We start from the raw sequence: 72,089 nt of genomic DNA on the forward strand, positions 1-72,089 counted from the left end.
CCATGGGTCACAAGAAACCTATCGATTTCCTTTCCACGAGTGGTCGCGCACTCATATGACTATCGTAGCCCAACTTTTGACTTTTTCGACATTTCGACTTTTCCACTTTTTGGCATTTCGGCTTTTGCCGATTCATTGTGTGTGTGCAGTGTATGTACACACCTAGTAAGCAAGCGTGATGCGATCTCCTTAGTCAAACCTACAATCGATATCACTCAAAGATTAATCTTACATACTTATTGAATACTTTACCAAAAGCCAGAATCTCACCTTAACCTTACCTGAACGCCAAGCCTTCACTAGCTTTTACTTTGATCACCAAACACGCGTATTTCTCAAATCTGAAGAGCAAATTGGCAGGAATTCAAAATCAAGATCTGACACTAATTCCATACCAAATTCAATTAGAAAGAAATGAGGGACTGAATACTCGATACTTATCAAAAATCGATTGGGAGAGCGAACACTTACACTAGAATCGACTGGGTGGAAAGAGTAGTGGCAGCACCAAGGGTATTCGGCTCTTAAAGATTTGAATGGCACAATTGATTACTCAGCACCAAAGAAGAGAGGAAGAAGAGTCAGCTAAAGCAAAGAAAATATTGAGTAAGGGAGGAATAAAAATTTGACACAAAGAAAGAAAAGAAAAAAGGGTTTTCTGTTTTTTAGAGAAAAGGGTTTCTGGCACAAAGTGAAGGGAAATTCGACATTAACTTTTCAATCCTGCCATTCGGCACCTATTTATAGTCCTATAGCCGAATTCTTCAAATCCAAGTTCCCACTTTAGCTCCACTTACTCCTCACTTCTCATCTCCTCATTTTTCTCCCTGATAACCCCTTGATCCTTACCTTAATTTTCTCTTCTAAACACTCCCCTTAGAGTCCATCTTCACGCCACTTCCATCCTTCTAGAAGGCCAAAATTAAACATATAAAACACAAAACTAGGATTCAAACCTTGGACCTCCTTGCTAGCTACTAACGCCACTCCCTGTACTCTAAGTGGCGTCACTTAGCCACTCTTCCACAAGGCTTTTTGATGCTACTTTTCCCCTATTTTTATTTAAAAGCCCACCTACTTGCCAACCCTGATTTTTTTAATAATTAAACTATAATTTCATTTATTCCTAGGTTTGAACTCAAACTTTAATTAAGACCTACTATAATTATCAATGGCTAGGAACATCAAACACAATTTTTACCAAAATCGAAAACAAAGAAAGTTTGGGATTTTGGGATTTTTGGGTTTCGGGATTTTTGAGGCGTTACAACTCTACCCCCTAAAAGAAATTTCGTCCTTGAAATTTCAAACTACTAACACAGACTACCACACCACACTTCTGCTGCACACTCTAATTCTAACTTAGGTAAATAGCACACTATGGGTAAGTATGTACCATTATTCGCCTCTAGAGCATCTCCATCCTCTAGACGATGTGCTGCATAGACCAATGCTGGCTGTCTCGTCTCAGCATGAGTAGCACCTCTGTCTGGTGCTCAACGACCCAAACCGTTTCCACCCCTGGCCTGATCACGGCCTCTCGGCGGTAGCTAACCACCCCTCGGTGGCTGTACACCACCTTGATCCACGACTGGCACCTGAGTTGACATTCTAAGAAAATTCCTAATCCTATGCTCCATAGATCCACAAGCTAGACAAGCTCCCGTCCTCTTCCAACACTAGCCTACATGACCTTTCCCACAATCAGCACAAAGTGGCACCCCTGGATTAACAGCAGGGGCCCCTGCTCTATCTGGCCCATTAACTCTGGCCTTAACCCTTGGCATTTGTCCAACACCAGGAGTCTCAGCCTCCCTTTTACTCTTACCCCTTTCTTTTTCTCGATGTAAGCGCTCAATACGCTTTACCTCCTCCGCTATCTTTTCATTATCCACCAACTCCGAGAAAACTCGCTCCCTTTGTGGAGCTATCAGTACCCTGAGGCTATCTCTAAGTCCATCCTCAAACCTAACGCAATGCTCATACTCTATTGCCACCATTACTCTTGCATACCTACTAAGGCGTAGAAACTCCGCCTCATGCTCCGCCACCGATTTGTTTCCTTGGGTCAGGTTCAGGAACTCCTTCCTTCTAGCATCCACATAGCTTGCACCCACATACTTCCCTTGGAAAGCAGCTTTGAAGAACTCCCAAGTGACCCGCTCTGGTTGGGTGCCCTCTTTCACTGTCAACCATCACTGGTAGGCTTCTTCCCTTAATAGTGACACAGCTCCTTTCAGATTTTGTTCTGGTGTGTAGTCCAAATCCTCCATTCTCCTTTCAGTGGCCTCCAACCAATATTCTACCACATTAGGAGCCACGCCAGCCACGCCCTTAAAGATTTCAGCCCCGTTCGATCGAAGTCGTTCTGGAATGGACCCCCAATTTCTGCTGCCATTACTGGGCCCAGCAAATCAACAATGCATCTTCTCCTGCGGCTCAATCATACTGTCCATTCTCAGCCACAGGTAAAGCCGGAGCCTCTTCTACTCCAACATCAGGCATATGGCCCGATGTCGACGATTCAGCCCTAAAACTTTCGTGGCCTCAGCTACGGCCCCTTGCACCTCTTCTAGCACTCAACGTCGATTCGCGTATTATCTGGATTAAAAATTTTATGAAGTTTTAGTTAGTTTAATAATTAACCTGATGTTTTATGGAAGTAATTTAAGAGAAGATTGTTTTCGAAAATCCTCTACAGTTTCAGGATCCTACGGGCTTCAGTTCCATTCTAACATAATTATCTAAAGTAGCCCTCTAACTATCTACTGTATAATAATTCAAACAGGCTTAAGAACAAGAATACTTACTTGGTTCGACGTCGGAGACTCGGTGTGCCGCTCAGCAAGACTTCCCTTTTTCCAAAACATTGTGATTTAATCAAAAGTATTTTTTTAAAAAAACACAAAAAGAAACCAAGTAATAAGGCCCGATTCACAGCCCGAGTTTTGCAACCTGGGCTCTAATACCACTAAATGTAACACCCCAAACTCGGCCCAGACGTTATGGTCGAATTTGGTGTGTCACATTGAAGTGTTTTAGCGAAAATCGTGCTTTCATTGAAAACCCTTCTTAAAATAAAAGAAACCCTAATTAACTAAAAAAAACCTTCCAATTACGAAAGCCTTAATTAAAACATTTGATTTTTTAAAAAAAAATTAGTTGCGGAAACGTAGAAAACATACAATAATTTAAGAAATTCATGTTCAACTTCTCGTAATTACAATGAAAATAATAATAATAATTCAAGTAATAATAACATAATGAAAACATTATTACATTCTGGTCTGAACATACTTAAAAAGAAATAAAAACTTAAATGCTTAAAAAAAAACCAAGTCCGAATTACCTTGCTAGCCGGCCACCACCTAGAGTCCCTCCAAACATCGAACCTTCTACTGAGCATCACCTGAAAATAAAATAAAAGAGGGGGTGAGTTTTTGCAAACTCAATGTGTATAACCCTCGATGAAAAACAAGCATTCAAAGCAAAACCATCAAACATGCAATGCAAACCCATCCAAATTATCCATCCGCTACACACCAACTCCGTCCCCCATCACACCATGTGGGGATATAAATATCGACCCACCCAGCCCACACACCAACGGTAGCCTGATTGCGGAACTACCTTTATTTACATATTGGGCTTTGAAAGCTATCGGTGGATCCACGATTGCCAAGCAACCATGCGATCCTCATATACTTCCTCTGTTCCATAATTCCCACCCATATGCAACCTAAGCAGAATATCATATGTATGCATGTCACATCCATAAAACTTACATTCTACACCTAGGGGTATTTTGGTCGTTTTCGCCCTTAGGGGCATTTCGGTAATTTTCCCTTAATTACGATTTCCACTTACCTTGGCCCATGAACATGTCCCGCGAGCTAAGATGAACGGATACTATGCACCAGGTAGGATTCCAAAAAAGTAGAGGTGGGTTATTAAGACCGCTTAAGTACCAAGCTTTCCCTAGATCCAATCCTAGACATGCATATACCCATTACCACACCTTAACCCTATGACTTGTTCACGGTCTCAATTAAGTTTTATGAAGTTATCATGTACTAGACCCAAAACCCCTTACAGAGCCCAATCAAATTCACATACCTGTATTTGGCCCATTAAGCCCAATCATATTCATATGGCCCATTAGGCCCAAATCACCTGTATATAGCCCATTGGCGCAAATCACATTTATATGGCCGATTAGGCCCAGTCACATTCATATTCATGCTCATATACAAATTCCTATCACATAGCATCAATATTCAGTTTTTGCTTGATATGGGCCAAACAGCCAATTGGGCCAATTGGGCCCATTTCGGCCCATATAGCCAAATCACAACCCAAGTCCACGGAATCGCTCGTGGGTCTCAAGCAACCTACTGATTTTCTCTCCACAAGTGTTCGCGCACTCGTGTGACTACCATAGCCCAACTTTTGACTTTTCGGCATTTTGACTTTTCGACTTTTTGGCATTTCGGCTTTTGTCGATTCATTGTGCGTATGCAGTGTATGTACACACTAGGTAAGCAAGCGTGATGCGATCTCCTTAGCCCAAATCTACAGTCGATATCACTCAAATATTAATCTTACATACTTATTGAATACTTTACCAAAAGTCAGAATCTCACATCAACCTTACCTGAACGCCAAGCCTTCACTAGCTTTTACTTTGATCACTAAACAGACGTATTTCTCATATCTGAAGAGCAAATTGGCAGGAATCTAAAACTGAGATCTAACACTAATTCCCTACCAAAGTCGATTAGAAAGAAGTGAGGGACCGAATACTCGATACTTATGAAAAACCGATTTGGAGAGCAAACACTTACACTAGAATCGACTGGGTGGAAAGAGTAGTGGCAGCACCAAAGGTATTCAGCTCTTAGAGATTTGAATGGCACAATTGATGACTCAGTAGCAAAGAATAGAGGAAGAAGAATCGGCTAAAGCAAAGAAAATATTGAGTAAAGGAGGAACAAGAATTCGGCACAAAGAAAGAAAAGAAAAAGGGTTTTCGGCTTTTTAGAGAAAAGGGTTTCTGGCACAAAGTGAAGGGAAACTCGGCATTAGCTTTTCAATCCTCCCATTCAGCACCTATTTATAGCCCTATAGTCAAATTATTCAAGCCTAAGTTCCCATTTCAGCTCCACTTACTCCTCACTTCTCATCTCCTCATTTTTTTCCCTGATAACCCCTTGATCCTTTTCCTTAATTTTCTCTTCTGAACACTCCCCTTAGAGTCTATCTTCACGCCACTTCCATCCTTCTAGAAGGCCAAAATTAAACTTTTAAAATACAAAACTAGGATTCGAACCTTGGACCTCCTTTCTAGCTACTAACGCCACCTCCCTGTACTTTAAGTGGCGTCACTTAGCCACTCTTCCACAAGGCTTTTTGATGCTATTTTTCCCCTATTTTTATTTAAAAGTCGACCTACTTGCCAACCCTGATTCTTTTAATAATTAAACTATAATTTCATTTATTCCTAGGTTTGAACTCAAACCTTAATTAAGACCTACTATAATTATCACATGGCTAGGAACATAAAACACATTTTTTATCAAAATCGAAAACAAAAAAAGTTGGGGATTTCAGGATTTTTGGGGTGTTACAGTCTCAAAGTTGGGTTTCAAGAGATACAAATTCATCAATGTTAACTTGAAAGGCTCAAACGGTTCAAAAAAAGTTGTCTAAATTATTTTCAACATTCTATGCTTTCTAGGATTTCGCCTCAAGAAAATACTAAGTCAATTCTAGAGACTTAAACCTTCATGCATGCCTAACTTTCCTAAGGAGCTAAAACTTTTATGGTATGATTTGCATGCTTTATTAAAAATACATTTATGTCATAATTTAGCTAACATAACAATTATTAAATAATCTAACTTTATTTATACTAAAATTTAGCATACTTAACAAAATTTCAAATTTTTCAACAAAATATATTCTAATCATAATTAAAAGAAATTTTTATTCTGAAAGGAAATAATTTCAAATTTTTGGTCCCCTTAATTAAGATGAAAAATGACATCATTATTAAAAGTGAATAAATACTATACACCAAGTAGGATTCTAGAAAAGAGGAGGTGAGTTAATTTGACTGCTTAAGTACCAAGCTCTCTCTAGATCCAATCCTAAACGTGTATATATCTATTGGCAAACTTTGTACTTTGCAACTTGTTCATTTTTATTTATGATTTCTAGTTTTCTTGTTTAATTATGCGAAAATAAAAATTCCTAATAAAGCTTAATCCTAAAATATTAAATAACCTAAGAACGGAATAAAAATAAAGTCAAGATCCCCTATTTTTATTTACTTGTAGATCCTTTCGAATTCGACTCATCTTTTGCTCCGTCGTCCTTATTTTTGCATGAATCCCTTTGCTTCCTCTCTGATAGTGGACTCCATGTTTCAAATATGAAATCTGGAAACTCAGGCACAAAAATAAATGGGTTATTGAATATTTTCGTAAGAGCGCTTTTCATTAAATCATCCCGTATTTTTGAATATCTCCAGTAAGCTTGTTATTGCCATTGCATATGTTGCATTATATCTATCAACTTTGACAGTTCATTTTGAAGATTTGGGCGAAGTGATTGAGTCATGAACATTGAAGTTGCAATGTCAGGTTCAGTTATTGGTTCCATTGGTTTTGCCTTATCAGGGATTTCAACTGACTGTATTGGTTCGATCTCTGTGGGACATTCTTCTTCTTCTTTGAGATCCTCACTTTCTTAAACTTGTTGCTATAGAACAGAGTCTCCGCCTATTTAGTAGAGGTCCCAATCTGTTATTGTGCCTGACTATATGTAACATCCCAAAAATCGGGGGTTAGTAGAAATAGGCTTGTAAATCGAGAGAGAGTGGTCATGCCTTGTATTTAAAATAAATATTGCAAAATTATTTCAAGATTGAAGGAAAAGCCTAATGTTTAAGAGAAATATGAGAAAGCATGGAAATTAAATGAGGTCCCAAGTTGAAATCCTTTCCCTTACAAAATAATTTAATTTTTGGCAAAAGTCTCTTGTTTTTAATGTGTGTGCCACCCAAGCCTTGTAACCCTAGGTATAAATGTTAATTTTTCACAAATAATCAGCCTTTAATCCTCCTCCTCATTGCAATTGTCTTTCATCTCCTCCTCCCCCTCTCTTTGATTTTATTTTTTTTCATTTCCTCTATTAATGTCGTCGTCTACACCTCTTATTTTACAATCTCTTTCTTTTTGTTTTTGCGTCAAGATTACCATCTTCTTTATTATATTGATTCCATTTATCCTCGTATAAATCAGCCCCAAATATGAAATCTTGATATCCGACATTGATCCCAAACATTGCCTAGAAAGTGCCATTGTCGTTTCTCTCGACTAGCTTGGGTAAGGTCTCTTTTCTCTTCAATTTCTCAATTAATTTTTTCAATTAAAAACCAAAATTTCCAGTCCTAGAATTTGGAGGATTTTAAATTATTTTCAAAGGGGGCTGTTTTGTTTCTTGAATCTTGGCCAATTAGTTCCACTCTTAATTTGAGTTATTGAACCCTCCTAATTAGCTTTTAAACCCATGCTAATTAAGGAGAGATGTTTTTGATCAATTAGTCAATAGGATCCCACAAATCGTGAAGCGTAAGTGCAATTAAGGGTAACTAGTTTGTTATTTCGACATAGTTGTTGGGTAAAGGATATGAATTGATTAAATGAAGGAATTTAATCATTAATTAGCTACTACTTTTTCAGTATATTATTGAATTAGATGCTGACCCAAATGCCCCAAATCATCCGTAAAGGCGAAGAACGATTGTATGTAAGGTTTGCATTGATACAGTGTAAGGAATCTAACTAGTTTGGATTCATAAAATAGTTATAGTTTCAATGATTGGTTTGAACTCATAAGTGGGTGTTGGGGGCTGGTTTAATGGTAAATTGATTTAATTTAGTTTATACTAAATTTTGGTTTAAGTTTGTTTAAGGAATTATTAAGGAAAATTGGAAGATTCGCTAGTGTGCTACAAGGAAGCGAAAAATAAGTTGTGGGTCCTAAAATCATAAAATTGTTTGAAAATTTTAAATATCATGTTATATTTGATAAATTAGCTTGCTGATTATATTGGCTTAATAACCAAATTATTTATTTTCTGAGTGGCCGAACCAAGTATGTTTCGAGCCTTAAAAGATTGACATGTTGGCAAAATTGGTAGTTTGATAGTATGAATGTATTGAGTTTGTAATTGCATATTTGAGTTATGAGATATGAGAATGTTTGACTGAATGATATAATGTGTTGAGATATTAAGCTGATATATAATTTAAACGCATGAGATATTTGTTATATTTTGTACTGAAAAGGGTGTTATTTATGCACAATGAAAATCCGTAAAGTGTGTGAAATTGAACGATATTGATTGATACCATCATAATGGTAATTTGAAAGATTGGAACACTGTTTCCATTTATGAAAAGTATGTGATTACTAAGGACATGCTGAGCATGTCAAATGAATGTGAAAAGTATTGAGATATGATTATATATGAGATTGTTTGACATATTGTATATGCATTGAGTCGAGATTTTGTGGTTGACAGATGAGTTCCATGGAGTACTGGCGGCATATTAAGTTTACATTATTTGCATTCAATGTACTGCACCTAGAGTACCGAGGGGAATGGCGATTTATTGTATTTTTACTGACAGCTTGTTTGCATTTTTATTGGCAGAATTTTCTACATATTGTTGTCGGTGGCTTTCGCCACAACAAGCTTAAGCCTATAATGTTTTGGAGTTCAGATGATGGGTTCTGGGGAACTCTTGGTGTGTAGCAGATGGTATAGGTAGGAACCTTTTTGCATTGCATCATGTGCACCTCATATTTGAACGTTATTGATTTATGCTACGTATTGTATTTTGTTGTGTTGAATGGTATCGAAATTAATGATTGTCACTGGAATGAATGATTACCTATGCCCATGCACCGTTTGACATCAATTTGATAATGGCTATGTAACGATATGAAATTCCTATGATGGTTCTATTTTCTTCTGTTAAAGTTAATTTGTTTCACTGTATTTGATATTATGTTTGTTTAAATAATTTTTCGACTCACACTGAGTCATAAGCTCACCCCAAATAGGGTTTAACTTTTCAAGTAAACCTCAAAATTTGGACCAGACTCGGCCTTCTAAAAATCACCTTGGACCTTGGACTTTTCTTAATAAGTATTATTAAGTCTTTATTGGTTTTGGCTTGTAATTTTTAATTATTTCTGGTCTGTGGCTTGGTAAATTTTCTTTTGGGGATTTTTGCATGCATGGATTACTCAAGCATAATAACCAGATAATGCATTATATCGACCTTAAGTAAAATTTGATATTGTTCCTTAGTTTCCGCTACATTACAAAGGAACTGTTTTTGAAAAAATGAATCGATAAGGCAACTAAGTTTCCAAAATGACTTGAAAAATTGTTTTTCAGCTACATTAGTTTAACACTACCAACAATAAAATGAATCCTAAGTATACACGACCTAATGAATGAATGCTTTTAAGCTAACTTAAAGTATAACTATTGTTTTCTCTAAAATGAGTTTATTTAAAGTCTTCAAAAGTAACTTAAGTCAGCTTAGCCATTTCGGTGGCTAATGTAGCCTTCTCAATCTAGCCATAACATCTAGGCCGGGTTGGGAGTTACACTATAACTTTTCTTCTTTACATTTGCAAGAATTTTAGCTTTCAAACACAAAATTGTTATCGTAAAGGGAAAGTAAGATAGGCCAGAACTTCTAGCGGCATTATTTCGTATTTCTCTAAGAATGATTTTTCTCACATCAATGGTCATTCTAGATAAAATCAAGTATAATAAGATCATTCACTCTAATGAAATTGTAGTCCCATGTGAAATAGGCATAAGGCTAAATCAAATGAAACAGAACCATACCTTCACTAGTGGTGTCAAATATTCTTTGCGACAAGTGTGAATACATTGCTTTGACACAGTCCACTGGCAATTTTTCAGCATCAATATTTCTCATCAAGGAAGAATAGCCATCGTCTTCGAAATCAGATAATTCAAAGAATTCTTTAATAGTGTTTGAACTTATTGGTACCTTAATTCCTTGCACAAAAACTTCTTTCAATTCGCTTGAGGTCAAATTTGCATAAAATTCACGAACTAACTCCTTATCTGCACTCGGTCTTTTCTTACAAAATATCTCCTAATTGAAAGGTTTAGCAATTTGTCAAATGCATGCCATGAAATCAACATAGTTTCTTTCTTTCAATGTAAAGCCTTTCTCTAGGTGCATCTATTGATTCTTGAAAATGCTTTCGTATCTCGCTTTGGCTTCTACACAGTGGAACTTGTTTTGTGATTCATCAATTTGGACAGTAGCATGAGTTCTCTTGCGAGGCATGATTAACCTGAACATAAGATGGAAAAAAATATTTTCTCAAAAATTTAATTAGTATAAAATATTAATAATTCAATAAATTTAAAAATTAAATAATCAAATAAAATTGAAATTTAGCAAAAAAAATTTGTCTTGCCACCTTTTCATAAAAATTAAGAACTCAAAAAAAATAAATATAAAGGAAAAGAAGTTGGTTTAGGGATGGTTGTAGGGTGTCTTGATGGTGTGGTGCAATAGGCAAGGGTGTTGGTGCGAGTAGCCAGGCAGCAACAGTGCGCTAGGTGTGGCTTGGTGTGATGGAGGCAGCAACAATGTACGGATTCTTGCGTGAGCAGCAGGGCATGCGTGTGCTGCGCAGATGCAAGAGAATGGGCAAGAGTCGATACATTAAACAACGATGGAGTGTAGAGTCTTTGGAGTGCGTCTGCGTGGGCAATATTGGCGAATAGGGCTACTGCTAGGCGTGAAGGTGTCGTGAGGAGTTGGGTGGTGCTGTGGCTAGAGAGTTTGGCACTAGGTGATTTGGTACTTTGTGGGTTTTGGATGCTACGATTGATGGAGGGATGGGTGAATGGAGGTTGGTTTGATGAGTGATGAATGATAGAGAAGGTTGATGGTATTTATAGTGAAGAGAGTAGGGGTTTAACTAGAATTGTTAGAATGATTTAACAATTAAAATATTCTAAGTTCTAATTCTACACAAAGTTAATAACAATTAATAATTAATATAATGCATATAAAATTATTATTTGCTATTAATTTATTGAAATAAAAACTATTAATTAAAATATGATCAAATTAAAACTAATCCTAATTTTATATAATGTTGATAATAGTTAATATATATTATAATAAATATAATTATATACTAGTTATTATCATCTTAGTTATTAAATTAAAAAATTATTCTAATGCCTTTGAAAATATTTACAAAAAGAGACATCTAATTTTAATATTTACAAAAAAGCAACCAAAATTTGAAAATAATTTAATTAAGTATCTAGACTTAAAGAAAATTTGAAATAGAGTTGCAATTGAGACTTGGATCAAAATTGACCCTTTTATTTGAAAACTAAAAATTTATTTTGCCATTTAGGGGATAATTTATCAAAATATTATGTTAAAATAAATTCCCAAGAAAGATTTGGAGGGGTCACAAGCGGTCCCACTTAAGTTCCAATCTCCTAAACATAATTTATTTAAACATACTAATCCCGAAAATATACCCTAAATCATTTATTTAAAAAGAAAACAAGAAAAATTAAATATCTGATAAAATGAATTGGATTTGATCCTGTTCAATTTTATCCCTCCAGTAATGTTTTAAACACAGAGCATTGACTCGAAAATTACCTCCCTTACTTTGAAGTTCGACAACTCCGTACGGGTAAACTTGGTGAAACGTAAATAGACCAGACCAACATGATTTTAAATTAACTAGAAAGAATTTTAATCTGGAATTGAATAACAAGACTTGCTGACCTACTTCAAATTCTCAAACTCGAATGTGCTTGTCATGCCATCTCTTAAGTCTTTCCTTAAGTAATTTGGCATTCTTATATGAGAACATTTAGAATTCTTCTAACTCATTGAGTTGGAGCATCCATTTCTCTTTAGCAAGTTTAAGATCCAAGTTGAGTTGTTAGAGAGCCCAGTAAGCTTTGTGTTCTAACTCCAAGGGCAGATGACAGGCTTTCCAAAAACCAACATATAGGGTGACATCCCTAAAGGTGTCTTCTATGCTGTCATGTAGGCCCATAAAGCATCATCCAGTCTTTTAGACCAATCTCATTGGTTTGGGCAAGCTACCTTCTTGAGTATACCTTTAATCTCTTTGTTTGCCAGTTCAGCTTGCCCATTCATCTGCGGATGGTAGGTTGTGGCAACCTTGTGCTTCACTCCATGTTTGTTGAGTAACCATTTCAACCATTTGTTCGCAAAGTGAGTCCCTTCATCACTGATGATAGCTCTCGGGGTTCCAAACCATGTAAACACATTCTTCTGTAAAAACTCATCACAACCTTAGCATCGTTCGTCAGATATGCCTCAACCTCAACCCACTTAGACACGTAGTCTACTACTACTAATATGTACTTGTGACCAAAAGGCAAGGGAAAGGACTGAGAACTCAATACCCCAATCATCGAATAATTCTTCCTCAATGATGTTTTCTCGGGGCATCTTATTTCTTTTGGTGATGTTTCCAACCCTTTGACATCGATCACAACTCTTTACATAAGCATATGCGTCTTTAAATAGTGTTGGCCAAAAGAATCTGGCTTGCAATACTTTGGCCGCAGTACATGTACCTCCGAAGTGTCCCCCACTCAAAGCTGAGTGGCAATGATATAGAATCTTATGTACTTAATCTTCCTCCACGCATCTCCTGAACATTTGATCTGCACACTTTTTAAACAAGTATGGTTTTTCCTAGAAATAGTACTTCACATCATGAAGAAACTTTTTCTTGTCATGATATGTCTTATCAATCGGCATCAAACCACAAGCTAAATAATTAGCAATATTAGCAAACCAAGGGTTATTATGGAAATGATTTACCTTCAGTATGTGTTCATCTGGGAATGTCTCCTAAATGGGTATAAGTGGAGAATTCCTTTCTTGTAGCTCCAATCTGGACAATTGGTCTGTTACTTGGTTTTCTACCCGTTTTCAATCTTGAATTTCTAAATCAAACTCTTGAAGTAGAAGTACCCATCGGATCAATCTCAGCTTAGAGCCTTTCTTGGTAAGTAAATAATTAATTGTCGAATGATCTGTATAGACAGTCACTTTGGTACCTACAAGATAAGATTGAAACTTGTCAAAAGCAAACACAATAGCAAGTAGTTATTTATTTGTTACTGTATAATTCAATTGAGCTCCCGTTAGAGTCCAACTTGTGTAGTAGATGGGATGAAAAAATTTGTTCCTTAGCTGGCCTATGATAGCTCCTATCGCAAAGTCACTTGCGTAACACTTAAGTTCAAATGGAAAATCCCAGTTTGGTGTGACTATTATGGGTGCTGAAACTAACTAACTCTTCAAATATTTGAAAGCTCTTAAGCACTCCTCATCAAATTTGAACATCATGTCCTTCTCCAATAACTTGCATAAGGGTTTAGCAATTTTGGAGAAGTCATTGATAAATCTTCGATAGAAACCAGAGTGGCACAAAAAGCTCCTAACACCTTTTACAAATGTTAGAGGTGGGAGTTTCTCCATAACATCTACCTTTGCTTTATTTACCTCGATTCTATGTCTCGTTATCCGATGCCCTAGAACAATACCTTCTCGTACCATGAAATGACACTTTTCCTAGTTGAGTATGAGGTTTGTTTCTTCGTATCACCTTAGTACCTTGGCTAGATTGGCTAAGCAATCATCATAAGTGTCTCCAAATACTGAAAAATCATCCATAAACACTTCCAAGTATTTCTCAACCATACTAGTAAAAATAGGCATCATACATTTTTGAAATGTAGTAAGTGCATTACATAAACCAAATGGCATGCGTCTGAATGCAAATGTACCGTATGGGCAACTGAATGTTGTCTTGTGTTGATCTTCTAGTGCTATTGTAATCTGATTATACGCCGAGTATCCATTGAGAAATTAGTAATAGTCTCGCCCCATGAGTTTATCCAACATCTGGTCCAAAAACGGCAAAGGAAAGTGATCTTTCCTAGTTGCCTTGTTCAGTTTCTGGTAATCGATGCAAATTCTCCATCCCGTAACTATTCTAGTCAATATCAACTCGTTATTCTCGTTCTCAACGACTGTAATACCTCTTTCTTTGGCACGTACTGGACTGGACCTCCCCATGAACTATCTAAGATGGGATAAATTATACTCGCATCTAACCACTTGATGATTTCCTTCTTTACCTCATCCTTCATGATGGGGTTCAATCTTTATTGTCCATCGATCGTCCCTTTCTTGCCATCTTCCAAGATGATTTTGTGCATGCATATAGATGAACTAATGCAAAAAATATCGGCTATGGTTCATCCAATAGCCTTCTTGAATTATTTCAATACTTGGATGAGTTTCTCGTATTGCTCTACGGTTAATTCCATTGAAATAATCACAGGAAAAATAGAAGCGTTACCTAAATAAACATATTTTAAATGTGAGGGAAGTACCTTGAGTTCTAATTTAGGTGGTTCCTCGATTTACACTTTTGGTTGGGCATAATCCCTATTTTCTAACTCCAAAGATTCAAAGCAGGATTGTGGATTAAATCCTCTTTTATTAGCTTCTAGCAAAGCTAAGTATTCATCCTCCTCTTCATCAGTTGGAGGGTCTGATGTCAAAATTTGCTCCAACGGGTCCTCAACATAGTTAAGTTCTCTTTCCATGATTAATTCCTCTAAATTGGATACTGCAGAACAATCATCAATTGTGTTAGGAAATTTCATAGACTTAAAAATATAAAATGTTACTTGATCATCCTGAACATGCATAGTGAGCTCGCCCTTCTGCGCATCAATAAAGGTTCTTCTAGTTCCTAGGAAAGGCCTTCCTAGAATGATTGACACTTTTTATCTGCTTCAAAGTCTAGAATAACAAAGTCTGTAGGAAAAATAAATATATTTACACGTACCAATACATCCTCGATTTTTCCTTGTGGATGTGCTAAAGATCAATCTGCAAATTGAAGTGTAACCATTGTAGGTCTAACTTCACCTATCCCTAACTTCCTAAATAGTAACATAGGCATGAACTTGATACTCGCACCCAAATCACATAGTTCTTTACCATAATATCTTGCTCTAATGTTGCAAGGTATGGTAAAACATTCAGGATCTTTCAACTTTGGGTGTAGTTTGTCTTGAAGATATGCATTGCATTCCTTTGTCAAGGTTACCGTTTCAAATTCTCCAAGTCTTGTTTTTTAGATAGGATGTCCTTCATGAATTTGACATAGTTTAGCATTTGTTCAAGTGCTTCAAGCAACGGAATATTGATATGAAATTGCTTGACTACATCTAAGAACTTCTTGAATTGGACTTCTTGTTTCTACTTCTAAAGTCTTTGAGGGTAGGGTGGTGGAGGATTCTTTACTGGAACTAGTTGGTTCATCTTCTGTGGCAATTCTACATCTAACGAAGTTGTTAGTATATTAAAATTAACCGATTTAGGGATTACCTTATCAATTTTTGTAGATTTTGGTTCTGGTGAAACTAGAATTTCAACACTCAGTTGAACTTCCACTGGTTATTCAGCATTAGTTGGCTCCTCTTCAACTTCGATACTGTTGGGCACTAATGTCTTTCCACTACTTAGTGTCAACGCTTTACAATGCTCATTCTTAGGGTTCCTCGGATTCTCCATATCACTAGGCAAAGTACCTTGTGGTCAGTTTTTGAGTTCAGTTGTAGCCTGGCCCATTTAGTTTTCTAGGTTTTTCAATGTACCTGCTTGGCTTTAGATTAAGGCATCATTCTTGGCTATGTATTCCTTCAACAAGTTTTCTAAGCCATTGGATGGTTGAACTTAAGGTTGTTTCTGAACTTGTTAGGTAAAAATAGGTATCTGGGTCATTCTAGGTTGGGTGTATGTGTTACTGGGTCCAGCCCCTTAGTTACTCTAGGAGAAATTAGGGTAGTTTCACCACGATGGGTTATAGGAATTAGATTGTAGTTGTTGACTTCCTCGATTTTGGTTTTTGTTACCCATGTAATACATGGATTCTAGGTTTGATGGAAATTCTTCTAATAGATGTCTTTCCCCACAATGGACACAGGCTATATTTTCAAATTGATTCGATGGCTGTGCTGTAAAACTATTAAACCCATTAGTGGTAAAATTTTTAAGCATTGAGGAAATCGAAGATACCTAATATGTGACTAAAGTAAGTGGATCCACTTCAAGTATTCTAGCGACTCATCTTCTTGACACTGCTCGATTGGTTGGCCATTGATAATTGTTATTGGCAATCCTCTCAATGATTTCATAAGCTTTATTATAAGACTAAGAAATGATAGCACCATTACCAGAGGCGTCCACTACCATCCTCGTGTGAGCATTGAGATCGTTATAAAATGTCTTAAGTTGGATGCAATAAGGGATTCCATGATGAGGACACTTTTGTAATAATTATTTGTACCATTCCCACGCCTCATACAAGGACTCATCATCCATTTGTTGGAAAGTACTGATTTCATTCCTCAACTTAGCATTCTTGCTAGGTGGGAAATACTTCGTGAAGAATCTTTCTGCTAACTTTTGCCATGTAGAAATGGAATTTTGTGGCAATGAGTTCAACCAGGCTTAAGCTTTGTCCCTTAGCGAATATGAGAACAGCTTTAATCGTAGTGCATCTTCTGGTTCTCCAGCTAACTTGAAAGAATCGCTCACCTCTATGAGTAGTCTTAAGTGAAGGTGAGGATCTTCAGTAGGCATTCCACTGAATTGGCCTACTGTCTGAAGCATCTAGAAATGACTTGCTTTAGCTCGAATTGTTGTGCTTCGATTTCGAGTCTCCTAATACCCAGATTAAGATCATGAAATACTGGCATGGCATACTATCTCAGAGCTCTATCCCTTCCTCAGCAATAAGGATAGCATTTCGAGTAGGGTTTGCTCTGTTTCCATGATTTGAATTTTCATAGTTCATCTCTTTGGTCCTTTTCTGACTTGCTTGTCTTCTTCATTGTCGAATAGTTCTTTCAATCTCAGGGTCTACGGGGAGTAAATCAATAATTCGATCAATACTCATAAACACATGAAACAAACACAAAAAAAATTAATTTAATATTGAATAAAAAATAAACCAAAATGAAAAATTAACAAATTCACAAAAAATGACTTTTAAAACAGTCCCCAGCAACGGTGCCAAAAACTTGGAACGACAGAAATGTGCAAGTGTACACAATCACAAGTAATAAGTGACAAGTAAATGTTAAGTTATAGTACCCACAGGGACTGTGAAAAGAATTATTTATGAATGCAATTTAAAACACTTAGGTGAAGAAAAATACTTTGATTTGAGGAGGTGATTAAAAATTAGGATTTTCACTAAATAAAACAATAAAATAAAAGTTCCAATGCACAATTTTAAAAGATGATTTTAATCAAGATGACATAATTGTATTAGATTAATTACATTTCTTAACTTAGAATTATTAAACTTCATGTTTATGTTGTTACGAATAAATTTACGGCAACTCACTAATTTTCTAACTTATGAACATACTTACCTACCAAAATCCATTTATCTTTTGACTATATCTCTATGCCAATTCAACCGATTAAACAAATTTTAATAAGAAAATGTGTTAATGCACATACATACTTATGAAATTAAAATAATCTCCTGTGCATAGAGTTCAAACAATTAATTCAATCTCATAAACACAAAAAAGATTATGTGAGGTAACAATGTATTCCTACCTTGAAACAGTTTAATCACAATAATCTTGCACGTTATGCAAGGCTAATATATCATTAGATACCATTGCTAATTTAACCTTCAGCTACCTTAGATGATTAAACATGCACTGATTAAGTATTTTGTCAATAAAAGAAAATTCTAGTCCCTTTAAATAATTAATTCATTAGTTACCTTACAATTGTAATGCAAGAATAACTTAGTTATGGTTTTACTTAATCAAACATCTTACAGAGACCTATAGCAACACAAACACAATTTTAATTACTCAAGTAGACGAAATGCAATCAACCTAACACGAACTAAATTTAAGCCATATTATTTAAATTAAACATATAAACATCACAAATATTCATAGACATGTTCATAACAACGACAATAAAATTAAAAATGATAAGGAACAAGAATCAAATCTGGTGTTTCTCTGAGGCTTGACTAGTTTGCTCCGCTCCTCCTTCCTCGCTTGCTCTTGTTGAACCGAGGCTTCCATGAACACTTGAATACTACCCCAAATGATGGATGAAGGACTCTTTTTCAAGAGGTGAAATTGGCAAAGGAAAGGGAAGAAAATGAAGAACAATGGAAGGGAATGAAGAGAGAAACGTGAGGGAGAAGTAAAGAAATGAATGGGTTTGAGTTGTGTTTGAGGTGAGCCACCAATGGGGTATTTATACGTTCGGATGGCTTCTAAAAATAGAAGAAATCAACAGCCATAGAGTCCCCCCATGGCCGGCCATACATGTGGCAAGTTTAAAGGTTTCAAACTTGTTATTTTAAGGTTTGGGCAAGTCTAGAAAGGTATAAATAGTGGAGGGGTTTGAATGCAAATTGAAGGAGTCTTCAATGGCTATTTTGCAAGCCAAATAATCTGGAAAAGAAACTGATTAGGTCAGCATGTGGGATGGTTTTGGGCTGGCCAGTCCTCAGTTGGATAGGTTTTCTCGGTTTAGCTCAACTGGGCCTCTTTTCATAATTAATTAACAATAATTTATTTAACCCAAATTAAATTGTTTTAAAATTGAAATTAATTATATTATGATTTAATATTCATAATTTAGATCGTATTAGGCTGAAAATTTAATTTTCCTTGATGCTTCAAAATTGATTCTCGGTTTTGTGGTTCTAACAGTGTTTGTCGAGCCATTTTTTGCCCTTTGTGCAAATCTGTTGAAAATAATCAAAATTAATAAAAATTTGATATAAAATTAATTAAAATTAAACATGTTAATAATTTGAGTGCAATTTAATTATTATATAATAATTATGTATTTCTCGACAAGAATTTTACCGAAACTGCATGAATTTGAGTTAAAAAGGGCATGAAAAAGTATGTATATTGTTATGTTTCCACATGTCCGTGTGGGCCCACACACCGTGTAGCCCACATGCCTAATTTTTCGTAGCCATTATGGCCCACATGGCCAAACACTCACCTGTCACACGGCCGAGCACACGCCCATGTGGCATCGACAGACCCCTTTTTCAGCTTTTGTCGAAAGTCGATTTCTCACGTTTACGTTACACACCTAGTTCGGTTTTGATTGTACTACAATCTCGAGCCCACCAGAACCTAAAAATCGACATTACATGCTCTCAAAATTAGTTTTCATCCTCAATTAAATTGAACCAATGAAACCGAAAATAGTGAAATTCAAGTGTTCGTTACTTACACAACTCCTCGAACAAACCCTACTACGATTCTACAGTAGTAGAATTTCATTCCTCACGATTTGCTGCCAACAACCCAAAATCACATTATCAAACAGAACAGAATCGATTTAGAACAACTTAAAAACAATTACCTTCAATTTGAGGAAAAACTCACTACCTACACTTTTCCAGGCACAAAAAGAGTTCAAAAGTTCAAAATATCGCGATTGAAAGGGAGGTTATGGAAAAAATCAAAAAGAAAAAGAAAAGGGAATTTTGACAGGGGAAGAAAAAAAGAAACATCAGAAGGAAAGAGTTTTTGGGAAAAGAAAAAAAATTAAAAAAATTTGTAACATATTCCTAATATCTCTCTCACTCCTCACTACTCCACTAACCAAATCCAACCACCTCAGAATTCTAGCCCCACCTAAACTCTATCAGACAACCAAAACAAAAATTAACATCCACGCTCGCATGAGGATTCAAACAGGAAACCTCAGTGTAAGCTAACTCCTTACCACTTGAACCAACAAACTTATTCTAATGTGAGTTTACAAACAATATCACATAAGCCAACCCAACAAGGATAAGGCTAGGATGAAAAATAACAAAATTTTCCAAAAAGTAGGACTTGAACCCAAGACCTCATACACACACCCAGAACACTTAACCAATGAAGCAGATATACATTTGTGTCAAAATTTACAGAAACAAAGTTAAGAAATTTAGGGCATTACAAAATCCTTATTTAATGGGAACTGAGTGACACTAGTTGGGTCTCTCCCCAGAGACAGACGAGACTTCTTGTTAGAAGGAGCTTCATTGAGTAGGGTCCAAGTAAGAATCCATGTGTAGTTTCCAACCTCTAAAATGAGTCGGCTGACTCTGTTGGATAGAAAGAGTATGCGCTAAAAAGGCAATGAGAAGGGGCAAATAGAACTCTCTCGGTCCTTGAAGTAAACACTTGCCTTGTTCTAGAATGATGGAAAATAGGGAAAGTATGTAGACTTGTGTGATAAAACGTCTCCTCCCAAGGAGGAGGAGGTAGCCAATGGTCGCATCTAGCGAACACTTTCCTCGTATTGGACTTGAGAATAGAACCAAAGTAGGAAAAATAAATTTCTTGGGGTGACGAATAACCCACCATAATATAATCAATGAATATGTTCCAATAAGCTAAGAATCATTATCTTGTCTGTGTTACCTGTTGAGAGGTTAGCCAATGGGCATGTAAGTAAGGCGGGGAATAATGGGATTTAGTTACGAGATATTATGTCGGAAGTGGTCGGGGACTGCACCCTAGTAATGTAAAGGGATTAGAAAAAGGAAGATAGTAGGGAAAAAGGTAAAAGATAATAAAAAAGTCTGAACAAGTTAAGGGAAGGTAGGCTTAAGAATTTCCCTATTGATATTATGGTCTATTTATAACCTAAAAGTGTGTATGGGAAGTTACAAAAATTTAATGGATGGTAAATAAAGTTCGAAACCACCAATATATGAGGAACTCCTGTTGGCATAGGAAGAAAAGAAATCCTTTAGGATTCAAAAGAAATCCTTTAGGATTCCTAAGGCAAGAATAATAGCCAATCGTTGCCTATAAGAACAACCATAAGAATTTTCAATACGAGTCTTTTCGAGAAATGCTAAAAAGGTTTCATCACCATTGAAGTAGAACTTTGAGATTCGAGCGCTAAGCTCGATACCTCTCCAAGGTGAGGATGAAAACATTTAGTGGGCAAGCCTAACTACTCTGTGATAGGAAAGGAACTAACCCATTAGGTGGGTAGGGTTGGCGCATAAACGAATCTAGAAATTGCTGACTATCCACCAGAATCAAGGTTAATAAGATATCTGGCAAGCGATGTCCACTTCATAGCATCCGCCAAAATTTGGATTTAAGGGATGTTGTGGACTAGGATACATCTAACATCGAAATGGTTAGATACTACCCAATGCGACAGTATCAATAATTCATTAAGGGTTGAAGGGTTTCGCAAAATGGGTAGAGCAAGAACAGCGTGAATCTTTGAATGAGGACCCAAGTTAAGAGTTCTATAAGTCGAGAAAAGGTAAGGATAAAGGAGAGTTTCTCTAAGTTCACCTCTAAGGATGAACGTGACAGGAAATTTTAAGGAAGAAATTATTTTTCAGGGTGGGAGAGCTATCATACTCGGTTTCCTTTAAACTATAAAATTTAGAACATTTAGGGTCAAATTGAAAGAGACTATAAACTAACGGCCTCTACTAAAAAATTAGGAAAAGTTAGAAACAAAATAGAGCATGGTTGAAATCTAAACCTAGTTCAGTTGGATTAGAACTAGTTGGTTCCTTACTGGGGGACAAAATGATTTCTAATGGATGGTTTCTAAATGATTGAAGACCGTGCAAGAATGGTTATATATAGCGGGGAAATGACTTCCTCGGAGACTTATTTTCTAATCTATTTCATTCTATTCCCTTATTCATCTTCTTCCTTAGTTGGTTTAAGGAAGTGATGATTAAAGAAAACTTTGCATGAAGCAGTGGTTGTGAGGTTTAAGTTGGAAAATTGGAGAATCTAGTAAGTTGGTAAGGTTCTAAGTCCCTTAGTGTACGTATTATTTATGGACCAAAGTTAAGGTCTTCCAGAAACCATTTTAAATATTTTGCATGCTTTTGGAAAAACTAAGTACAAACTGGGATTTCTAAGTTTAACCTATAAATTGGTTGACTTGCTTAGCCATTAGGAGTGGAAGCTTTGGCATGAGGAAAATCTAAGTGGACAAGGCCAGAAAACATTAGGTGAGTTTCTACACTCAAAACCTTGAAATGTTATGTATTTTGTAAGGTTGCATGAATTATCTATGATTCCATGGTATTGCATCCATGAAATGTATTTAATGCATGTAACAGAAACATTTTTGGGTTTAGGTAGAGTTAGGAAGGGAAAATAGGAAAGAGGTAATTTTATTATATGCCGCCATACGGTGTTGTTGCATGCACCCGTAATGCATAAAGCTTCGGGCCTTACGGAGGGACACTGTTGTGTTGAAGTATTAAGGTTAGGATGGTGAATGGTAGAATGGATAGATTACAAGGAGAAAAGAAAATAAATATCATGGCTAGGCCATGGGACCGATCGAAGGCTATATGCCTAAAAAGAGTAAGACCATAGCTGGAAAATGTTATGACATCATGATAGGGATGAGTAAGACCATAGTTGAAAGACACTCTAGCATCATGATATATGTAGCAGCCCAAATTTGCCCGGGCCTTAAAACCAAAAACAAAAAATAAATGAATATATGAATATTTATTTATTTTAAAAGTTCGTTAAAAAGTCCAAACCCAATACCCTTACAAATAGACCCACTACCCAAACCAATCTACTACAAACCCAAGTCACTCGGGCCCAAAAGGCCCAATGACTTAAAACATCAGCAGGAAGCCTTAGGGTTTCCTTGGAACCTCAGCACGGCAGGAGCAGTTCCAGAAGCTTCACCACGTTAGAGCCGTTCCAACTCCTGAAGCAAGGGCCATCAATAGCCTTGTCCCCTCACGTCACCCCAGCTAACCCTCATCAATGCTGGTCAGATCGATGGTCACCTCATACGAGATCCCATCAAAGCACTGACCAGAGGCTTTGGGCACTCCGTACGTCACCGCCGTTTACCTCACAACGATCCAGTGGTTTAAACATCACCACTATCAGTGCGCCGTGATCTCAGGCCTCACCACTGACCTTTGCGCCTCCATCGGTGCTGAGATCTTCGCAGCAGAGGCTGTCCTGTGGTCACCAGGTAAGATTCGCATCCACAATGTGATCTTTACCGGATTTTTGGTACCTGCAAGACAGAAAAAGGAAACCAACAGACACGGAAAAGAAAAGTGGAGCAGAAAAGGAAACCAAATAGACAAAAATGGCAAGAAATAGCAGTAGATAAACTAAAACAAACAAGGAAAGAAATCAAAGATTTCTTTCCTAAACATGGATAGTCTAAAGGCTATAAAGCCTTTCTTCAGATTTGTAATTAGGGTTTTTTTTTATACATACGAAATATATACAAAAGAGAAAAAATATACGAATATTCAGAGAAGTTCAAGCAGTTTCTTTAAAAAGGTGATTTAAATTTCATACTCTGTTATTTATTTTTCAATGAGTATACGAATTGTTTTTGCAAAAAACTGTTGATATTTAAAAGGAAGAAGAGGTTACCTGTGTTTCGCTTGAAGGGACGAGGGTTTTTAACCCTCTGACCACCGTGGGAAGTGGCGCGTGTGGCGCGTGGGCATGTGCTGCTTAGTGGCCGGAGGCCGAAGCTGGGGACTCTCTTCTCCCTTTCAGAGAATTTCAAAACTTTTTTTTTTTAAAACCCATTGTAAAATGAATTTTGGGTTAGATTTTGACATATATAGCATTACGAAAACGGCGTCGTTTTGCTTAATTCAATAAGCACTAAAACGACACCGTTTAAGTAGAGGATCCACGTGTTGACCCGTGACTCGGGGAAGGATCTGCGTGTTTTTGGTAAATGGGCAAATTGCCCAATTGATCCCTCCGTTTTTCAAAAATTTTTAATTTCATTTTTATTTTTATTTTAAATTGGCCCTAAATTTTTACGTGTATGCCAATTTAGTCCCAGCGTCCATTAAAATCTATTCTGAGCAACGACGTCATTTTCTGGGATAAGGGCTAATTGCCCAATGAGTCCCACTTATTTAACGCGCCTTTTAATTTGGCCCAAAAATATTCATTTATTCGTAATTAACCTAAATTTTTAAATTAAATTAAATTTTTTTTATAAATTCAATTTATTCTAAATACTATATATATTTTTATAAACATTGGTTATATAAAAGTGCATATATTATTTTTTGTATATTATTTATTATATTATTATAAATTATTATATATTATGTTACCTATATTTTATTATATATATATTATTTTATATAATACTTATCATATTGTTTATATTATTATATATTTCGTTTATAAATTTTATTATATGTTATATTTTTCCATATATTATCTCTTATGTAACATCCCGATTTTCGGGTTTTTCGCGATTCTTGATATATTAAGTAAGTTTCTAAAATTTGGTATGTGATTATGGAATTCATAATTTGGGTATGTAAATGGGCTTATGGAAGGCCCATGAGTTGGCCAAAACCTGGTAGAATTTTTAAATTTTGGACTTAGGAGTTAGGGGTCCTGGCTAGGTGACCTTAGGTAAAGTTGTCGGAGAAATGTAACACAAAAAGAGCTCTAGTAAAGTGGCAAGGGTGACGCCACTAAGCTCCTAAAAAGGTGGCGTGTGGAGCATAGAGGAAGACCTAGGATCGATTCCCAAGTGGATTCTGTAAGAAGAGAGTTTGGATCAAATCAAATGCAAGGATTAAGGAGGGATAAGGGGAGAGATTTTAGGGATTTGATATGAAGATAGAGTTGGCCGAATAAGGGAGATTGGAGGGGGGATTTTCGGCAGAGGGGTTTAGTTAGGGATTTTCGGCACTTAGGTATTTGTGTGCCGTTTTCTCCCTGGAGGATTAGTCTTTTTCTCTCTTTTTCTTTTGCAGCCGAATCTACCATCTCTTCTTCCATCTTTTATTCCTTCTCCTTCTTTCAAACCAGCCCACTATTCCCTCCATTCACCCATTGTTTCTTTCCTTTATCTCTACTTCTGCCGAAATACCGCAAAAGCCGAAATCAGTGAAGATAGGAGGGTGCCGATTCTTTGTGACCAGCAACCTTTTCTTTACTTTTCAATTGTTGGCGTTCATTTCCTTTACTTTTTAGGCATACGGGTTCAAGAGAAGAAAGACTGTGGTAAGTGCTCAAACTCTAAATGACTCTTAGAGTAACTGTTGGCAAAAGCCGAAACCCTATAATTTAGGGAGGTGGCCGAATATGGGTATAGGTTTTTGGGGGGTTCTTCTTTTAATATTTTTATGATTTCTATAGTGGAGGAGTAGCAAGGCGTAGTGTCAACTTGAATCAGCTTGGATCTCCGGAGTGGCTAGATCTAGTCAATCAATATCGGCAAGGTAAGGTTCTTAAGGCCATTTTGGATGGTGGCCGAATGTGTAAGTACTAATATAAGATGGTACTTATTTTGGGTCAATTAATGGAAGCTGATTTATTAACGGTGGAATATAGGAGAAATCGTGTAGGAGATCTCGCCGAGGAATATCGCCAAGCAGTGTGTAACGAACCCTTTTCATAGCTTAAAGCGATAAATGCGAAAGTCAAATGCCAAAATTCGGCATTTCGAGGACTTGTGAGCAAGCTTAACGCTCACTAGTTAGTTAGAATCGATGAGATGATGATCGGGAACAATGGAAACGGTAAGATCGTGATTTTTGGCATTCACGGTAAGTTGGGCCTCGAGGGGCTGTAATAGGGCCCAATAGGCTTTCGGGCCCATTTGGGAAAATTGGTAGAAAACAGATATCTGTTAAATTGCATGTTAAGACTGTTAATACTGTTATGGATATAGGCTAAATGGGCCTAGATGACAAAATCGGCTAAGTAGGGCCCATTAGGGGTTTTAGGCCCAATAACTCGGTTTCGCTAAAAGTGGGCCAGAAGCGCTGTTTAAACAAATGAATAGTTAGTAACTGATGATGAACATGGAAAAATCCCTAATTTTTGGTAAAATTACGATATTACCCTTATAATATGAAAATGACCGTTTTTTCCCTAAGTAAAAATGACCATTATACCCTTAAGGTTTAAACGTAAATTTTGATACATGGGATTTTAGTAAACATGGTATGTATGATATGCACATGACATGTATGCTATGCACATGATATGTATGATATGCACGTGATGTATTCATAAATGCATTGGGTTGGGTTTTTATATGGATGGAGGAAGTGTAAAAGGGCTTATGCCCCAGTTATGATAAAGGGCTTATGCCCCAGTTATTAAAAGGGCTTATGCCCCAGTTTATTAAAAGGGCTTTGCCCAGTTATTAAAAGAGGCTAGGCCTCCAGTTATATGATAAAGCAACTATCTTGCCAAAGGGAAAGTTATGGCGGGTGGGTCGAGTTAATCCCACATGGTGTGTTGGTTGGTACGGGTGGAGAGTAGCGGATGGTGGGTTGAGTAGTCTCCCCAAATGGTCTTGCATTCTCTCATTGACATTACATGTGATTTTGAAATGGGCCTATGGGCCATACCGTTTACAGTAAAGGCTTCGGCCCAGTAATATGAAATATAAAAAGGCTTCGGCCCAGTGTTATGAAATATGAAATATGAAAAGGGCTACGGCCCAGTGCATGTTGAGATTGGATTTGGGTTTAGGCCCAACAGGCTATTATTATTTTGGGCTCTGAAAGGGGCTTGTTGCACACTGACTTTCCAAACTCACTCCCTCTCCTTAACCTCGCAGGTGAGCCTTGATGTGGGGACTTGGGCCCGAGGGGATTCAGAGTAGCCATGGTGATCGTCTTTGGACTTTTAAATAAGCGTTGGTTTTTATTGAATTTCCTTTAATTATTATTTATTTTTGGGTTGTAATAAGCCCATTTTAACTTTTCTTTTATTTCTTTTCGGGATTATTTTATTTTTAATAACTTTAAACCTGGTTGATAATTATTCAAAATGGGCTAGACTTAGGACGTGTTTTCAAAACGATACTTGTTTCCAAAATATCTCAACGCCACGATTAATCGATTTATCAAAGACGTCCACTTGAAACCAATTTAAACATGATATAACAAAGTGTGGCTATGGTTGTGGGCATGTCTAGGATTAGATCCAATCAAAGAGCTTGGTACTTAAGCAGCCTTCATGGCTCACCTCCTCTGTCTCGGATACCTACTTGGTGCACAGCTTCCATACACTTTGTTAACTCAACAAAATATATGGTTTTTAAAACACCAAAACGGAACGTGGGTTTTCAACTCCAATGTGCCACTTCAGATTCGGCTGTAACGTCTGGGCCAGGTTTGGGGTGTTACATTTAGTGGTATCAGAGCCTAGGTTGCAACAACTCGGCTGTGGATCAGGTTCAAAAATTTTTCGAAAACTTAGGCTTAAGAAGGGTATTTTTGGAAATGGTTTTTGAAAATTCTTTTCAAAGATGTTTTACAGAGTATACATGTTAAAATGGTCCAAATTTTTTCTGTTTTAAATCAAGAGTTCAAAATAAAGGGTATTTTGAAATCAAAGTTTTTAAATTTCTATTTTCGGTGATTAAAAACATGGTTTTCAAGTTCTGGATTGGAGAAAGAAATGGCGCACTGAATCCTCAGCACCAAGTCTGTAAGTATATTTTCTTTACGATATATGATATGATATTATGAATAGTGCTGAGACTCTACTATAATACTATAGATAGGGTAAAACTGTGAAACGGTAGAAATGAGACTGTAGCAAGACTACGACGATACGAAAACAATTCTTGAACTGCTACATTTCTATAAGACATTTTCTTAATAAACAGTGGAAGATTATACTAATTTCATAAAATTCGTAAATCAGATAAGTTGATATGAGTACAAGAGGAGTTCGTGGACGAGGACGCAGACGTGGTCGCGGAAGGGTGCAAGCTGAATCTTCATCCTCAGGGCATAGGCCAGCTGAGGAGGCATCTGTGCCACAAGCAATGGAGACTGGGTCTTATGATCGGGTTGCGAGAGATGATGCTTTGTCCCAAGCCATGTTAAGGGTTTTAGAAAGAGTTGCTGGAGCTAGTACTGGGACAGTGAATAGGGGGTCTATATCGAAGCGATTCCGGGTCAACGGAGCAGAAGTATTTAGGGGTGTATCTGGAGTAGCCCCAAATGTGGCAGAATATTGGCTAGAGGTAACAGAACGGATCATGGACGATCTAGACTGTTCAGTGGAGCAAAAGTTGAAAGGAGCTGTGTCGCTGCTACGTGACGAGGCATACCGATGGTGGATCACCGTAAGGGAGAGTACCCCAATTGAGCAGGTAACTTGGGAATTGTTCAAAACTACTTTTAAGGCGAGGTATGTTGGAGCTAGTTATGTGGATGCTCGTCGGAAGGAATTCTTGAATCTGACTCAGGGTGATAAGACTGTGGCAGAGTATGAGGCAGAATTTTTGAGGTTGAGTCGATATGCTAGGAGGATAGTGGCAACTGAATATGAGCGCAGTGTCCGATTTGAGGATGGTCTCCGCGATGAGCTTAGAATATTGATAGCTCCACAGAGGGAGCGTGGTTTTGCTGCATTGGTAGAGAAGACTAAGATAGCTGAGGAGGTGAAGCTGACTGAGCGACAGAATTGTGAGAAGGATCGACCCAGATTCAAGAGGGATTTTAGACCCTCAAGTGCCACGAATCGAAATGTTAAAAGAGCAAGGATGGAGGAACCGGTTCGAGCAGTTCCAGTAAATACTTATAGACCGCAGGCTTGCAGGGACTGTGGAAAGGTGCATATGGGGGAGTGCTGGAAATGAACTGGAGCATGTTTTCGATGTGGGTCTAAGGAGCATAAGTTTAGAGAGTGTCCTCGGAGGACAGCTCAGGAGCTAGCTGCAGAGCAAAGGGATGTCCAACCACGGTGAGGAGGACCACCACCACAGGAGGGTCGTGGGCAAGGTAGAGGTGGCAATGGTAATGGATAAGGACGTGGGGCACCTGACAGAGGTGCTGGACATGCCGAAGCCCGACAGCTGGCGTTGGTTTATGCTGCACGACTTCGTGAGGAGGGTGACGCTCCTGACGTTATAATTGGTACGTTCTTCATTCATAGCATGCCTTACACTACTTTGATTGATGTGGGTTCCACTCACTCGTATGTAGCTTGTGATGTATCTGGGGCTTGGGATGTGCTTCTTGAGGAGACTGTGAGTGGGGTATCGGTGATAAGTCCATTGGGACATTCGGTTAAGGTAGATAAACTTTTTAGGGTAGTACCGTTAGTGACACAAGATAAAATCTTTGAAGGAGATTTGAAAGAGCTGCCATTTGGGGATTTTGATCTTATCTTGGGAATGGACTGGCTAACTAAGCATGAGGTGATGTTGGATTGTGCTGCAAAGTGGATGGTACTACGAATTGCTGAAGATGAGGAGATAATGGTCAGAGGGGAACGAAGGGATTATTTGTCCAATGTTGTTTCGGCTTTAAGAGCCGAGAAGTTGATTCAGAAAGGTTGTGAGGCGTACTTGGCCCTTGTAAGTCAAACTGAACTTGAGGATATAACGGTAGAGTCGGTTAGGACCATTAAGGAATTTCAGGATGTATTCCCAGATGAACTTCCTAGATTACCCCCGAACAGAGAAGTCGAGTTTGGAATCGACTTATTACCTGGAACAGCTCCTATGTCCATTGCGCCTTATCGGATGGCACCAAAGGATTTGGTAGAATTGAAAGCTCAGATACAGGAACTGAATGATAGAGGGTTTATAAGACCAAGTGTTTCCCGTATGAACTCTGCATCTTTCAAAGAAGAAAGATAGGACTATGCGAATGTGTATTGACTATCGGCAGTTGAATAAACTGACGATCAAGAATAAGTATCCTTTACCAAGAATCGATGATCTATTCGACCAATTAAAAGAAGCCTCGGTATTTTCTAAGATCGACCTTCGGTCGGGATATCATCAATTAAGAGTTAAAGAAGTGGATATTTATAAGACGGCGTTCAGGACTCGATACGGTCATTACGAGTTTCTGGTAATGCCTTTTAGGTTGACTAATGCACCGGCGGCATTCATGGATTTGATGAATCGGGTGTTCCAACCATACTTGGATCGGTTTGTAGTTATTTTTATTGATGATATCTTGGTGTATTCAAAAATGGAAGAGAAGCATGATGAGCATCTTCGTGTAGTGCTGCAAGTGTTAAGAGAAAGGCAACTTTATGCAAAGTTTAGTAAGTGCGAGTTTTGGCTGAAAGAAGTTACCTTCTTGGGACATGTTGTTTCTGCTGAGGGGATCAAGGTGGACCCTTGAAAGATTGAGGCAATTTTGGAATGGAAGCCACCGAAGTCGGTAAGAGATCCAAGTTTTCGGGGTTGGGTGTTATTATTGGAGATTCGTGGAAGGATTTTCTGTGTTGGCAGCACCGTTAACGAAACTTATAAGGAAGGGAGCACCTTTTGTTTGGACAAATAAGCAGCAATAGGCTTTTGAGAAGTTGAAAAAGGTTTTGACGTAAGCGCCAGTGTTGATTCAGTCAAAGTTTGGTAAGGATTTCACTGTGTACAGCGATGTGTCACATGTAGGTTTGGGCTGCGTGTTGATACAGGAGGGTAAAGTGGTCGCTTATGCTTCACGACAGCTTAAGCCGCACGAGGTGAGCTACCCTACGCATGACTTGGAATTGGTAGCGGTAATCTTTGCACTTAAGATATGGAGGCATTACTTATATGGGGAGAAATGCATCATCTATACGGATCACAAGAGTCTTAAGTACTTACTGACTCAAAAGGAGTTGAATCTGAGGCAGCGAAGGTGGATAGAGTTGTTAAAAGACTATGATTGTTCGATTGAGTACCATCCAGGTAAGGCAAATGTCGTGGCTGATGCGCTAAGTCGAAGGGCTGTGAAAGAGTTGAAGGCGATGTTTGCTCGTCTAAGTTTGTATAACGATGGAAGTTTATTGGCTGAGTTGCAAGTAAGACCGACTTGAGTAGAACAGATTAAGAAGCAACAGTTAGAGGACGAGTCGTTGGTTTCTCGGTTTTAGCAAGTTGAGAAGGGGGAGAATCCTGACTTCGGGTTAAATAGTGAGGGAGTTCTTTGTTTTCGAGGAAGAATTTGTATGCCGAAAGACTCAAAATTGAGGTTGATGATTTTGAAAGAGGCACATAAGGGACCTTGTGCTATGCATCCAAGAGGGAGTAAGTTGTATCGAGACTTGTGAGAGCAATATTGGTGGCCTGGGCTTAAGCGAGAAGTGACCGAATTTGTAGGGAGATGTTTGACATGTCAACAAGGTCGAGCATCAACTACCTTCGAGATTGTTACAGCCGGTAAAGATACCACTTTGGAAGTGAGAAAGGGTAACTATGGACTTTGTAAGTGGGTTGCCATTGACACCTTCTAAGAAGGATTCGGTTTGGGTGATTATGGATAGACTCACGAAATCTGCTCATTTCATACCTGTCTGAACCGATTACTCACTTCAGAAGTTGGCCAAATTGTATGTGGCGAAAATAGTACGGTTGCATGGTGTGCCAGCATCGATAATTTCAGACCGAGACCCAAGGTTTACATCTTGGTTTTGGCAGAAGTTGCATGAGGCATTGGGAACGCGATTGGATTTCAGTATGGCTTTTCACCCTCAGTCGGATGGACAGTCAGAGAGGGTTATTCAGATTTTAGAGGATATGTTGAGGGGTTGTGCCATTGAGTTTAGAGGCAGCTGGGAGGACCATTTGCCATTGGCGAAGTTCGCGTATAACAACAGTTACCAAGCAAGTATTCAGATGGCTCCATATGAGGCACTATATGGGCAAAGGTGTCGTTCGCCTACTTGTTGGGTAGAATTGGGGGAAAGGCAAATACTTGGGCCAGAGTTGGTAGCAGATACTGAAGACAAGATTAAAGTGATCAGGAATCGGTTAAAAGAGGCGGCGGATCGACAAAAGTCTTATGCCGATCTGAAGCGTAAGGATATTGAATATGCGGTAGGGGACATGGTCTTTTTGAAAGTTTCGCCTTGGAAGAAGATATTGAGATTTGGTAAGAAGGGTAAGTTGAGCCCACGATTTATTGGGCCTTACCGAATCATTAAGCGGATAGGGCCGGTGGCTTATCAGCTAGAGTTACCTCCAGAACTGGATCGTATTCACAACGTTTTCCATGTGTCCATGCTAAGGTGATATCGTTCTGACCCAACTCATATCGTGTCAGTTGCAGAAATCGAGGTACGATCGGATTTGACATTTGAAGAGGAACCTGTGCAAATACTTGATCGCGATGTCAAGGTGTTGATAAGGAGGTCAGTCCCATTAGTGAAGGTACTTTGGAGGAACCATGGCAAGGAAGAAGCTACTTGGGAGACCGAAGAGGCAATGCATCAGCAGTACCCTCAACTGTTTGGATCAGGTAAATTTCGATGCCGAAATTTCTTTAAGGAGGGTAGAGTTGTAACATCCTGATTTTCAGGTTTTTCACGATTCTTGATATATTAAGTAAGTTTCTAAAATTTAGTATGTGATTATGGAATTCATAATTTGGGTATGTAAATGGGCTTATGGAAGGCCCATGAGTTGGCCAAAACCCGGTAGAATTTTTAAATTTTGGACTTAGGAGTTAGGGGTCCTGGCTAGGTGACCTTAGGAAAAGTTGTCGAAGAAATGTAACACAAAAAGAGCTCTGGTAAAGTGGCAAGGGTAACGCCACTAAGCTCCTAAAAAGGTAGCATGTGGAGCATAGAGGAAGACCTGGGATCGATTCCCTGTGTTGGCAAATAGGGGTTTTTATCTTTATGTGCAGGAAGGGTAAGTGTTGGAACCCAAGTGGATTCTGTAAGAAGAGAGTTTGGATCAAGTCAAATGCATGGATTAAGGAGAGATAAGGAGAGAGATTTTAGGGATTTGATATGAAGATAGAGTTGGCCGAATAAGGGAGATTGGAGGGGGGATTTTTGGCAGAGGGGTTTAGTTAGGGATTTTCGGCACTTAGGTATTTGTGTGCCGTTTTCTCCTTGGAGGATTAGTCTTTTTCTCACTTTTTCTTTTACAGTCGAATCTACCATCTCTTCTTCCATCTTTTCTTCCTTCTCCTTCTTTCAAACCAGCCCACTATTCCCTCCATTCACCCATTGTTTCTTTCCTTTATCTCTACTTCTGCCGAAATACCGCAAAAGTCGAAATCAGTGAAGATAGGAGCGTGCCGATTCTTTGTGACCAGCAACCTTTTCTTTCCTTTTCAATTGTTGGTGTTCATTTCCTTTACCTTTTAGGCGTACGGGTTCAAGAGAAGAAAGATTGTGGTAAGTGCTCAAACTCTAAATGACTCCTAGAGTAATTGTTGGCAAAAGCTGAAACCCTATAATTTAAGGAGGTGGCCGAATATGGGTATAGGTTTTTGGGGGTTCTTCTTTTAATATTTTTATGATTTCTATAGTGGAGGATTAGCAAGACGTAGTGTCGACTTGAATCAGCTTGGATCTCCGGAGTGGCTAGATCTAGTCAATCAATATCGACAAGGTAAGGTTCTTAAGGCCATTTTGGATGGTGGCCGAATGTGTAAGTACTAATATAAGATGGTTCTTATTTTGGGTCAATTAATGGTAGCTTATTTATTAATGGTGGAATATAGGAGAAATCGTGTAGGAGATCTCGTCGAGGAATATCGCCAAACAGGTGTGTAACGAACCCTTTTTCATAGCTTAAGGCGATAAATGCCGAAAAGCCGAAATGCCGAAATTCTGGCATTTCGAGGACTTGTGAGCAAGCGAACGCTCACTAGTTAGTTAGAATTGATGAGATGATGATCGGGAACAATGGAAACGGTAAGTTCGTGATTTTTGGCATTCACGATAAGTTGGGCCTCGAGGGGCTGTAATAGGGCCCAATAGGCTTTCGGGCCCATTTGGGTAAATTGGTAGAAAACGAAATGTTAAATTGCATGTTAAGACCTATTATCTTGTTATGGATATAGGCTAAATGGGCCTAGATGACAAAATCGGCTAAGTAGGGCCCATTAGGGTTTTAGGCCCAATAACTCGGTTTCGCTAAAAGTGGGCCGAAGTTACTGCTTAAACAAATGAATAGTTAGTAATCGATGATGAACATGGAAAAATCCTAATTTTTGGTAAAATTACGATATTACCCTTATAATATGAAAATGACCATTTTGTCCTAAGTAAAATGACCATTATACCCCTAAGGTTTAAACGTAAATTTTGATACATGGGATTTTAGTAAACATGGTATGTATGATATGCACATGACATGTATGCTATGCACATGATATGTATGATATGCACATGATGTATTCATAAATGCATTGGGTTGGGTTTTTATATGGATGGAGGAAGTGTAAAAGGGCTTATGCCCTAGTTATGACAAAGGGCTTATGCCCCAGTTATGATAAAGGGCTTATGCCCTGATTATTAAAAGGGCTTATGCCCGATTATTAAAAGGGCTTTGCCCTGATTATTAAAAGAGGCTAGGCCTCGGTTATATGATAAAGCACTATCTTGCCAAAGGGAAAGTTATGGCGGGGTGGGTCGAGTTAATCCCCACATGGTGTGTTGGTTGGTACGGGTGGAGAGTAGCGGATGGTGGGTTGAGTAGTCTCCCCAAATGGGCTTACATTCTCTCATTGACATTACATGTGATTTTGAAATGGGCCTATGGGCCATACCGTTTACAGTAAAGGCTTCGGCCTAGTAATATGAAATATTAAAAGGCTTCGGCCCAGTGTTATGAAATATGAAATATGAAAAGGGCTACGGCCCAGTGCATGTTGAGATTGGATTTGGGTTTAGGCCTAACAGGTTGTTATTGTTTTGGGCTCTGAAAGGGGCTTGTTGCACACTGAGTTTCCAAACTCACCCCCTCTCCTTAACCTCGCTGGTGAGCCTTGATGTGGGGACTTGGGCCCAAGGGGATTCAGAGTAGCCACGGTGATCGTCTTTGGACTTTTAAATAAGCGTTGGTTTTAATTGAATTTCCTTTAATTATTATTTATTTTTGGGTTGTAATAAGGCCATTTTAACTTTTCTTTTATTTCTTTTCGGGATTATTTTATTTTTAATAACTTTAAACCTGGTTGATAATTATTCAAAATGGGCTAGACTTAGGATGTGTTTTCAAAATGATACTTGTTTTCAAAATATCTCAACGCCACGATTAATCGATTTATCAAAGACGTCCACTTGAAACAAATTTAAACACGATCTAACAAAGTGTGGCAATGGTTGTGGGCATGTCTAGGATTGGATCCAATCAAAGAGCTTGGTACTTAAGCAGCCTTCATGGCTCACCTCCTCTGTCTCGAATACCTACCTGGTGCACAGCTTCCATACACTGTTAACTCAACAAAATATATGGTTTTTAAAACACCAAAACGGAACGTGGGTTTTCAACTCCAATGTGGCACTTCAGATCCGGCCATAACGTCTGGGCCGGGTTTGGGTGTTACATCTTACATCACTTTTATGTTATTATAAAATATATATTATTTTATCGCTTATTAATTACATATGTTTTATTTTATTATTAAATAAATATGTGTAATATTAACGTTTAGTACATTATTTTGTTATTATATCCTATAATATGGTATATACATATTAATTTTTTTTAAAAAAGGTTTTCCTTTGTCATTCATATATTTTTCTAAATATTTCTAAACATCTTTATTTTTATTTTATTTGATTTTTATTTTGTATGTTTATAATTTGCTTATTTATTTTTGAATTCTTTTATTTTGATATTGTTTAGTAGGTTAAATTTTCATAGATTATTTGTTATTTCGTGTTATTGTTTTATATATTTGCATGAAATAAATTATTTATGTTATTTTAAGTTACTACTGCATAAAATATTATCATATATATATTGCAATTTATATTTGTTGTATTCATTATGCGCTATGTTGTATTTTGCATGTAACGATAATGCATGTACATTGATGTTATTTATGATTATATATGCATAAAATGATATCGTATATTGTATAATTTATGCCATTATTCTTTATTTTTATATATTATATTTGCATGGAAGGTTAAAGAAGGTATTATGTAAGTTAATTTATTAATCCTTTGTAATATGTTAAATGCATCATCACTTTAAAAAACTTTTATATTTCATTCGATCCAAAAAGAATTTAAAAAAATAAGGTAATGTTTTTGGTAATTAGGAATTCGGGAAGTAGTGCCCTAACATGCTGGGTTGCGATTTCCCATTTGTCTAAATGCCTAAAAAAATCCTTCTAGATGAGTTTTGAAAATCACAAGATGATTTTAGTTATGAAAGTTTAAGAATATCGTGTCCAATCATGCTGGATGTGATATTTATATTCTTTTGAAACGAAGGAATCTTGATTTTTTTTACTCAAAATTATTACGGTTTTAAAAGAGATCTCATTTTTAAGTTCTTTCAAACTTTTGACATTAAGACAAAATTATTCAATTTGGTACCAATTTTGGGCGTTGTGAGGGTGCTAACCCTTCCTCGTACGTAACCGACTCCCGAACTCACTTTCTCATAATTTCGTAGACCAAAATATTTTATAAAGTGATCCAATCACACTTTAAAAGATTGGTGGTGACTCCCATATTCAAAATACCTCTCTGCCTTCTAAAAGGAGGTTTCGATAGCTTGGTGACTCCGCTGGGGAATTATAAGAGAGTCAAGCCAAGAAATTGATTTTTTGTGTCTTAATGTCAAAAGTCTGGAAAATTTTAAAATATTGATCATTTTACATGTGTTTGCTACATATGTTGTTACTTTGATTTCGCAAATTGCATTAGCATGACCGCTGTGGTCGCACCTTTAAGTGGGAGTGAGATGCTACGCTTTCGTGAAGTTTTCACCACCGTATGAGCTAGTGGATTACTTCCAGGATACTGTACCTATGTCTTTGTGAAATTTTCATCTCCGCATGGCCATAGGGAAATGTGTCCCCCTGAACTGAACTTGGTCTATATGAGCCTATAATGGGTGAGGACCGAGGAATCTGCTGGTTCAGGTACCCTCACTTTAGAACTGAAACTCATATAGTGAACTTTAAGTGCTTACCCTAGGAATTATGGTGATAACTTTTAGTAAACTACCTATATAAGTGTTTGTTTGTTATACTTTTAAACGATACTAATTTATTTTGTTTTGCTATCATTACATTCAAAGGTATCAATTCACGGTTCGATTTCTGGGTTAGAAAGTTTTGTAATGGGGAACGAATATCTTGATAAAGTGGAGGACAATGCCTCTGTCTGTACCTGGTTAGAGAAAACCCAGTTGGAGAAAGGAGATAGTGTTACTGAGGGGTATACATTAGAGTTATGGGACTTCACCCGTATTAATTCGACGCAGAATGAGTTTCAGGAGTTGGGAGGCATTTGGGCCCAATGGGATGACGAGGCTAAGCAGCTTTTTTATCAGAATTATGGAGACCTTCCCTATTTGCTAGACGTCAAAGTAGATAGGCACTTGTTTTGAGCTATGGTACAGTTCTGGAACCCTACTTATAGTTGCTTTACATTTGGTGATGTTGATCTTGTACCTACTTTGGAGGAGTATACGACTTTACTGCGTTGCCCGAGGGTTCAGGGTCACAAGGCTTATGTTAGGTTTGCTAGCCTTCCAAATTTTGCGAAGAAGTTGGTAATGATTACTGGGATGAGTGAGCAGTGGGCTGTAGCTCATGTACAGCAAAAAGGTGATAGTAAGTGCGTTCCATGGGCCGTTTTGAGAGATTTGATATTGACACATCCAGACGTAAAGAAAAGGGTCGACGTCCTAGCTTTGAGTATTTACGGCATGGTGATTTTCCCAAAGGCTTTAGGGCACATAGATGAGGCAGTCGTAAAATTGTTTGATCGCGTTGGTAAGCAGAATACACCGGTACCAGCAATCCTAGCTGAGACATTTAGATCTTTGAGTACATGTCAGAGGGCCGGGGATGGTAGATTTATTGGATGTGCGCAAGTGTTGCTAGTCTGGCTCCATAGCCACTTCTGGAAGCTTGATAAGGTTCCTTGCCGAGTATTCTTTGAGGGTTATTCTCCCTTAAAGGAAGCAGTAGACATGCCTAGGAGAGATGACATTTCAGAGGAGAGGTGGATAGATATTCTTCAGAATCTTCGAGAGGAAGATGTTATGTGGAAAGTTCCTTGGTTGGTTCCTAGTGAAGTCCTTTACTGTGTGGCCTCTTGATTGGGTCCTTGCGAGAATTTGGGAGTCTTTGGATATGCACCATTGCTTGTTCTAAGGCAATATCGAGCGAGGCAGTTCATATTGGCTATACAGGGTTTAGCTCAGAGTGATTTCTCTTATAAAGGAGATCACTATAAGAAGAGGATGCGAGAGATTTCTGAGGCTTGGAAGAAGCCTTTCTGTATGACGATCTTGACCGAAGGCTCGACGTCAACCCTTGAGTATAAAGGGTGGTTTAGTAGGAGAGTCAACGATAATGTCCTTAGGCCGATTTTGAAGGTGGCTCGATCATTAGAGGAGCGCTTACGAGTGATTCCATCAGAGTTGGAGGTTATGAAGCAAGAGTTCGAGAGAAAGAATTCGGAGCTTGAAAAGAGGATTGAGAAGCTCGAAGAGGAAAACATGTGCTTGAGTCTCGACGTCAATTTTCAAAAGATGGAAGTCGAGAAGGTAAAAAAGGAAAAGAGAATGATCGAGGAAGATCGAGATGATTTAAAGACCCTCTACAATAAGGCCTAGGTAACATTGAAAAGGGTCGGATTAGGGAGATCTTCAAAGCAGTGGTAGCAAGAGATTCAAGAAGAAAGAGCCAAAACCAAGTATTAAGAGAAGAAGTTCCAAGAGATGCAGTCACGTAATCAGGTCCTAGAGAAGGAAAATCAAGGATTAAAAACTAAGGTGGCTGAGCTTGGACGATCTCTTCATCATCACCAAAGTCGTAACTCTGCGATCAAGTTAAAGGCAAGCTTGGATAAGATTGAGGAAATGAAGCACAATATTGGAGGGTTGGAAGCAGCACTACAGGACTGTGAGCTACGGATTGAGCAGCTCAAGGTAAGAGATGAACAGTCGAAGGGAAAACTTCATCATCTTCAGGATCAAGTTGGAGATAGGGATTATCTCATAGGAGAAGCTATAGTCCAGATTCGAGAAGTTGCTGATCATTTGCAAGACCTAGTGGCACAAGTTAATGTATTGAGTACAAAATATGAGTCAGTGTCAGATAGAGGTCTAGAGTTAGATTTGTTGTTGGATAGGGTTAAAACCTTGGGCCTGAGGGCAAAGGCATATTTGTAATCCGTTTTGTGTAAAGATTTTTGTTTCTTAAATAACGTTTTCTAAAAAGAAACTGAATCAGAATCGATATCTTTTAGCATTCATGCATTTGCATCTCATCACATCATATGCATTCAAGTTTATAGAAAGACCCTAATTAGTTAAAATTAATAGGGAGAAAGAGAGTAAGGGAAAGAAAACCTAGAAGCAACACATCCTTACGGTACACGCGCTAAGTAAAAGAATATGGATCAAAGACTTGAGCAGATTCAGAAAGAAATGCAAGAGCAGTTACAACAGTAATTGGCAAAAATCCAACAAGAGATGAAGGATCAAATGTTGGAGGCTCAAAGGAATATGATGGCTGAGATGGCTCAGCTATTGAGGGGAACAACAGATAAAGGAAATGCCCCTATGACTACCACTGAAGAGGATAACGAGGGTCATCCTCCTGGTTTCACTCCACCTCACGTACAGACCCAACCTGAGGTATATCGCCGAGGGCTGTCTGTCACAATAAGGCCTCAACAGGGTCAAGTCGATGCTAGAATACCCATAAACTTTCAAACTGGTTCAGGATTCAATCCTGGAGACAATCCTGCCAATTTGGTTATACCTGATCTAGATGTAGCTGAGAGGGAAGAAATGAGACTTGAATCATCAAGGCAATTAGAGGAACGTTGTAGATGGTTAGAGGAGAAATTTAGGGCACTAGAAAACACTGATAATCGTCAGAGAATGGATGTTAAGGACTTAAGTTTAGTCCCAGATTTGGTGCTTCCCCATAAGTTCAAAATGCCGGAATTCGAGAAGTACAATAGGACTACTTGCCCGGGAGCCCATATTACCATGTTCTGCAGACGGATGACTGGTTATGTAAACAATGATCAATTATTGATCCATTGTTTTCAGGATAGTTTGGTTGGGGCAGCGACCAAGTGGTATAATCAACTGAGCCGGGCCAAAATAAGTTTATGGAGGGATCTTGCACAAGCCTTCATGTAGCAATACAATCATGAGACTGACATGACTCCGGATAGGATCACGTTGCAAAACATGGAGAAAAAGCCTAATGAAAATTTTAGGCAATATGCACAGAGATGGAGAGAGGTTGCAATGCAAGTTCAACCATCGTTGTTAGAGAAGGAGACTACCATGTTGTTCATCAACACTCTAAAGGCTCCATTCATTACTCACATGATTGGGAGCACTACTAAAAGCTTTGCGGATATAGTCATGGTGGGAGAGAAGATCGAGAATGCCATAAGGGGTGGCAAAATCGAGAGGGAAGTGACCAAAAGATTGGCCCCAAGGAGAAAGGATAGTGAAGTGAATAACACAAGCACCTTCAACACGAAGGCAATCACAGTTGGTTAACCTAAAACAACTGTGGTTGAGCAACAGAGTTCTCAAAGGCAAGAGTCGGGTACAAGGAAAAATTCTAAAAGGATGCAGTTCACACCAATCCCGTAACGTATCGTGAGCTTTATCAAAGCTTATACGATGCACATGCTATTGCTCCTTTTCACTTGAAACCACTACAGCCCCCATATCCCAAATGGTATAATGCAAACGCCAGATGCGAATACCATGCTGGAATACCAGGGCATTCGATCGAAAACTGTACCGATTTTAAGAAGGCTGTAGAGAGGCTTATTAAGATGGGGGTAGTGAAGTTCGACAATACCCCTAATACTGAAAACCCGTTGCCAAATCATAGTGATCAAGGAGTGAATGCCATTGGCGAAGCCAGTGAAAGGAGAATGAAGGAAGATGTCGCTGAAGTGAGGATGCCTATGAAGGTGATTTAGGAGGAGATGATGAAGAGAGGTATGTTAACCTCTAAAAATGAGAGAAGAGAAACAAGGAACTATGGTGAGTTCCATGAGAAAGAAAGACATGAAGTTCAAGATTGTGAAGAATTCAAGGCCTTGGTGCAAGGCTTTATAGACAACAAAGAGCTACAAATTTTTGAAGGTAGCTCTTGGGAAAAACAAGTATGTGTGCTGGAGGATGAACAAAAAAGAACTAGCCGGCCAAGGATTATTATTTCCGTACTGGGGAATAATGAAGTGGGGGCACAAACAGTGCCTAAGGTCATTATCCATGAGCCTACGCTTTTCCCTTATAAGGATAGCAAGAGGGTACCATGGAGTTATGACTGCAGTGTGACAGTCCTGGAGGAGGAGAGTATAGCCAGTACGTCTAGGGATGTACAAGTTGAGGGTTCCCATACATGGAGTGGGAAGCAGTATGATACGGTGGGCGTCAGAGAGGAGCCTACAAAAATAATGAATGTTAGTGCGGAGAAGGAGAAAGAGGCTGAAGTGCCTGCCAAGGAGCCAGTAAAGGAGGAGGAGGCTGAGGAATTTCTAAAGTTCCTTAAGTATAGTGAGTATAGTGTGGTCGAGCAGTTGCGTAGGCAGTCGGCTCGCATATCAGTATTGGCTTTACTTTTGAGTTTTGAGGTGCATCGGGATGCATTGATAAAGGTGCTCAACGAAACATATGTCACCCATGACATATCCGTTAACAAGATGGACCGGTTGGCGAATAACATAAGTGCGGATAATTTCATCTACTTTAATGATGATGAAATCCCACCGGGGGGTAGGGGGTCAACTAAGGCCTTGCACATCACCACTCGATGCAAGGGGTGCACACTCCCAAGCATACTCGTCGATAATGGATCGGCATTTAATGTTTTACCATTGTTTACATTGAACAGATTACCCATTGACGGTTCTCACATAAAGACATGTCAAAATGTGGTAAGAGGCTTCGACGGTACAGAAAGGAAGGTGATGGGAAGGATTGACATCCTCTTGGAAATTGGGCCGAGTATATACGAAGTACACTTCTTGGTGATGGATATCAAACCCTCTAACAATTGCTTATTAGGGAGGCCATGGATACACTCAGCAGGAGCGGTGCCCTCATCGTTGCACCAGAAATTAAAGTTAGTGACGGATGGACGATTAGTAACCATCAATGTGGAGGAGGACATTATAGCCGCAGTCACTAGCAAGGTCCCTTATGTCAAGACTGACGAAGAGTCTATTGAGTGTACCTTTCACTCCTTAGAATTTGTGAATGCAACCTTCATTTCAGAAGGGAGTGAGCTACGAGTGCCAAAGATAGCAAGAGCCATGAGGATGGCTCTACAAATGATGGTGGGAAAGGGAGCCTTACCAGGAAGAGGGTTAGGAAAATACCTACAAGAAGGGACTCAAATCCCAGAACTGAAAGAGAAGAGAGATCGCTTTGGTCTGGGCTTCAAGCCAGACTATAAGCAAAGCAGGAAGGAAGTTGAGAAGAGCTAAGAGAGAAGAAGGGCCCGCCTTAATGGAAGAGAAGTGGAGTGGGAGCCGATGACATTCCCTCCAATATCCCAAACCTTCATACCGGGAGGGTTACTTATAAAAGAAAGTCATCAGATTAATGCTATACACAATGAAGGATCGGAGCAAGGAAACCTTGAGGGCATTCACCTTTACGAGCCGGGAAGCTCTCTGAACAATTGGACTGCGGAGGAACTTCCTATAGTCTTTAGGAATTTTTCAAAGTAATTCTCGAAACATTTTTGTTACTCTAGGGCCTAGAAGTAATAGGATTACATTTTGGAATGGGCTTACGATTATCTATTATTTTTTTAATAAAACATAACTTTTATCAATTTGAACGAGTATTGTTTCATTTTTATCAACCAATATTCCGTTAAACTTTTGCAATTCTTATTCTTTCATTCATAGCACATAAATAATCATTCTTAAATTCATTCATTCTTTGTATATTCTTTATACTTCATAGGTCCCTAGATATCAATGACATGAGCACTGATATTACAAATCCTGATTTCTCTCGCGAGCAAGACATGTGTTTAGAGGAATTTCAGGATTTTGAAGATGTCCAGGATTGTGATGTGTCTCCGGATCTGTTGAGGATGGTAAAATAGGAGGAGAAACAAATCATGCGCCATGAAAAAGAGGCAATAGAGAATGTAGCCCTAGAGGAAGGGAAAGAGGTGAAAATCAGCACGTATATTACCAAGGAGACAAGGCAAGGACTGATTGAGTTGCTACGAGAGTTCAAGGATATCTTCGCATGGTCCTATCAAGATATGCCAGGGTTAAATACCGATATTGGTGCATCGTCTTCCAATAAGACAGGATTGTAAGCCAGTCCAACAGAAGTTGCGAAGAATGAGGCTAGATATCATATTGAAGATAAAGGACGAAGTCAAGAAGCAGTTCGATGCAGGATTGTTACAAGAGGTGAAGTACTCTGAATGGGTAGCTAACATTGTACCAGTCCCTAAGAAGGATGGGAAGGTACAAATGTGCGTTGATTACAGATATCTGAACAAAGCTAGCCCAAAAGATAATTTTCCTCTGCCACACATAGACACTTTGGTAGACAACACAGCGGAATATTTGTTGTTCTCCTTCATGGATGGTTTCTCAGTGTACAATTAGATAAACATGCATCCTGAGGACATGGATAAAACCACCTTTATAACATTATGAGACACCTTTTGTTACAAGGTAATGCCCTTCGGGCTAAAGAATGCAGGGGCAACATACCAAAGGGCTATGGTGACTTTATTCCACGATATGATGCACAAAGAAATTGAGGTGTATGTTGATGACATGATTGCTAAATCTTGAACAGAGAAGGAACATATTGAAGTTTTGAGGAATTTGTTCCTAAGATTAAGGAAATTTTAGTTGAAGCTTAATCCGGCAAAGTCCATCTTCGGAGCTAGGTCGAGGAAGTTATTAGGCTTTGTGGTCAGCGAAAAGGAATAGAAGTTGACTCAGACAAAGTTAGAGTCATTCGAGAATTACCTCCACCACGTACTCAGAAGGAAGTTCAGGGTTTTCTTGGAAGATTGAATTATATTGCTCAGTTTATTTCACAATTAACCGAGAAATGTATCCTATATTTTGCCTCCTTAGAAAACACAACCAAGGTACTTAGGATGAGATATGCCAGGATGCTTTTGATAAGGTTAAGCAATACTTGTTAAATACTCCAGTGTTATCTCCGCCTAGTCCAGATAGACCATTAATTCTGTACTTATCAGTTTTAGTAATTCTATGGGATGTGTGCTTGGCCAACATGACGAGTCGGGAAGAAATGAGAAGGCGATATACTACCTCAGCAAGAAATTCACAGAGTGTGAGATGAGATATTCACCAATTGAGAAATTGTGTTGTGCTTTAATCTGGATGACTCGAAGGTTAAAACAGTACATGCTATATCATACTACTTGGCTTATTTCAAAACTTGATCCTTTGAAGTATATGATGGAGTCAACAGCTTTGAATGAGAGAATGGTGAGGTGGCAAATTTTGCTTTTAGAGTTTGACATAGTCTATGTGAGCCAAAAGGCTATAAAAGGAAGCGCGATAGTGAAATTTCTGGCTAGTAGAGCTCTAGAGGACTATGAGCCGTTGAATTTTGATTTCCCAAATGAGGAGTTGATGTGTGTAGCAACTACAGAGGATTATCCTTGGAAGTTGAGCTTTGATGGGGCATCCAATGCGGTGGGAAATGAAATTGGGGCAGTCTTGGTATCCCCAAATGGCGATTATTATCCATTCACGTGCAAGTTGGATTTTGATTGCACAAACAATATGGCCGAATATGAAGTGTGCATCATGGGACTTCGAGCGGCTATAGAGCGAGGAATAAGAACCTTGGAAGTATATGGAGACTCTGCGTTGGTAATTTACCAGCTTAGAGGAGAATGGGAGACAAGGGATCCTAAATTGATCAATTATCGAAATGTAGTTTTGGGGTTACTTGAGGAGTTCGATGACATCACTTTCAATTATATCCCACGAGACGAAAACCAGATGGAAGATGCTCTAGCAACCTTGGCTTCAATGATTAAAGCAAATAAAGAGGAGGAGATGAGACCCATTCACATGAGTATCTTTGAGGCTCCAGCTTGCTGTTGTAACATTGAGGAAGAATAAAAGGATGATAACCCTTGGTATCAGGATATATTGCGATATGTGAGAGATCGTAAATACCCAGAACAGGCAACTGAAAATGATAAGCAAACTTTAAGGAGATTAGCCGGCAACTCCGTTTTGGATAGGGACATCTTGTACAAAAGAAGAAAGGACCAAGTACTGTTGAGATGTGTTGACGCCGTGGAAGCTAAGTTAATCTTGAAAGAAGTTCACGAGGGTGTTTGTGGGGACACACGCTAATGGTTTCACGATGGCTAAACAAATTATGAGGTTTGGATATTATTAGTCTACTATGGAAGGGGATTGTATCAACTACGCCAAGAAATGCCATAAATGTCAGATTTATGGAGACAAGATTCATGTACCACCTTCACCTCTACATGTTATGACTTCTCCATGGCCTTTTTCCATGTGGGGCATGGATGTCATTGGGCCAATATCACCAAAAGCTTCAAATGGGCATCGCTTTTTTTTGTGGTTATTGATTACTTCACGAAGTGGGTGGAGGCTGCTTCTTATACGAATGTTACTAAGTCAACTGTGAGTCGATCATTGAAGAAAGAGATCATTTGTCGGTATGGGATGGCTAAAAGGATCATATCAGACAATGCATTGAACTTGAACAACAGAACGATAGCAGAAGTTTGCAATCAGTTCAAGATTAAGCATCATAACTCTTCTCCGTATCATCCAAAAATGAATGGGGCAGTAGAAGCAGCCAACAAGAACATCAAGACGATAATAGGGAAGATGACTGAGACTTACAGAGATTGGCATGAGAAACTACAGTTTGCACTGTTTGCCTATCGAATATCTGTCAAAACCTCTACTGGGGAAACTCCTTTCTCGTTAGTTTATGGGATGGAAGCAGTGTTACCCATTGAAATGGAAATACCGTCTCTCCGAGTCTTGTCAGAGATAAAGTTGGATGAAGCTGAATGGATACAATCGCGATATGATCAGTTGAACTTGATTGAGGAAAAGAGGCTAAGGGCCATTCGTCATGGTTAGATGTATCAAATGCGAATGATGCGAGCTTACGATAAGAAAGTGCGACCAAGAGAATTCCACGAGGGGGATCTTATGCTGAAAAAGATCCTTCCCATTCAGAAGGACTTTAGAGGAAAATGGATGCCGAATTGGGAAGGGCCGTATGTCGTGAAGAAGGCCTTCTCTAGGGGTGCATTAATCTTAACGAAAATGGATGGGAAGAGTTTACCCAATCCAGTGAATTCAGACTCAGTCAAAAAGTACTTTGTCTAAAGGAGAGGAGAATTCAGGGTGAAAACTCACAAAGGCCGCCTTGTGACCAAAGGGGTTTTGAGTTGAAAACCCGAAAGGGCAGCTCAAATTTTGAAGAGCACACGGTAATCTTGCTATATCTGATTCAACAAAGAGCGAAGCGCGTTGCATTCGGGGCATCAACAAAGTACTTTGGATCTTTTAAACACATGTTAAACTCAAGAAAGTCTTCATGGAGCTGATGTATAGACGCTCAAGCGGCGATATCTAGGGCATCTAACTTTTGTCCTGTTTGCTATCTTTAGATTCTCTTTCTTCTCAAAGATAGGCTATCAGATTAATTTCCTTTGTATTTTTAACAAATTCATTCAAATCTAATTATTCTCAAGATTAAATTCATCTTCCATTATTCTTAAATTATGTTGCATTAAAATAATGATAGATGGACTAAATAATTTTCACAAATGAATTTTTGCTTATTACTCTGGAAATTTCTAGATAATACAAGAAACTAAAATAGAACAATTTTTCGAGGAATTCACGTAAGTGAGGTTTGAAAGAACTCGAGAAAATTCTTTCTTTAGTCCAAAATGATGATTGGACAAATCAAATGATTCAATCCTAAGAGAGGATCATCTTATAGACATTTTCGGTGGGCCATAGCATTTGAAGAATGGTACAAACCCACAGGCTGAGTAGGAATGATACTTCGAGAGAAATAAGGATAAACTTCAACGAAGGAATGAGTGGTGACCTCTGGAATAGGGGTCATATTCATAAACATTTTGCATTACAACAGGTTTAATTAGGAGCATTTGACTCACTTTGATCATAGCATCCTAATCATTAGGCATGAACTCATACACATTATACAGGTTATGTCCTTCAAGGGACAATGAAGATTGATGCGCCTTAACCCCCTAAGCAGTAGGGTAACAAGCTAAAGCATAGCAGATCTGACCTTCAGATGTTTACGTTGAAGCAGATCTAAGATGATTTGGCATCTCTGTATTGTCAGAGAACAAATCGAAGAAACAGATTTGGCATCTCCATATTCAACGGAGAGCAGATCGAAGACATAGCAGATCTAACCTTCGATGTTTTCACATCGAAGCATATCCAAGATGATTTGGCATCTTTGTATTTACAAGGAGCAGATCGAAGGCGTAGCAAATTTGGCTCTCACGTGTTTATGCTGAAGCGAATCTAAGATGATTTGGCATCTCTGTATTGTCAGAGAACAAATCGAAGAAACAGATTTGGCATCTCCATATTCAACAGAGAGCAGATCGAAGACATAGCAGATCTAACCTTCAGATGTTTTTGCATCGAAGCAGATCCAAGATGATTTGGCATCTTTGTATTTACAAGGAGCAGATCGAAGGCGTAGCAAATTTGGCTCTCACATGTTTACGCTGAAGCGAATCTAAGATGATTTGGCATCTCTGTATTGCTAGGAAACAAATCGAAGAAGCAAATTTGGCGTCTCTCTGTTCGACGGAGAGCAGATCGAAATATCAACATGACAGTCTTAAGTTTGCAAGGAACAGATTGAAGACAAGGATCCGATAAGATTGGGCAAATTTGGTCTGTCTATAAGTCTTTGCTCGATTCCTATTACACAGCAATGAGCAAAGAGGGACAGCTGTAGCAGCCCAAATCTGCCCGAGCCTTAAAACCAAAAACAAAAAACAAAAAATAAATGAATAAATGAATATTTATTTATTTTAAAAGTCCATTAAAAATTCCAAACCCAATAACCCTTACAAACAGACCCACTACCCAAACCAATCTATTACAGACCCAAATCACTTGGGCCCAAAAGGCCCAATGACTTAAAACACCAGCAGGAAACCTTAGGGTTTCCTTGGAACCTCAGCGCCGCAGGAGCAGTTCCAGAAGCTTCGCCACGTCAAAGCCGTTCCAACTCCCGAAGCAAGGGCCATCAATAGCCTTGTCCCCTCACGTCACCCCAGCTAGCCCTCATTAATGCTGGTCAGATCGATGGTCACCTCACACGAGATCCCATCAAAGCACTAACCAGAGGCTTTGGGCACTCCGAACGTCACTGTCGTTCGCCTCACAATGATCCAATGGTTTAAACATCACCACCATCAGTGCGCCGTGATCTCAGGCCTCACCACTGACCTTTGTACCTCCATCGGTGCCGAGATCTTCGCAGTAAAGGTCGTCCTATGGTCACTAGGCAAGATTCGCATCCACAATGCGATCTTCGCCGAATTTTTGGTACCTGCAAGATAGAAAAAAGAAACCAACAGACACGGAAAAGAAAAATGGAGCAGAAAAGGAAACCAAATAGCTGTAGATAAACTGAAACAAGCAAGGAAAGAAATCAAAGATTTCTTTCCTAAACATGCATAGTCTAAAGGCTATAAAGCTTTTCTTCAGATTTGTAATTAGGGTTTTTTTTTTTGATACATACGAAATATATACAAAAGAGAAAAAATATACGAATATTCAGAGAAGTACAAGCAGTTTCTTTAAAAAGGTGATTTAAATTTCATACTCTGTTATTTATTTTTCAACGAGTATACGAATTGTTTTTTCAAAAAACTGTTGATATTTAAAAGGAAGAAGAGGTTACCTGTGTTTCGCTTGAAGGGATGAGGGTTTTTAACCCACTGCATAAAATATTATCATATATATATATTGCAATTTATATTTGTTGTATTCATTATGCGCTATGTTGTATTTTGCATGTGACGATAATGCATGTACATTTATGTTATTTATGATTATATATGCATAAAATGATAACGTATATTGTATAATTTATGCCATTATTCTTTATTTTTATATATTATATTTGCATGGAAGGTTAAAGAAGGTATTATGTAAGTTAATTTATTAATCCTTTGTAATATGTTAAATGCATCATCACTTTAAAAAACTTTTATATTTCATTCGATCCAAAAAGAATTTAAAAAAATAAGGCAATGTTTTTGGTAATTAGGAATTCGGGAAGTAGTGCCCTAACATGCTGGGTTACGATTTCCCGTCTGTCTAAATGCCTAAAAAATCCTTCTAGATGAGTTTTGAAAATCACAAGACGATTTTAGTTATGAAAGTTTAAGAATATCGTGTCCAATCATGCTGGATGTGATATTTATATTCTTTTGAAACGAAAGAATCTTGATTTTTTTTACTCAAAATTATTACGGTTTTAAAAGAGATCTCATTTTTAAGTTCTTTCAAACTCTTGACATTAAGACAAAATTATTCAATTTGGTACCAATTTTGGGCGTTGCGAGGGTGCTAACCCTTCCTCGTACGTAACCGACTCCCGAACTCACTTTCTCATAATTTCGTAGACTAAAATGTTTTATAAAGTGATCCAATCACACTTTAAAAGGTTGGTGGCGACTCCCGTTTTCAAAATACCTTTTCGCCTTCTAAAAGGAGGTTTCGACAATATAAATAAGACCATGACTAAAAGATGTTATGACATCATGGTAAACAGGATTAAGACCATAGCTAAAAGAAGCTATGACATCCTTATACTGTGTAAAACGCTAGTTAAAAGACACTACGACATCATAGACAATCCAATGAGACATTAAACATGGGATAGTCCGATGAGACACTAAACACGTAATGGTCCACAGGAATGGTAAGCACGTGGTTATATCATGTAAGACCACAGTTGAAAGATGTTATGGCATCGCAGATAGTCTGTCGGAACAAAAAACATGGGGATGCTGAAGTGAAGGACCATAGTTAGACTATGGCTATAAGATCCTGTGATAAGGCCTAGAAGATTTGGCCTCACAAGTAAGGGTTTGCCAATGTTTCAACTAACTAAAGGTTTCCAAAAGTACATCAATAAGGAGTTCTCCAAGAGATTTGGTGAAGTGGTGTATGCCAAGAAATGTAGTTAAGGGGTTCCCCAAATTCATTATAAAGTCAAGTTCGCTAGTTTGTTTGATGAGTTGGGGTTCATCAATTGAGTTGCGAACTGGGGGTTTACCAATAAAAGTTGAGTTAGACTCAAATTAGGAAATTAATATAATTTGTATCTAGGATAATTTTCATTCAAGTAACCTTCTTCAAAATCAACTAAGGTTTCCTAAGTCAAGCAAGGTATCCTAGGATCACTAAAACACTTAGTGCCTATAAATAGAGCCCTAATTCCTCGAAAATTCTCTCATCGATATTCTATATTCGAGTCTCTATTCTGAACTAAGTTTGTAGCGACCAAGGTAAGCCTCTGTCTTATTAGGGTTGATTATCCAGAAAGCTAGGTTCGCTTGTGTGTGTGAATTCTGTAAGCTTTGTATGTTTAAGTAATGTGTGTATGTTTATGTTGCGAACCAGATGAACCATCTACTAGCAAGGATAAAAGCAAAGCTAAACTTGTTTAAATTCTTAGTTGAATTAGTGAGTGGTTAAGAACTGTCATAAGTGTGCTAACTATCATGTTTTTCAGTATGAATGCTTAGGGTTCATAACTTGTGCGCGAACTGTTATGTTTTTTCCAAAAACTTTGTTTTGAAAACTAAAGTTCCAAGAGTAAGCTTTTCTTATAAAAATATGTTTTATAAAGTTTCGATACTCTTCTTTCAAGATGTGTTTCCAAGTTATGTTTTAATCTATCTTTTAAATGTATGTTTTATGCATGCCCCTATTCGAACCTATGTTTTAAAGCTTGTTTTAAAAGTACAGTTTTATAAGCTATGTTTTTACGAGCTCTTTATGCAAGCTCTATGTGATAAGTTTCTATGGAAGCTCATTTGTGAACTTTTATGTTGGATTTATTGATATACCAAAGGATTGTGAGTACTCATCTAAAAGTTTTATGAATTTTGTGTTGAGGCCCTAGGGCATGTGGAGAGATAAGGGAATGCTGAGCTATACTCCATTCAATGGGACATGTTGGCATACAAAAGAGTGTTTAGCTTATGCTACACTTATGGGACATGCTAAGGCCTCTTTGAGTCATTTTGAAGCGTTAGAAGGAGATCCGCATATCCAACATATAAGAACAGATAACATAAGACAAAATAAGTAAGTTAAGATAAGTGCGAGAACATTTTAAGTTCCTCAGCCTTTCCTATAAGACTAGTATGTAAGCATGTTTCATGCTATATAAGATTCATTTTCAAATAAGAATAACCTAAGTTTTTAAGTATAATTTTCAGTAAGTACATGTGAAATTGTTTTCAAACTTATATGATTGTATTACAAGCAAGTTCTATGAACTGGGTCTCGCAGCTCCACCATGAACCCAGCATGCAATATGATTTTTAGACTAAATCTACTTTCCATTATAAGCTCTATATTTCAAACATACTTTGATGATTCCTGATTATTCACTGAGTTTGCAATGAACTTACCCACTCCTCTCTTACTTCACAAGAACATAGGTCATGATAGCAGTGGCGAGGTAGATGACTTGGCAAGGCTCATCCCTGAACAGGTATCAATGGACTTGGGAAATAGAAGATGGGGTTTTATTTATATGGGATAGAATTATCATAATTTGATTCAGTTATTGAAACAATTTCCTTAAATTTTAAGTTTTTTTTATTTTACAAACCGTAAAGTTAAACCTTTATTGTTATTTCTTCTCAGATTGAATAAAGTTTAATGTTTCTTTAGTTTCTCTTATATGTGTTCCATAGTGTATTCTTTCAACTTTGAAAAAGTATGTGTAATATCATATACTTGCTAGTTTTATTGTGAAGAATTATTTTATGCCACCCTTATATGCCTGTGAACCTTTAGAAGCGTTAACCTTTCTACTTAACGTACCTAAGCCTAAAAAACCTTGCATGAATGATTTCCATTATTGTAAAGCTGTTTGTATGGGAACCCATGTTGTAATTTTATGTGAGAGCTTAGGAAGTATGCAAACCACTATATTATGCAAACCCATGTTTTTGGTGCGAATTTATGCTTTAATTTGTTGTGCAAAGTCATATGTTACTTGGTGATGTGAACCTATGTTGTATGATGTATGTAAACCTAATTTCTGGTGCAAATTGTAATAATAACTTTCATGTACTTGTAATTATTTTTGAAAGTGCGTATTTTAAATACCCTATTTATATCTTGCATGCGTACCCTTAAGTTTTACTACTTAGGTGACATGTCAACCTTCCTCTATTATATTTGATAAGTTCGCTTGTTTACACTCTATGTATGGCATGATTCTGAAGCTATGTTATAACTTAGCACTTTTTTTATGTTAAAAATACATAGTGTGTTGGAGGTTAGGTTGGGAGTTAACAGAGAGTCACTTCGGTGGCTAATATAGCTCGCCAAATTTGGGTTGAACCTACGTGGTCAGGTTTGGGGTGTTACAATGGAAACCAATGGAGCCCGTCAATAGTGTAAGTTCATAGCTCGACTATGGCAATAGAGAGAGAGTCTTCTGAGATAGTAAGCATAGGTGGAAAATCATAACAGAAATCATGGAGAAACCCGTAAACAAGGAAAAAGGATTAGAAGGAAAATGGAAGTATGGACTTGCAATAGTCGAATAGCAGGTTGAAAGAATTCACCAATAAATGGGAATGTAATGGAAATGAGAAAGGACTATGGGAATAGTAGTCATGTAAACTTGCATGGAAAATGGGCATGCTACACTTAAAGGTAAGGTAAAGTGACTAAAACGGATTATGAAGAAGTAATCCGATCACTATTTAAACTAATCAAGATTTAGTCAGCAAGGTGGCACAGGAACATGTTAGTTATGTCAACGAATAGGAAGTGATAAAGTTGTATAGGATTATGATAAGGAAGGAGTTCATCATGAAATAAATTGATATAGAAAGATCGCCAAAAGGAAAGTACCCAAGGGCTATTAGTGTAACACCCCAAACCCGGCCTAGACGTTATGACCGGATCCGACGTGCCACATCAAAGTGTTAAAACATTTTTCCATTCCCAGTCCAGAAAAATCGTACTTAATGTTCAAGGATTAATTCATTAAGGGCTATAGTGAATGGAAGCTGTGCACCAGGTAGGAAACCGGAAAAGAGGAGGTGAGTCCATCGGACTGCTTAAGTACCAAGCTCTTTCGGATCCAATCCTAGACATGCACACTGCCATTGCCACACTCTAACATTGTGTATTTCTTTAGGTTATCATTGTAATTATGTTCATTTTAAAATAAAACATATTTAATTTTGGAAAACGTTATCATAGTAGAAGCTTTGTTTGAGATCGTGTTACTTTGAAATCAATTTATGTTTTTGAAAACGAACCCTATATCTAGCCCATTTTGATAGTTAATGTAAATTAAGTTCATCATAATAAAATATAAATCAAAACCAAAAAATAATTGAGCGGCCTTATTACATTTGAAAAACCCAAAACCATAAATGAAAATAAAAGGACGTCCAGTTCATCGAAAAGAAATCAAATTTGCAGACTCGCGTGGCCACTCCGAATCCCTCACAGCTCCAAGCCCATTATGGTTGGGGATTACCTGCATGGATGAAAATAGGGGATGAGTTTGGGGAAACTCAGTGTGTAAAATGAACCCAACCATAGCCCATATCGACTCAAACCACAAAACAGAATAAATTGGCTTTAGCCCAGAACAGAATACAGAATTAAGCCCGTAGGCCCATAACAGATCAGATCAGATATTTCATGTATATACAGAACCCAACCCATAACCAAACACATACACCCCCTTACCAACCTTTCACCATGTGGGGAGACTACTCGAACCACCCAACCACTACACGCCTCAGAAATGTGCAGCATGGTTGCCAGAATAGATAATGTGTGAGTCACAGATCTGAATAATCGTGGCGAGCCACGATCAGAATATATGTGGCGAGCCACCAGATCGAATAATTTGTGGCATAGCCACCAGGACGCTTCCTCCATAATATAACCCATGTCCCCATGCAACAAATACACAATCATGGCATACATCATACAGAATCAGGTCATCATGCTTTTTAGTCAAAAATAACCCTAAAGGTATAATGGTCAATTTACATCTAGGGGTATAATGGTAATTTTACATGCATAAGGGTATTTCAGTAATTATTACCTATGGCTAGGATTTCATGCTCGTTTTAGCGTTCACCAAGTATTCGGAAACACTTACCTCGTCTTTTAACCAAAGTGGGCCTGTAGGCCCATTAGCCCAGTTTAGGCCCATTAAGCCCAAAATGTCATAATGCACAAAATATCGCATTCTACAGTCTTAACACTTGAATTTACCAAATACGTTAAGCAGTCTTTCTTACAAGCATTCGCACACTCGCAAGCCCCCAAAATACTGGCTTTTCGACATTTTGGCATTTCGGCTTTTCGGCTTTTGCCGATCTAGTCTATGAGAGGGTGTCAGTTACACACCTGATTTGTGAAGATTCACTGACGAGATCCAGGCACGAACTGCCTACAAGTATATTACTACCACATCAATCTAACACTGAAACGAACTACATATTAACTCCTTACCATATTCGGCCAACAACTCCTTAGGCCTTAGCGTTCCTACCTTTGCCGAAAGCAGGTCTCGATCCAGATCCGTTCGCTCCACTTGTCCAAGCCCTTGATCAACAGCCTCTTAATCACACTATTACCAAATTAATACTGTTACCACAACCCCTTAGGGCTACAAGTCCAAAAACAACAACCTCCCTAACTTTTAGGGATTCTGGCTTTTCTTAAAATACGAAAGATAGACTAAGTTAGGAAGACTTACCACCGATTCTTTTAGTCAGCGTCCCCCCTTTAGTTCCTACTTGATTCTGTTGCAGCTTTAAGCCCTCAAACGATAACAAAAGTCGAGCCTTCAGTGATCTCAGTATTCGGCTATGTCCCTAGGATAGTGTGGGATTTTCGGCTTTTTTTTTTTTGCAATAGTGTAGAGAAAGCTAAAATATGAGGGTTTTACTGTGGTATTGTCGATAGAAACTTGGGGTTTAGAGGATGAGAGAATCGACCAAAGATGATGAGAAAAAAAAAGTAAAAGAATTGGCTAGGGAAATCAGTATAAGAGGAATCAAGTTTTCGGGATTTCGGGATTTGAGGCAATCGGCTACAGTCTTAAAAATAATAGAAGGAAGGTGGTATAGAGTAGGGTGGCTGAAGGATTCGACTATGGGGAAAAAAAGAAGAAAGGAATACAAATGGAGAGAAAAAGAAAAATAAAAGGAGAGGAAGAGTGATCAGAAAACGGCTCACTTACCCCATTGTGCCGAATTAACACAAGCATTACCCTAGCCGAATTTCCCATGCTAAAGTCCCTTGGCCGGCCACCTCTTGCTCCTTGATCAGCTCCTAGATTTCCACCCTTATCTTTATCCTTACTCAATCCCCTTATCATCTTAAACTCTCCCTAACAGAGTTCCCCCTTGAGTTCCATCACCTCCCCTTTTTGTGTACAAAAATCAAACACCTTATTTGCTTGTCCTGTGGCTCGAACTTGGGCTCTTCCTACAATTCTACGCGCCACTTTTATAGCCTTCCCAGTGGGGCCACATGCCACTTTGCCACTTACTTCCTTATGTCTTATTTTACCCAAATAATATTTAAGACCCCTGTTAACTAGAACCCCCTTTTTCCCTTATGGATCAAAATTAATTAAACCCTAGACTTAATCTTAAACTTGGGCCTTCTAGAGGCCCACTAACATAATTAAACCTATGCCAAACAGTCAAAACACAGAAATTCTAAAATTCACCAAAATTCACAGAAGTCTCAAAAATTGGGGCGTTACAACTCTACCCTCCTTAAAGAAATTTCGTCCTCGAAATTTTACCTGATTCAAATAGATGAGGGTATTGCTGTAGCATCGCCTCTTCTGGCTCCCACGTAGCTTCCTCTCTGCCATGATTATTCCAAAGCACTTTCACTAATGGGATAGATTTCCTTCTCAAAACCTTAACATCTCGATCCAATATTTACACTGGCTCTTCCTCGAATGTCAAATCAGTTTGCACTTCAATTTCTGCAACCAGCACGACATGAGCAAGGTCAGAACGATAACGCCTTAACATGGAGACGTGAAAAACATCGTGAATCCTGTCTAGTTCAGGAGGCAATTCCAACTGATAAGCCACTGGGCCTACTCGCTTCAAAACCCGATAAGGCCCAATAAACCGCGGACTCAACTTGCCTTTCTTACCAAACCTTAATATCTTCTTCCAAGGAGAAACCTTTAAGAAGACCATATCCCCTACTGAGTACTCAATCTCCTTATGCTTCAAATCTGCATACGATTTTTTCCTATCAGATACTTCTTTCAAACGGTCCCTAATTATTCTGACCTTAGCCTCAGTATCTGCCACCAATTCCGGTCTAAGAACTTGTCGCTCCCCTAACTCCGTCCAACAACTAGGTGTACGACACCTTCGTCCATACAGTGCTTCATACAGTGCCATTTGAATACTCGCCTGATAACTTTTATTGTACATAAATTCTGCCAACGGCAAGTAGTCCTCCCAACTACCTTGAAAGTCAATCACGCATCCCCTTAACATGTCCTCCAGAATCTGAATGACCCTTTTCGACTGACCATCAGTTTGGGGATGAAAAGCCGTACTGAAGTTCAACCGCATCCCCAACGCCTCATGCAACCTTTACCAAAACCGATATGTGAATCTGGGATCCCGGTTAGAGATAATCAAAACTGGGACTCCGTGAATTTGTACACTCTCCGCCACATACAACTTGGCTAACTTTTGAAGCAAAAAATCAGTACGTACTGGTATGAAATGGGCCGATTTGGTCAACCTATCCACAATCACCCAAATTGAGTCTTTCTTCGATGGTGTCAAAGGCAACCCACTCACAAAGTCCATGGTTACCCTCTCCCACTTCCAAAGTGGTATTTTCACTGGCTGCAACAGTCCAGAAAGTAATTGATGCTCAGCTTTCACTTGCTGGCATGTCAGGCATTTCCCCACGAATTCCGTTACTTTTTGTTTAAGCCCAGGCCACCAGTACAATTCTCGCAAGTCGTGATACAACTTATTCCCTCCAGGATGCATGGCACATAGTCCCCCATGAGCTTCCTTCAATATTGCCTGCCATAAATCAGAGTCCTTTGGAATACAAATTCTTCCTCGGAAACACAGAACTCCATCACCATTTAAACCGAACTCAGAAGTTTCCCCTTCCTTAACTTGTTGAAAACGAACGACCAAAGACTCATCTTCCAACTGCTTTTCCTTTATCTGCTCCACCCAGGTTGACCTTACTTGCAATTCAGCCAACAAACTGCCATCATTATACAGACTCAAACGAGCAAACATTGCTCTCAGATCAGATACGATTCTACGACTCAAAGCATTGACTACCACATTAGCCTTGCCTGGGTGATACTCGATCGAATAGTCATAATCCTTAAGCAACTCAATCCATCTCCTTTGCCTAAGGTTCAGCTCCTTCTGCGTCAACAAATACTTAAGACTCTTATGATCTATGTATATAATACACCTTTCCTCGTACAAGTAATGTCTCCAAATCTTAAGTGCAAATATCACTGCCGCCAACTCCAAATCATGAGTAGGATAGTTCCCCTCATGAGGCTTCAACTGTCGTGACGCATATGCAACCACCTTACCCTCCTACGTTAACACGCAGCCCAAACCTACATGCGATGCGTCGCTGTACATAGTAAAATCCTTCCCAGACTCTGGCTGGATTAACACAGGTGCTTCAGTCAGAACTTTCTTCAACTTTTCAAAAGCTTCCTGCTGGGTCTCAGTCCGTACAAACGGTACCCCTTTCCTTATGAGTTTTGTCAGAGGTGCAGCCAACACAGAAAAACCTTCCACAAACCTTCTGTAGTATCCTGCCAATCTTAGGAAACTTCGTATTTCTGACACCGACCTAGGCGGCTTCCACTCCAAAACTGCTTCAATTTTCCGAGGGTCCACCTTAATCCCCTTAGCAGAGACCACATGTCCAAAGAAAGTTACCTCTCTCAACCAAAATTCACACTTGCTGAACTTCGCATAAAGTTCCTTCTCCCTTAACAACTACAGCACTACACGGAGATGCTCATCATGCTTTGCTTCAGTTTCAGAATATACCAGAATATCGTCAATAAAGACGACTACGAACTAATCCAAAAATGGTTGGAACACACGATTCATCAGATCCATAAATCTTTGCGGGAGGCGTTAAACCCAAATGGCATAACCAGAAACTCGTAATGACCATACCGAGTCCTGAACACCGTCTTATGGATATCCGCCTCCTTGACCCTTAACTGATGGTATCCAGATCAAAGGTCAATCTTGGAAAATACAGACGCTCCTCTAAGCTGGTCGAACAGATCATCAATCCTTGGCAGTGGATACTTATTCTTAATTGTCAGTTTGTTCAACTGGCGATAATCAATGCACATCCGCATTGTACCATCCTTCTTCTTCACGAATAGCACCGGTGCTCCCCATAGAGACACGCTTGGCCTAATGAAGCCCCTATCCAACAACTCTTGAATTTGAGCTTTCAGCTCCACTAACTCCTTCGGTGCCATCCTATACGGTGCGATGGACACTGGTGCTGTTCCAGGTAATAGGTCAATTCTAAACTCAACCTCTCGGTTCGGAGGCAATCCTAGGAGCTCCTCCGGAAAAACATCTTGGAATTCCTTTACGGTCCTAACCTTATCCACTGTCAATCCCTCCTCTTCCGACTGGCTTACAAATGCCAAATAAGCCTCACAACCTTTCCGAATCCATTTTTCGGCCCTCAATGCCGACACCACATTAGATAAATAATCCTTTCGCTCGCCTATCATCATAACCTCCTTATCCTCCGTAGTCCTTAACACCATTTGTTTAACAGCACAATCTAAAGTCGCCTTATGCTTAACAAGCCAGTCCATTCCCAGAATGAGATCAAATTCTCCAAATGGTAATTCCATCAGATCCCCAGGGAAAATCCTACCTTGAGTTTCTAAGGGTACATCCCTATACAGTTTGTCTACCCTAACCGAGTGATCCAAAGGACTTAACACAGATACCCCACTCACTATCTTCTCAGAGTGCACACCCAACGACCCAGATATGGCACATGCAGCATAGGAATGAGTAGATCCAATATCCACCAAAGTAGTATATGGCATGCCAAAAACCAAGAACGTACTAGTTATGACGTCAGGTGCGTCGGCCTCCTCTCAAGTCATTGCAGCATACACCAATCTTTGGTGTCGAGCTTCAGACATTCGACACTCTGTCGGTGTCCCTCGACCTCGACCATTTCCATTTCCACCCCTACCTTGTCCACGTCCTCTCGGTGGTTGAGGTCCACCTCTTACGGGTTGAGCAACCCTCTGTAAGCAACTTGAGCCTGATCAGCTCTCTGAGGACAGTCCTTAACTCTATGCTCCATAGATCCGCATCGGAAACATGCACCGGAACGTTTCCTACACTCACCCAAATGTACCTTACCACAATCTCCACAGATTGGTGGTCTAACCACATTCATCGGCACTGCTCGAACTGGTTTCTCTACTCTTGCTCTCTTAACATTCCTATTAGCACCACCTGAGGGTCCTGAATCCCTCCGAAAATGGTTTCGATCCTTCTCCCGATTCTGCTTTTCAGCACGCTTAACCTCTTCAGCGATCTTTGCCTTCTCCACCAAGACCGCGAAGTCTCGTTCCCTCTGCAGAGCAATCAACACCCTCAGGTCATCCCTAAGACCATCCTCGAAGCGCACACTTCGCTCATATTCCGTAGCAACTATGCCCACGGTGTACTGGCTCAACCTCAAAAACTCAGCCTCGTACTCGGCAACTGTTTTACCTCCTTGCACCAGATTCAAGAATTGCTTCCTATGAGCGTCCACATAACTTGCCCCAACATACTTGCCTTTAAAGGCCGTCTTAAGCAGTTCCCAAGTTACCCTATCAGCTGGGGTTTCTTCTCTCACAGTGAGCCACCACTGGTAAGCCTCGTCCCATAGCAACGATACGGCTCCCTTCAGATTTTGCTCCACAGAGTAATCCAAGTCATCCATAATTCGTTCTATGGCCTCCAACCAATATTCTACCACATTCGGGGCGATACCAGATACGCCCTTAAAGATCTCCGCTCCGTTGGCCTGGAGTTGTTCAGAAATGGATCCCCAGACTCCGTTGCCCGTATTTGCCCCGGCAACCCTTTCCAGAACACGAAGCATTGCCTGTGATAGGGCGTCATCCCCGGTACCACGGTCATGAGACTCCACTTTCGTAGCCGATGGTATCGGTGCATCTGCCACCGGCATATGTCCTGAAGACAAAGATCCCGCTCGAGCCCTTCTACGGCCACGTCCACGTCCTCTTCCATGAGTGGCTCTTGTACTCATATCGTATTATCTGTTTACGAATTTTATGCATTAATAACAGTCCAATGTTTATTACAGATGTTTCATGAATCGGACAGTATTTCAGAGATTGTTTTCGCAGAACCGAAGTCTAGCTACAATTTCAGTCTCTTATCAAATTTTCCTATGGTTTTAGTATCATCCTATCTAGAGTATCCTAGCATAGTTTTAGTACAGATAGATAATCCAGGGAAATATTCAAAGAAATTCGGAATGATACTTGCAGGCTTGGGCCGGAGATTCGGAATGCCACCTTCAGAAGATCCAAATTTTAAAAGCCGAGATTTTTTTTTGAAAATCTTTGTTTTTGTAAACCCATTCCACAGCTGAGTTGTTGCAACCTGGCTTTGATACCACTAAATGTAACACCCCAAACCCGGTGTAGACGTTATGATCGGATCCGACATGCCACATCAAAGCGTTAAAACATTTTTCCATTCCCAGTCTAGAGAAATCGTACTTGATGTTCAAGGATTAATTCATTAAGGGTTATAGTGAATGGAAGCTGTGCACCAGGTAGGAAACCTAAAAAGAGGAGGTGAGTCCATCGGACTGCTTAAGTACCAAGCTCTTTCGGATCCAATCCTAGACATGCACACCGCCATTACCACACTCTAACATCGTGTATTTCTTTAGGTTATCATTGTAATTATGTTCATTTTAAAATAAAACATATTTAATTTTGGAAAACGTTATCATAGTAGAAGCCTTGTTTGAGATCGTGTTACTTTGAAATCAATTTATGTTTTTGAAGATGAACCCTAGATCTAGCCCATTTTGATAGTTAATGTAAATTAAGTTCATCATAATAAAATATAAATCAAAACCATAAAATAATTGAGTGGCCTTATTACATTTGAAAAACCCAAAACCATAAATGAAAATAAAAGGACGTCCAGTTCATCAGAAAGAAACCGAATTTGCAGACTCGCTTGGCCACTCCGAATCCCTCACAGCTCCTAGCCCACTATGGTTGGGGATTACCTGCATGGATGAAAATAGGGGATGAGTTTGGGGAAACTCAGTGTGTAAAATGAACCCAACCATAGCCCATATCGACTCAAACCACAAAACAGAATAAATTGGCCTTAGCCCAGAACAAAATACAGAATTAAGCCCGTAGGCCCATAATAGATCAGATTAGATATTTCATGTATATGCAGAACCCAACCCATAACCAACCACACACACCCCCTTACCAACATTTCACCATGTAGGGAGACTACTCGACCCACCCAACCGCTACACGCCTCAGAAATGTGTAACATGGCTGCCAAAACAGATAATGTGACAGAGTCACCAGATACAGATAATCGTGGTAGTGCCACCAGAACAGATATATGTGGCAGAGCCACCAGATCAGATAATTTGTGGCATAGCCACCAGGACGCTTCCTCTATAATATAACCCATGTCCCCATGCAACAAATACACAATCATGACATACATCATACAGAATCAGGTCATCATGCTTTTTAGTCAAAAATAACCCTAAGGGTATAATGGTCAATTTACATTTGGGGTATAATGGTAATTTTGCATGCATAAGGGTATTTTAGTAATTATTACCTATGGCTAGGGTTTCATGCTCGTTTTAGCGTTCACCAAGTATTTGGAAACACTTACCTCGTCTTTTAACCAAAGTGGGCCTGTGAGCCCATTAGCCTAGTTTAGGCCCATTAAGCCCAAAACGTCATAATGCACAAAATATCGCATTCTACAGTCTTAACACTTGAATTTACCAAATACGTTAATCAGTCTTTCTTACAAGCATCCGCACACTCGCAAGCCCCCAAAATACCGGCTTTTCGGCATTTTGGCATTTTGGCTTTTCGACTTTTCCCGATCCAGTCTATGAGAGGGTGTCAGTTACACACCTGATTTGTGATGATTTGCTGACGAGATCTACGCACAAACTACCTACAATTATATTACTACCACATTAATCTAACTACCAAAACGAACTACATATTAACTCCTTACCATATTCGACCAACAACTCCTTAGGCCTTAGCGTTCCTACCTTTGCCGAAAGCAGCGTCTCGATCCAGATCCGTTCACTCCACTTGTCCAAGCCCTTGATCAACAGCCTCTTAATCATAATATTACCAAATTAATACTATTACCACAACCCTTTAGGGCTACAAGTCCAAAAACGACAACCTCCCTAACTTTTAGGGATTCCGACTTTTCTTAAAATACGAAAGATAGACTAAGTTGGAAAGACTTACCACCGATTCTTTCAGTCAGCGTCCACCCCTTAGTTCCTACTTGATTCTGTTATAGCTTTAAGCCCTCAAATGATAACAAAAGTCGAGCCTTCAATGATCTCAGTATTCAGCTATGTCCCTAGGATAGTGTGGGATTTCGGCTTTTTTTGCAATAGTGTAGAGAAAGCTAAAATATGAGGGTTTTACTGTGGTATTGTCGACAAAAACTTGGGGTTTAGAGGATGAAAGAATCGGCCAAAGATGATGAGAAAAAAAAGTAAGAGAATTGGCTAGCGAAATCAGTATAAGAGGAATCAAGTTTTCGGGATTTCGGGATTTGAGGCAATCTGCTACAGTCTTAAAAATAATGGAAGGAAGGTGATATAGAGTAAGGTGGCTGAAGGATTCGGCTATGGGGAAAAGAAGAAGAAAAGAATACAAATGGAGAGAAAAAGAAAAATAAAAAGAGAGGAGGAGTGATCAGAAAATGGCTCACTTACCCCCTTGTGCCGAATTAACACAAGCATTACCCTAGCCGAATTTCCCATGCTAAAGTCCCTTGGCCGGCCACCTCTTGCTCCTTGATCAGCTCCTAGATTTCCTCCCTTATCTTTATCCTTACTCAATCCCCTTATCATCTTAAACTTTCCCTAACAGAGTTCCACCTTGAGTTCCATCACCTCCCTTTTTTGTGTACAAAAAATGAACACCTTATTTGCTTGTCCTGCGGCTCGAACTTGGGCTCTTCCTACACTTCTACACGCCACTTTTATAGCCTTCCCAGTGGCGCCACATGCCATTTTGCCACTTACTTCCTTATGTCTTATTTTACCCAAATAATATTTAAGACCCCTGTTAACCAGAACCCCCTTTTCCCTTATGGATCAAAATTAATTAAACCTTAGACTTAATCTTAAACTTGGGTCTTCTAGAGGCCCACTAACATAATTAAACCTACGCCAAACAGTCAAAACACAGAAATTCTAAAATTCACCAAAATTCACAGAAGTCCCAAAAATTGGGGTTTTACAATTAGTAGGGTAGATCATAGGATTACCCTTTAAGAACATGGTGGGAATAAGATTTACCCTCTAGGAATATAATAAATTAGGAATACAAGTAAAGGCAAGGATAGGGTCTGCGGGAATGGCGAGACAATCAAAGGCATAGTCAAAGCTGATCGAAGGCCGATAGAATAGCCAGAAGATAATTACTCAAAGTCCTATCCGCTGTAACACCCCTATCCAGTATTCGTCGCCAGAATAGGTGAAGGGGCATTACCAGACTTGAAACTCATATCAGAACAGTAAATTTTTTTTTTTTGAGAACATTCCTTTAGATAAATACTAAAGACAGTCAAGGATACAAATTTAAACTTCTATAAGTACACATTCAAAAGATGCCATTTTCGCATGGCTTATATACATTAACCAAAATATTCTTCGGCCACTGGTCTATTCTATACATGCTATAAAATAATTCAAAACATAACAGTAACAAGCAATGGAGTGATAGTGTGACTAGTTGCTGACGATCTCGGAGTCTGTAGCTTCCAAATGAGATCTATAAAACAGAGGAAACAAAGTAAACGGAGTAAGCATTACAATGCTTAGTAAGTTTTAAGCAGTGTCAACAGATAACAATCAAATTATAACATAGTTGTTCGTATTTTTATTTCACTCTTCCTTCGGGCATACCATCCCTTTACCGAATATGCACATCTCATCATATACAATAGGCAGATAAACTTTCATATAAAAGTGAGCTCATGTGACATAGATATATTGTATAATTTCACATAACCTCTCACACTGATTCGATGTCACATAATCATAGGAATAGTCTCATAGATTGCTCGCGTATGCATCACATAACTACCTTATGATTTAGTTCAAATCAAGCTCACATATAAACTTGAAGTACATACCTGTTTAACCTTTCGCATTGAATATATTTATAAGCAATTCTTATTGCGAAGTCTTATAGCTTTAAACTCTACTCGGATTATCAGCAAGACCTTTAGCTCGGATGAAATCTCCACACGAGTCGTGGTCTTAACCTGCACATAGTCACCACATATGGTCATCTGGTCTTTAATCCCGGGTTTACATCATAGAGTTTCATGCATATTTATTCACATGTTACAATATTCACATCGACTATCATATTTGTAATTCATTTACCTCATCAAATATCTAATAAAACACACCTTCCGCTGTTTGTCATTTGGCCATAATATATATATACACATCTCATGCATATCTCACATTAGCCATTTGGCTTTACCACATATCCATCTCATACACGTTTCGCATTAGCTATTCGTCTTTACTTCATATCCATCTCATACACGTTTCGCATTAGCCATTCGGCTTTACCTCATATCCATCTCATACACATTTCGCATTAGCCATTCGACTTTACCACATATATACACTTCCATGTTCATCACATTGGCCATTCTGCCTTATCACATATATGCATGTTCACATTCATCACATTGGCCATTCAGCCTTATCACATATATACACATTCACATTCATCACATAAAATCCTAAATCAAAATATAAATTTTCATGTATTCACATCACAATTATCCAAATATACCTCACGTACCACATATACTTTCATGTATACACTTTGCCTTGGCTGAATCTACATCTACCATTTTCCAATGAATAATTCAATTTCAAGCCATACTATCATTTCATATTCGAATACTTATAAACTTACAATTTCACAAATTTTAATATCAAAGATCCATCTAACACTCATATATCATTTTATAATATCACAATTTAGAATTCACGTATGGGTTTAATCAATAGCTTATGAGCAACTAAAACAAGTTTTATCCATGTTTACAACATAACCACAATTTCTCTACAAGTTGTTTTCCGAGCAACATCGTTAAATTATTTGTGCTGGGGCTACGAAATTCCAAATTATGTGCCGTTAATTTTCCATGAAAATAGACTCGTATATCCTCTATCGACAAAATTTTCAGAATTTTTGGTTTGGCCAATCAATACCAGATTTTTCTTAAAGTTTCCCTATTTTACTTGCTTGACTACTCGACTACTCTTCACTAAAATTTAATTTCTCAATGTAAAGAATTGAAATATGTTTTCGTTTATTTTTTTGAAACTAGACTCATTTTGGAGTCTAAACATATAATTTTATCTTATAATCATTTTTGTACGATTTATAATAATTTTCCAAATACTAAGCAGGGATTTTGAGCCGTTCGACTCATCTCACACAACTTTGAAAATCTCATTATCGGCAACCCCTTTACTTACGATTTCTTTTATACTGAAACTAGACGCATCAAGCTTTAATTACATAATTTATTTAGACTTTAACTCAACTCCCACAATTTATGGTAATTTTTCTAAAACACGCTAGTGCTGCTGTCCCTAGCAGATTTATACAATTTACTCTGTAAAGTTCTCATTCACATATTTAAAACATAATATCATATATGTCGTCATTTAAAAAAGTCATTGACCTTAACGTATATAGATAATTCATATTCATCTCGTTTTAAAACTTAAAACTTACAAAGGAATCAAACTCAATTACTTAAGAACTTACTTTATTTATTTGAGCAACTGCGGATAGGCTACTCGACGGCTTTCTCTTTCCCTTATCGATTTAGATCCTCTTTGCTCATGAGCTTAATTAAAACAAATGAATTTGTTTCATTACTTATTCAACATTACTTCTTTAATAGTCACAGTTGATAATCGTATAACTTCAGTGCATAATGTGTTTATGAAATATACCATGACTAACTTTTACGTTTATTTCACTAATACCTAATTCACATGCACAAACAAGAATTCACATTACTTGCCATTGTAAATGGAACCTAGATAGCCAATTACCATGGCTGAACATACAGCCACTTATATAAATAACACAAAGTGATACAAATTTATTTTTACCATTACAAATCATAAAAAAAAATGACCAACGCATACAACATCAACAATATATATACATACCAAATACCTATATTGCATACTTATCAATATGAACTTAAAGCCCTATCCTAATATTCATGTACATATTATCCACCATTTCCAAACCAATTCATCAATGCAATCATACCATTACAAATCAACTTAGAATAACCATATCTAATAATCAAATACCTATAGCATTGCATATTTCTCACATAGCAAGTACAACTAAATTCATTATTAATATATATATATATATCTAAACACTTAACTACAAGATTTAATCACCATTATCAAATCATAAAACGACTTATAACCATCATCTATATTTACTTCACATAAACCGAAATAACCATTACATCATCTTTAATACACTTAGCATTTTACCCATTTAATCAAGCCAAATCTCAAGACCATTCCATCACACAAATTATACCATAACTCATACTTACAATTTAAGTTAATACATGACCGAAAATCACCATCATTAACATCATTATCAAACCAAAACCAAAACACATCTATCATCCGTATACCAAGCTTACCAAAACAAACTACTATGAGTTTCAAGCTTATTGACCGAATCTCAAACCTCAAAATTCTAAGTTTAATCCATGTGATAAGTAGAGTTTGAACTAATCATCTCAAACATGCATAGATTTTCAAGAATCATTCAATGCATACCTCATTCTCGCCATCTTCTAAGCCAAAAATTAAAGCAACCAAACTTTCTTCTCCTTCCCTTTAGGCTACGGCAATGGAGGACAAGGATGAACCAACTTTGGTTTCTCCTCCCACTAACTATTATCTAATATCTCTTTTTTTTTTCTTTTATTAATTCATTTGTAATATAATATCTTAAATCCCAATACATATTATATATATAACACCATATCATGACTGGCCACCATCTCAAAAGTGGGTAATTTGACATGCAAGCCCACATTTTTGGATACATGCTCTATTAGATCACTTTATATATTTACCTAACCTATTTTACCAATGTTTCACATAAGTCCCGTTTCAAAATTTCACATACAAATGGCAAAATTAATGCTTGAAATTTTTACACATGCATTTACCCACATCATGAATATAGAATATAACTTTCAATTATTTATAAAACTCGGTTTCGTGGTCCCAAAACCACTTTTCGACTAGGGTCTACTTAAGACTGTCACAACTCTCCCTTCCTTTAGGGATTTTCGTCCCCGAAAATCTTACCGGCAAATAGGATAGGGTAACTTTCTCTCGTTGAGTTCTCTAGATCCCACCTAGTTTCCTCAACTCCGAACTTACGCTTCAGTGCTTTAACTAACAAAACTTTCTTAGTTTGATCATAATAAATCACAGAGATCCACAAAATTGACATTTACTCACTTACTTTTCATTTTGGTAATAACACACATAGGTATAACACGATTTACTCATCGGTCTGAACCTACTAGGTATAGGCTCGAACCCCACACACAGGTTCTAACCTACTTAACCCAAAGTCCGAATAAACTCAACAGCCATCAACTAATTAGGCTATTAGCCTAGTATACACTTCACCGGTCCCAAACCTACTAGGCACAAGGCCTGAATAACTCAAATATATATATATTCATTTGGTTCATGACAACACTCATTTAACATCTTATGAAAAAATATTTTTTTTTTATACATGTAACTTAGATAATCTTTCACACACCCATTCATCAATAAAACATTATCAATAAGAATTTAATACTATCCTTTATCTTGGCTATTTCAAGTAACCACCGATACAAGATGGTGAAGGTTTTAAATTCTCAATTCAAACAACATATATAAGCGATACGAGATTATGTTAACATCTTGCATCAATATTTAACTTAACTTATTTCCAAAGGAAAATCAACTTCCACGATACTGAACATTTATTTCATTTAGCACATTCTTTCATAGTTAACGTTATTCGTATATAGTCGAATAAGCATAAAGCCTAATATAATATCTTGGCATGAGATTTATTCTAGCACATAACTCATATATCCAAAATTATCACCATTCATCAGAAATTCTTACCAACTTTCAAATGTCAAAACTTAGTCAAAATAATTTCTTGAACATGATTAATAAAATAGTGTTTATTCACAATAGCACATATAGCTGCATATACCGAGAACCTCGTATTTATAATGTATATATATATATATATCACATACCTTGTCAATTTAATGTCTCGAACTTATTTCATTACCAATTTAGCACAATGTTGTATAATCTCCGACTCTAATTAGTTCACCAGTGTTTAGTCCGTTTAACGAATTTTCTCTTTAGGTCTTACTTACTATTACAAATCAATGCCCACTTGTAACATCCCAAACCCGGCCCAGACGTTATGGCCGAATCTGACGTGCCACATTGGAGTTGAAAACCCACGTTCCATTTTTAATGTTTTAAAATCATATATTTTGTTGAGTTAACAAAGTGTATGGAAGCTCGGCACCAGGTAGGTATCCGAGATAGAGGAGGTGAGCCATGAAGGCTACTTAAGTACCAAGCTCTTTAATTGGATCCAATCCTAGACATGCCCACAACCTTAGCCACACTTTGTCATATCGAGTTTAAATTTGTTTAAGTGGACGTCTTTGATAAATCGATTAATCGCGGTGTTGAGATATTTTGAAAACAAGTATCATTTTGAAAACACGTCCTAAGTTTAGCCCATTTGAATAATTATCAACCAGGTTTAAAGTTATTAAAATTAAAATAATCCCGAAAAGAAATAAAAGGAAAGTTAAAATGGCCTTATTACAACCCAAAAATAAATAATATTTAAAGGAAATTTAAAGAAAACCAACGCTTATTTAAAAGTCCAAAGACAACCACCGTGGCCACTCTAAATCCCCTCCAGCCCAAGTCCCCACATCAAGGCTCACCTGCAAGGTTAAGGAAAGGGGGTGAGTTTGGAAACTCAGTGTGCAATAAGCCCCTTTTAGAGCCCAAAACAATAACTGCCTGTTGGGTCTAGGCCCAAATCCAATCTCAAACATATACTGGGCCATAGCCCTTTTCATATTTCATATTTCATAAAACTGGGCCGAAGCCTTTTCAAGTTTCATATTACTAGGCGAAGCCTTTTATCAGAAGCAGTATGGCCCATAGGCCCATTTTTATAACACATGTAATATCAAATGAAAGAATGCAACCCATTTGAGGAGACTACTCAACCCACCATCTGCTACTCTCCACCCGTAGCAACCAACACACCATGTGGGGATTAACTCGACCCACCCCGCCATAACTCTCCCTTTGGCAAGATAGTGCTGCTTTATATAACTGGAGGCCTAGCCTCTTTTAATAACTGGGCAAAAGCCCTTTTAATAAGCGGGGCATAAGCCCTTTAATAAGCTGGGGCATAAGCCCTTTAATAACTGGGGCATAAGCCCTTTTTATAACTGGGGCATAAGCTCTTTTGATAACTGGGGCATAAGCCCTTTAATTACTGGGGCATAAGCCCTTTTTCACTTCCTCCATCCATATAAATTCCCAACCCAATGCATTTATGAACATCTCATGTGCATATCATACATATGATGTGCATATCATACATGTCATGTGCATATCATACATATCATGTTTATCAAAATCCCATGCATTAAGTTCATATATAAACCCTAGGGGTATAATGGTCATTTTCATATTATAAGGGTAATCTTGTAATTTTACCAAAAATTAGGGTTTCCATGTTCATTAACATTTATAAGCAATTCATGGGTGCAAACAGTGATTCTGGCCCGTTTTTAGCGAAATCGAGTTATTGGGCCAAAAACCCCTAATGGGCCCTACTTAGCCAATTTCGTCATCTAGGCCCATTTAGCCTATATTCCATAATGGTTTTATCGATGTCGATCTTAATTTAACTAGTTTTCATATTCTACCAATTTTACCCAAATGGGCGAAAGCTTTGTTGGGCCTATTACGACCCTCGAGGCCCAACTTACCGTGAATGCCAAAAATCATGTTCTTACCGTTTCCAATGTTCCCGATCATCATCTCAACAAATCTAACTAACTAATGAGCGTTTGCTCGCTCACAAGTCCTCGAAATGCCAGAATTTCGGCATTTCAGCTTTTCGGCATTTATCGCTTTAAGCTATGAAAGGGTTCGTTTACACACCTGATTTGTGATATTCTTCGACGAGATCTCCTACACGATTTCTCCTACCATCAGTTGTTAAATAGATCAGCTCGCAATAATTGAACCAAATCAAGAACTATCCAATATTAACACTTACACATTCGGCCACCCTCCATAATGGCCTTAGGCACCTTACCTTTGTCGCGATTGATGACTAGGCCTAGCTACTCCGGTGATCCAAGCTACTCCAAGTCGACACTACACCTTGCTGCTCCTTCAATAAATAAACCAAAAATATTAAAAGAAGACCCCATAAAGTCTATGCCCATATTCGACCATCTCCCTAAATTTGGGGTTTCGGCTTTTGGCCAAAGTTACACTAGGAATTGTTTAGAGTTTGAACACTTACCACAGTCTTTCTCCTCTTGAATCCGGATGCCTAAAAGGTAAAGGAATCGAACGCCAACTATAGAAAAGAAAAGAAAAGGTTGCTGGTCACAAAGAATCGGCACCCCCTATCTTCACTGATTTCGGCTTTTTGCGGCATTTCAGTAGAAGTAGAGATTAAGGAAAGAAACAATGGTGAATGGAGGAAATAGTAGGCTGTTTTGAAAGAAGAAAAGGAAGAAAAAATGAATAGGAGGGAGGTAGATTAATTTGGAAAAGAAAAGAGAGAAAAGGCTACACACCAAAGAAGAAATCGGCACAACTAAGACCCTAATGCGAAATTACTAACCTAATACCCTCTGCCGAAAATCCCTCTCCAATCTCCTTATTCTACCAACTCTATCTCCATATCACATCCCTAAAATCTCTCCCTTATCCCTCCTTAATTTATGCATTTGACTTGATCCAACTCTCCTCTTCTGTAATCCACTTAGGTTCCAACACTTACCCTTCCCGCACATAAAAATAAATACTCTTATTTGCCAACACAGGAATCAAACCTGGT

At 38.4% G+C, this 72,089-nt stretch overlaps 1 protein-coding gene and 1 non-coding gene across 2 annotated transcripts; both read left to right on the forward strand.

The window, feature by feature from the left end:
• Window positions 1–16,479: 16,479 nt before the first annotated feature.
• On the forward strand, window positions 16,480–16,586 carry LOC128281106 (small nucleolar RNA R71). Its single transcript, XR_008271321.1, has one exon. It is a non-coding gene; the product is annotated as a small nucleolar RNA R71 (small nucleolar RNA).
• Window positions 16,587–41,131: 24,545 nt separating this feature from the next.
• On the forward strand, window positions 41,132–42,637 carry LOC108451091 (uncharacterized). Its single transcript, XM_017748824.1, has 2 exons — window positions 41,132–41,659; window positions 41,729–42,637. The coding sequence occupies exons 1-2, from the start codon at window positions 41,132–41,134 to the stop codon at window positions 42,635–42,637; spliced, it is 1,437 nt and encodes a 478-aa protein (XP_017604313.1).
• Window positions 42,638–72,089: the final 29,452 nt, after the last annotated feature.

The sequence above is a fragment of the Gossypium arboreum genome, chromosome 9 (genome assembly GCF_025698485.1).
Source record: "Gossypium arboreum isolate Shixiya-1 chromosome 9, ASM2569848v2, whole genome shotgun sequence".
Classification (NCBI taxonomy): domain Eukaryota; kingdom Viridiplantae; phylum Streptophyta; class Magnoliopsida; order Malvales; family Malvaceae; genus Gossypium; species Gossypium arboreum.

Bases quoted from the DNA above. Each gene is read 5' to 3' on its own strand.
- LOC108451091 (XM_017748824.1), top strand. From the start codon at position 41,132: ATGATGAAGAGAGGTATGTTAACCTCTAAAAATGAGAGAAGAGAAACA. The intron at 41,660-41,728 runs GTAAAGGAGGAG...GTGGTCGAGCAG, and splicing joins AAGTGCCTGCCAAGGAGCCA to TTGCGTAGGCAGTCGGCTCG.